General features: G+C 46.3%; 2 protein-coding genes, 2 long non-coding RNA genes and 1 pseudogene across 11 annotated transcripts; 1 reads left to right on the top strand and 4 right to left on the bottom strand.

The window, feature by feature from the left end:
• Nucleotides 1–8916: 8916 nt before the first annotated feature.
• On the bottom strand, nt 8917–15749 carry LOC148894149 (uncharacterized). Of its 5 annotated transcripts, XR_016116022.1 has the most exons (7): nt 15683–15749; nt 12491–15405; nt 11540–12406; nt 11424–11457; nt 10486–11339; nt 10271–10392; nt 8917–10177 (listed from the first exon to the last, which is right to left on the bottom strand). It is a non-coding gene; the product is annotated as an uncharacterized LOC148894149 (long non-coding RNA). The 5 variants fall into 5 exon arrangements; XR_016116020.1 differs by having other exon boundaries at nt 11424–12406; XR_016116023.1 differs by having other exon boundaries at nt 10486–11692; nt 11793–12406.
• Nucleotides 15750–15817: 68 nt separating this feature from the next.
• On the bottom strand, nt 15818–23236 carry LOC148894148 (uncharacterized). 3 transcript variants are annotated; one of them, XR_016116025.1, is made up of 7 exons: nt 23036–23236; nt 21637–21847; nt 19520–19686; nt 19048–19413; nt 16436–18456; nt 16235–16367; nt 15818–15931 (listed from the first exon to the last, which is right to left on the bottom strand). It is a non-coding gene; the product is annotated as an uncharacterized LOC148894148 (long non-coding RNA). The 3 variants fall into 3 exon arrangements; XR_016116024.1 differs by having other exon boundaries at nt 16235–18456; XR_016116026.1 differs by lacking the exon at nt 19048–19413 and having other exon boundaries at nt 16436–16530.
• Nucleotides 23237–25993: 2757 nt separating this feature from the next.
• On the top strand, nt 25994–28944 carry LOC148894147 (uncharacterized). Its single transcript, XM_089004969.1, has 2 exons — nt 25994–26314; nt 26376–28944. Exon 2 carries the CDS (start codon nt 27667–27669, stop codon nt 28942–28944), a length of 1278 nt encoding a protein of 425 aa, XP_088861095.1. The 5' UTR covers nt 25994–26314; nt 26376–27666.
• A 1342-nt stretch (nt 28945–30286) lies between these two features.
• Nucleotides 30287–33167, bottom strand: LOC148894146 (syntaxin-6-like; annotated as a pseudogene). The gene is made up of 7 exons (XR_016116031.1): nt 33133–33167; nt 32267–32424; nt 31473–31567; nt 31326–31388; nt 31153–31248; nt 30959–31065; nt 30287–30871 (listed from the first exon to the last, which is right to left on the bottom strand). The product of XR_016116031.1 is annotated as a syntaxin-6-like (transcript).
• A 10071-nt stretch (nt 33168–43238) lies between these two features.
• LOC148894145 (C-type mannose receptor 2-like) lies at nt 43239–46484 on the bottom strand. Its single transcript, XM_089004312.1, has 9 exons — nt 45460–46484; nt 45080–45162; nt 44751–44870; nt 44573–44674; nt 44339–44497; nt 44076–44161; nt 43850–43964; nt 43728–43772; nt 43239–43659 (listed from the first exon to the last, which is right to left on the bottom strand). Exons 2-9 carry the CDS (start codon nt 45096–45098, stop codon nt 43475–43477), a joined length of 831 nt encoding a protein of 276 aa, XP_088860438.1. The 5' UTR covers nt 45099–45162; nt 45460–46484; the 3' UTR covers nt 43239–43474.
• Between the last annotated feature and the right edge of the window lie 15754 nt (nt 46485–62238).

Genomic DNA, 62238 nt, shown 5'->3' with positions numbered 1-62238 from the left:
TAACGCAATGGTTGTGTGTTGCACCAAGACAACTATTTGATATTCGCTGACACAAATTCCCAGCTGACAAATCAGCCCATTTCCAACGGAGCTTGTCTTCTGCATTTTCTGGGTGCTACATTGCTGTCATTGACGGCTCGAATTGATATTGGAGGACACCTTTAATCAATTGCAAACATTGATGCTTTCCTCATTAGAACTATTTGAATCATATTCATAACTGGATGAGTAACAAGAAAGCATCTTCTCCGAATCTGAAGCCATTGTTTTAATTCTCGAGCAAGGCAAGACGTCTTGGCGTGACGTCACGAACAAGGGGGTGGGACCTTCTGAAACTGGCCATTTCCGGATTCATTTTGAAGTCATCTTTATTGGTGTTTTTCATTGAACTAAAAATATCAGCCTGCCTGATTTGGGTATTTTCGATGCTATAAAACGTTTTTCAGTGGGAAACAAAAAAAAGGTGCCGGTTGTGTCACATCTCGCTGCCATCCGGGGCGCGCCCCGCCCCTCCTGTCACCTCCTCCGACATTCTTGGGAGACGGCCCCTCCAATCATCATTCACCTGGGTTCCCACAGCTGATTGTCATTCACTGATTGTGCCTTCTGCCTATATCTGTCTGCCGCTCACTACCGTCTTCTGTCGGAGTATTCTTGGTCATTGCCATTTCCACGTCCGTGTTGCCAGGTCTGCTATCTTTCAGTTATCTTCCTTCACTCATCCCTGTTTGTTATTATTTGATGCTGTTTCCAGTAAAGACTCTTTATCCACCCAAGCCTGTCACGCCGTGTATTTCGGGTCCTTCCCTAACACCAAAAGTCCGTCGCTCGAGATCTGCCTCCTAGCACTCGAGCGTTCGTCACACAATACTCCGACCACCTATGGACCCCGCCGGCGTTGACAGGTATGTTACCGCCCTCGTTCAAGAGGCGGAGCGTTCGAGCCAGCTGGCCCAGGCGATTGAGGAAATGCGCCACGCCACTACCTCGCTGGCTCAACGCCTCAAGGAGATGGAAAAGTGCATCGCCACCCTCTCTGATCCTTCCCCCCCGCCCGTGGGCAGGCGCACGCCCCCGCTACCCCAACCCTCACGCTACGCAGGCGAAACCGAGCGCTGCGCTCAATTCCTAATGCAGTGTGCGCTCGTGTTTGAACAACATCCTGACGCCTACGTTAGCGATGAGGCTAAGGTAGCCTTCATCACCAGCCTGCTCGCGGGCGAAGCCGAATCATGGGTGCTGGCGGTACGAGAGTCCCGACCGGAGCTGTGCGCCTCGTATCCGGACTTCGTAGCCGAGATTCGCCGGGTGTTTCACCATCCAGTGACGGAGGTCGAGGCGGAAGGGAGAATCCTCGACTGCGTCCAAGGGGCCCGTTCGGCCGCAGAATACTCCGTCGCTTTCCGGATCCAGGCCGCTGGCAGCGGCTACGGCGACCGAGCGTTGAGGGGGGTGTTTCGTCGCGGCTTGAATTCCGACCTAAAGGATGAGTTGGCTACCCGCGACGCCGGCACCACCTTCGACGACCTCGTCAGGATTGTCATCGGCTTGGATCAGCGTCTTCGAGAGCGGCGAAAGGAGCTGAGCGACCGACGGCCCGAGGTACCCCGAAGCCGACCTCGGTCGACCACACCCGGCAGCGACCGCGCGCAGCCCCAGGAGGGACCCTTCGAACCGATGGTGATAGGGGGGGGAGACGACCGCGCCAACCCGAGGGCTCGTCGCGCCCGAGGCCCCCAGCCTAGGACCCACGGCCAATGTAAGTCCCCGCCGAAACGGAATCCATTGGGGGCTAAACCCACTACACGAGCCACACGGTTGGAGCTGGAGAGTGAACTATTTGGCCCCTCCAGCTCCCAAAGAGTGCGGGCACTAGTGGACTCGGGGGCCGACGGGTGCATTATCGACCCCCATCTGGCCGACCTGCTGGGCTGCCGACTTTTAGATCTCCTTCCCCCGAAGGAGATCGTCGACCTGGATGGCCGATTATTAGCCCGGGTCACCCACCTCACGGCCCCACTTGAGCTCCGAGTGGCAGGCAACCATGTGGAGCACCGCCAATTTCTTGTTATGCCCTCCCGGAACGCGCCATTGGTCTTGGGTCTCCCCTGGCTCAAGGCCCATGACCCATCCATTTCTTGGGAGGGCCCCACCATTCAGGGCTGGAGCCCCTACTGCTACGCTAACTGCCTGCGGTCGGCTACGGCAGGGCGCAACCCCTCCCGCGGTGGCCCGCCCGAGGCCATCTGCCTCAAGGGCGTGCCACATTGCTACCACGACCTGCGGGAGGTGTTCAGCAAAGACAACGCCCAATCCCTGCCGCCCCACCGACCGTATGACTGTGCTATAGACTTGCAGCCAGGGGCTCCATTACCGGACTCCAGACTTTACCATATTTCACAACCGGAACGGGAAGCCCTGAGCACTTACATAGACTCCTCTCTAGCGGCAGGACTCATTCGGCCGTCGCGTTCCCCGCTGGGCGCAGGGTTTTTCTTTATCGACAAGAAGGACGGATCCCTGCGCCCATGCGTTGACTACCGGGGCCTGAACGACATCACCATCCGCAACAAATACCCTCTCCCCCTCATGGATTCGGCCTTTGCGCCCCTTCAGTCCGCCACCATTTTTTCTAAATTGGATCTTCGCAGCGCCTACCATTTGGTCCGAATCCGTGAGGGGGATGAATGGAAAACAGCCTTCAAGACGCCTTTAGGGCACTTTGAATACCTGGTGATGCCGTTCGGGCTCACGAACGCGCCGGCCGTATTCCAGAATTTAATTAATGATGTGCTCAGGGACTTCCTCAATGTTTTTGTTTTTGTTTACCTCGATGACATTCTTATTTTTTCTCGCTCTGCAGAAGAACACCGGCAACACGTCCGACGGGTCCTGGCGCGGCTCCTGCAAAACCGGCTCTATGTGAAGGCAGAGAAGTGTGACTTCCATGTCCGCTCTCTGTCGTTCCTGGGGTTTGTGGTGGAGCAGGGGCAGCTCAGGGCCGACCCCGCCAAAACCAAGGCGGTGGTGGAATGGCCGATCCCAAAGACGCGCAAGCAGCTTCAGCGGTTTTTGGGGTTTGCCAACTTCTACCGCCGCTTCATTCGCGGGTATAGTCAGAAGGCACTCCCCCTCACTAACCTCACGTCCACCAAGCTCCCTTTCAGGTGGACTCCCGATGCTGAGGGGGCTTTCAACCGCCTCCGTCGTGCCTTCACCAACCCCCCCGTTCTGCGTCATCCCGACCCGGATCTCCCGTTCACGGTCGAGGTTGACGCATCCGAGTCCGGAGTAGGGGCCGTCCTTTCCCAGCGCTCTCCCACCGACCAGAAGCTACGCCCCTGCGCCTTCTTCTCCCGCCGGCTCAGCCCCGCCGAAGCCAATTACGACGTCGGCAATCGGGAACTGCTGGCGGTCGTCCTGGCCCTGCAGGAATGGAGACACTGGCTTGAGGGAGCTAAACACCCCTTCACCGTCTACACGGATCACAAGAACCTGGCGGCCATCCGGTCGGCCAAGAGACTTAACTCACGGCAGGCCCGATGGTCACTCTTCCTCACCCGTTTTGACTTTTCTCTCACCTACTGCCCAGGGTCACAGAACACCAAGCCCGACGCCCTATCCCGTATCCATGAGCCGGCAGAAAGGGAGGAGACTACCGCCAACATCCTGCCGGCCCAGCGCATCCTGGGCGCCCTGAGGTGGGAGGTTGAGAGAAAAGTCCAACAAGTCCAGGGAACCACCACCATCCCCAGGGGCTGTCCCAAGGATCGCCTGTTCGTCCCCCCCCCCCTACGCACTGAGGTGCTCATCTGGGGGCACACATCTAAGATAGCTTGCCACCCGGGGGTCAACAGGACGATCCAACTCATCGCCCAACGGTTCTGGTGGCCGGGGTTTAGGAGGGACATCACCCTCTTCGTGAAGGCCTGCCCGACCTGCGCCCGTGGAAAGGCCTCCCACCAGCCCCCGGCCGGACTCCTCCAGCCCCTACCGGTTCCGTCCAGACCCTGGTCCCACATCTCCGTCGACTTCGTGACAGGCCTCCCCCCCTCCCGTGGCAAGACGGTCGTCCTCACCGTAGTGGACCGATTCTCCAAGTCGGCCCACTTCGTTCCGTTAACCAGGTTGCCGTCTGCCACCGAGACGGCTCAACTCCTGGTTAACCACGTCGTCCGTCTCCACGGGATTCCGACTAACATCGTGTCGGATCGGGGACCGCAGTTCGTGTCCAAGGTATGGAAGCGTTTCTGTCGGTCCCTAGGGGCATCGGCGAGCCTGTCGTCTGGGTACCACCCCCAGACCAACGGACAGACGGAGAGGAAGAACCAGGACCTGGAGGCGGCCCTCCGGTGCGTGTGCCTCCACAACCCGGCGTCGTGGGCCCTGCACCTACCCTGGGTGGAGTACGCCCACAACTCCCTGGTCTCCGCAGCCACAGGTCGGTCCCCATTCATGTCCGCCTGTGGCTATCAGCCGCCCTTATTTCCCACACAGGAAGGCCAGGTGGAGGTCCCGTCTATCGATCATCACCTCAGACGGGCCCACAGAGTCTGGAAGGAGACCAGGGACGCCCTGTCACGCACCGCATCCCGGAACCGGCGGGTGGCAGACCGCCATCGACGGCAAGCACCCAGCTACCAGGTCGGGCAGGAGGTCTGGCTATCTACGAAGGACCTTCGGCTGGCAGGGTCCTCGGCCAAGCTGGGCCCACGCTTCACGGGTCCCTTCCCCATCGAGGCCATCCTCAGCCCGGTCTCGGTGAGGCTCCGGCTACCACCCACCATGCGGATCCACCCCGTGTTTCATGTTTCCCTCCTCAAGCCAGTGGAGACCAGCCCCTTAGCCCCCACGCCCGCCCCCACTGTCACATCTCGCTGCCATCCGGGGCGCGCCCCGCCCCGGTTGTCCTTTAAATGCAGTGTGTACAAACCTCATAGCACAGTAAGAACACTACAAACCAATTTATTAACTGTATTTCAAATGTGAATAATATCCCTGATCAGTTAATAAATTTGTCTCAAGGAATATGGCGTTTACATACTATTTCGCAGATACTTGGAGGTGGAAATGGAAAGAGATTAAAATAACATATGCACTGTGATTCATCAAGATCGCGTCTGTTTTTATTTTCATTGAAGTTTTCATCGAAGGGGCAAAGTTAAAGAAATCAACATTTATTGAAAAAAAATAAATTCCGCCAAATCATGGATGGATTGTCCTGACCGCGCGCTCTACAAACTCTCCACTGACGCCCTCGCCCTCACGCACAAACAATACACGTGTACGATCGCCGAGCACACAGACATAGGCTACTTGCAGTTGAAATGTGCATACTCGGCACGGCAGCCAATCAGAAGCCTGCTTCTTTCTTCCGGACTTTCGCAAGCGTTATAAAGTTATAAAGTCATTTTCCAAAATAGATGACAGAACCTCAGCCCAGAAGAAAGATTCAAAAGAAGCTAACAACATGTGTGACGCTACAAAAATGTAAATTTCTCCACTGTGAGACTAATAAAGGCAAATCCAATCCAATCCAATCCAAAACGTAAATTTATATCAAACCGTGACTGTAAAGTGTACGTGAGACTTATGAAAGGGGCTTCATGGCTCGTAGGAAGCAATGCAAACGTTGCGTTGTGCACCACAATGAGAATGGACTACTGCAGGAAAATCTACAGCCATGCAAATTTATTGTAAATTAAGCAAGGTAGAATTTGTAGTTGGTACATTCTTGATTTAAAAAACTTTATACTTCGTGACAATGCTTTTTAATGCGATTAGTTGTCTCATTGTGTTTCAAGTTTCAACTTTTCCGTTATCTGGCCTGTTGTCTGCTAACTTTTTGTCATGAGTTTCAGACACTGTTTTTACTATAATTTGGGCAAGTTCGGCGGGCCGGATTAAAAAGCATAACGGGCCGTATGCGGCCCGCGGGCCGTAGTTTGCCCATGCCTGCCCTAACCCCTAACCCTAACCCTAACCCAAACCCAAACCCAAACCCTAAACCCTAAACCCTAACCCTAACCCTAACCCTAACCCTAACCCTAACCCTAACCCTAAACCCTAACCCTAACCCTAACCCTAACCCCCAACCCTAACCCCAAACCCAAACCCAAACCCCTAAACCCTAACCCCTAAACCCTAACCCTAACCCTAACCCTAACCCCTAACCCAAACCCAAACCCTAACCCCAACCCCAACCCTAACCCCTAACCCCTAACCCCAACCCTAACCCCTAACCCTAACCCCAACCCTAACCCCAACCCCAACCCCTAACCCTAACCCCTAAACCTAAACCCTAACCCCTAAACCCAAACCCTAAACCCTAACCCCAACCCCCAACCCCCAACCCCCCCCCACCCCCAACCCCTAACCCTACCCCTAACCCTAACCCTAACCCTAACCCCAAACCCTAACCCTAAACCCTACCCCAACCCCTACCCCCAACCCTAACCCTAAACCCCTAACCCAAACCCTAAACCCCTAACCCCTAACCCCTAACCCCAACCCCCAACCCCAACCCTAACCCTAACTAACCCCTAACCCTAACTAACCCAAACCCCAACCCCAACCCCAACCCCTAACCCCCAACCCCAACCCTAAACCTAACCCTAAACCTAACCCCCAAACCCTTAACCCCAACCCTTAACCCCTAACACCAACCGCCACCCCTAACCCCACCCCTAACCCTGACCCCACCCCTAACCCTCCAGAGGCAGGGAAAAAAAGAGAGGGGGGGGGGGAAAGAGGGAGAGAGAAAGAGGGGGAAAACGAGAGAGAGAGAGAGAGAGAGAAAGAGGGGGGAAAACAGAGAGAGAGGGGGGGAAACAGAGAGAGAGGGGGGGAAAACGAGAGAGAGAGAAAGAAAGGGGAAAAAGAGAGAGGAAAAAAAGAGAGAGAAAGAAAGAGGGGAAAAGAGAAAGAGAGTGAGGGGAAAAAAGAAAGAGAGAAGGGAAAAAAGAGAGCGAGAGAGAAGGGAAAAAAGAGAGGGAGAGAGAGAAAGAGGGGGAAAAAGAGGGAGAGAGAAAGGGGAAAAAAGAGAGAAAGGGGGAAAAAGAGAGAGAGAGAAAAAAAAGAACAGAGAGACAAAGAGAGGGGAAAAAAGACAGAGGGGAAAAAAAGACAAAGACAGAGAGAAAAAGAGGGGGGAGAAAGACAGAGAGAGAAAGACAGGAAAAAAAAGGAAAAAAAGAGGAAAAAAAGAAAAAAAAGGGAAAAAAGAGAAAAAAAAGGGGGGGGGAAGCAGAGTGAAAAAAGACAGACCGAATGAAAAAGAGACCGAGTGAAAAAAAATTAAAAAGAACAGACATGGAAAAAAAACAAAGTGGAAAAGAACAGACGTGAAAAAGAACAAGTGAAAAAGAACCCAAGTGGAAAAGAAGCGACGTGGAAAAAAAAAAAAAAAAAAAAAAAAAAAAAAAAAAGACACCTGAAAATAAAGACGCCTGAAAACTAAACTCCTAAGCCTGAAAAAAAAAATCCTAAACCTGAAAAAAAACACCTGAAAACTAAACTCCTAAGCCTGAAAAAATAGAATTTAAATAAAAAAAGCGACACCTGAAGAAAACTATCCCTAAGCCACCACCCCTAAGCGTAAACTCCAATTGCCTCGGACCTAAGCCAAATCCCCCCCCCCCCCCCCCCCCCCCCCCCAAAAAAAAAAAAAAAAAAAAAAAGTAATAAAAGCCATGGACACAGATAAAGCTTTATTGTGACACATCTTTATTCAGTTGGAGCAGCATTGAAAAATGGACAGGAACTGGATGGTCGGAGGGAAAACAGATTCTTTATTAGCCACCATTGGAAGGGGAGGGAGGGGCAGTATGGGTAGGAGTTTAGGCTGAAGTGATAGAGGTTGGGGCTTAGGCCTGGAATAAGTGTAAAACAGGAAGGACAGCCCAAACTGTTGAGGCTAATCTTACGCTTAGGCTATTGTAGAAAGTTTTAGAGAGAAGTGGGTAAGGATGATACTATATTTAAACTCGGGTGATTTGGTTCAGCATTTGTTAAGAATGAAATTAGTAGCTTCTATTGGTTAGGGATTGAGCGGTTGGTTGGATTTTTTTTTAGCACATTAGGGTTTATTGTTCCAAATTTGCTTAGTTTTGTGAAATTATGATTATCAAAAGTCCTCCCTGATTTCCAGTTATTCAAGGTGCAACACAACAGAATCAAATGATCAGGATCGGATTTGAGAGCTGGCTGATGAGCTGATCATTTGATTTAGGTGTATTAAACCTTGAACAGATGCAAAACATAAAGGACACTTGGACGTCGAGGGCGCGAGTATTTATTAGATCTGGAATTTATCTCTTTAGGCTAATCTTTAAGTTGTTAGGATATTGTCATTTTATCGAGAAGTGGGCAAGGATGATACTATATTTAAACTAGGGTGATTTGGTTCAGCATTTTCGTTAATGAAATTAGTAGCTTCTATTGGTTAGGGATTGAGCGGTTGGTTGGATTTTTTTTTAGCACATTAGGGTTTATTGTTCCAAATTTGCTTAGTTATGTGAAATTATGGTTATCAAAAGTCCTCCCTGATTTCCAGTTATTCAAGGTGCAACACAACAGAATCAAATGATCAGGATCGTATTTGAGAGCTGGCTGATGAGCTGATCATTTGATTTAGGTGGATTAAACCTTGAATAGATGCAAAACAGGAAGGTCACTTGGACATACTACATATTGTCATTTTCAAAAGTGGGTAAGGTTTATAATTTTAATAATAATGCATTTTATTTATAAGTGCCTTTCAAAACCCTCAAGGACACTTTAGTCAGGTGAGGTGATTTGAGGTTTTCGGAGTTAGTTTGATAACTTGAGGATACGTATTTTGAGTTTAGTGCGGGTAGTCGGTTGTATTTTAGAGTTTGTTGACTTTGGGACATTAGGGTTTACTTTGGGATTAGGGTTTAGTGTTCCAAATTAGGTTATATTTTGTCAAGTCCTCCCTGATTTCCAGTTGTCCAAGGTGCAACACAACAGAATCAAATGATCAGGATCGTAATCGTAATTGAGAGCTGGCTGATGAGCTGATCATTTGATTTAGGTGTATTAAACCTTGAACAGATGCAAAACAGGAAGGACACTTGGACGTCAAGGGCCCGAGTATTTATTAGATCTGGAATTTATCTCTTTAGGCTAATCTTTAAGTTGTTACGATATTATTGTCATTTTATCGAGAAGTGGGTAAGGTTTATAATAATACATTTAATTTATAAGCGCCTTTCAAAACCCTCAAGGACACTATAGTCAGGATATTTTTTGCGGGTGAGCAGTGGCAGCCACACGCGCCAGCGTTCACTCAACCCTTAATTAACAAAGTAAAATTCTAGAGATTTAAAGTGAGGTGATTTGGGGTGTTCGGAGTTTATGTTTGACAATTTGAGGATACGTATTTTGAGTTTAGTGCGAGTTGTCGGTTGTATTTTAGAGTTTGTTTACTTTGGGACATTAGGGTTTAGTGTTCCAAATTAGGTTATATTTTGTCAAGTCCTCCCTGATTTCCAGTTGTCCAAGGTGCAACCCAACAGAATCAAATGATCAGGATCGTAATCGTAATTGAGAGCTGGCTGATGAGCTGATCGTTTGATTTAGGTGTATTAAACCTTGAATAGATGCAAAACAGGAAGGACACTTGGACGTCGAGGGCCCAAGTATTTAATATTTTATTTAATCTTTAATTTTTACGATATCAGTCATTTTAACGAGACGTGGGTAAGGTTTAGAGTGAGTTGGAGGTGATTTGGGAAGTTTATGTTTGACAATTTGAGGATTTGTAAGGGTATTTAAGTGTATTAGACCTGAATAACAAGAAAACAGAAAGGCCACCTTGACAGAGGGCTGACTATTTTTGGAAGTATTGTGGCTAATCTTTGGCTTTTCTCTCCAAAAGTAGCCTGACTGGGGCACTTTACTCCCAGAGCATGTCATGCCTAGGTTTTTGATTAGAGGTTATGTGGAGGATTTAGGGATTATGGAGTCAAACCAGGATTAGAATTGATTTAACAGTTAGCAAGGTTTGGGTCACGTACTAGTGTTATGGTTTAGCTATCGGAGGTAGTATTGCGATATTAGTGTTAAAGGATTTTGATGATTTGAAGGGAGATGAGAAGGATTAGGATTTAGGATTGGTGGTGGCGATGATTTTGGGTGGGGCTGGAGCAGAAACCTGGGCAGAGACCAAAGAACATCTCGATGCTGACATTGCAACGCTTAAACACAAGTATAAAGTTTTTGAGGCCATGCCACAATTTACACACACCTGGAAGAGCTGCGCACTGCTTAGATTCCCAAACAAAGCCAAGCACATCCACTGTGTCACCAGCGTGCATCTTGTTGATCATTCCATCAATCACGGTGAAGCTGCCCATCTGGCCAACAGCGCTGGGGGAGGGATAAACAGACTTGTTCATGATGATTGATGCACTACATGGTTAACATTGTAGATATTTATTGATTTCCAGGGGTTATACAGACCTGTGAAGAATGTAGGTAGGTCATCTCAGCAGGAGTGGTGCTCAGCTCTTTCTGATGAATGCGAGTAGAGCTCAAGACCGACGTACATGAAACTGACAAATCTGTGTTCTTAATTTCCATGCTGCGTACCACAGCAACCTAGCTGCCTAACAGTCAAACCGGTTAACCGGCTGCCTAATCAAACCCCTTAACTTTACCCAATCATGATTTTGTTTTATGTATTGTTTTTATTTTAAAGTGTACTTGGGTGTTCAGAAAGGCGCTTGTAAATTAAAGGTATTATTATTATTATTATTATAAATCTCCATGCCTGAATTCTAGATTAAACCCAAAGCACACCCCAACTCGAATCCACGATCCATAAAAACAGGGGTGTCCCAACTTGGCACCCGACCGCTGTCCTTCCATAGTCCAACTTACCTGGGTGGGACACACCCTATTCAAACAATCAGCTCATCAGCCAGCATTTGAACGATCCTGATTGTTTGAATGAGATGTGTTCATCCTGGGACAGCAAGAAAACAGACAGGACAGTGGCCATTGATGGGCAAGCTTTGAAACTCCCTGGTTTCTGGGGTTCGCGGATTACGAGGTAGGTGGCCGAACTACCCACCTGTTTAAAATTGCATTTTCTGTGTCGCTCTCTTGTTACCATGTATAATTGTAATTTATGTATTTATTCAAGTACCTAAGCTTGTGTGTGACTGTAAAGTATCTTTCAGAGCTTTGAAAGGCGCTTAAAATGAAATCTATTACTACTCATTCATCAGGAAGAGCTGCACACCTTTCTGTCACCGGCGGGCATCTTGTTCAGCATTCAGTCAGTTTCGAAGCTGCCCATCTGAACACCGGCACTGGGGTAGGCATAACCAGACTTATTCATGACAATTTTATGCACAATGAATTATATTTAACTGCACTAAATATTGGGAGCTCACCTCACCCCAGCAATGGGTCAAGCATGCCGAATGCCTGCAGCCAGCATTAACGTTATCCTGGAACATCAAGAAAACGAACAGGACAGCGGCCATTGAGGACCAGATTTTGACATTACCTGGTTTCAGGGGTTTGCAGATTATGAGTTAGGTGGCATTATTCATTCATCAGGAAGATCTGCACACTGCCAACCACGACCACTTTGTCAGCGGCGGGCATCTTGTTCAGCATTCCGTCAGTCGCGATGAAGCGGCTCATCTGAAAATCAGCTCTTAGGGAGGCATAAACGTCAGTCATGTCAACATTGATTTCATAAACTACAGGGGTTAACATTGTAGATATTTATTTTTATTTCTAGGGGTTATACGGACCTGCGCCGAATGTAGGTAGGTCATCTCAGCAGGAGTGGTGCTCAACTCTTTCTGATGAATGCGAGTTCTAGATTAAACCCAAAGCACACCCCAACTCGAATCCACGATCCATAAAAACAGGGGTGTCCCAACTTGGCACCCGACCGCTGTCCTTCCATAGTCCAACTTCCCTGGGTGGGACACACCAGATTCAAACAATCAGCTCATCAGCCAGCATTTGAACGATCCTGATTTGAATGAGATGTGTTCATCCTGGGACAGCAAGAAAACGGACAGGACAGTGGCCATTGAGGGGCAAGCTTCGACATTCCCTGGTTTCTGGGTTTCCCGGATTACGAGACAGGTGGCCTAACTACCCACCTATTTAAAATTGCATTTTCTGTGTGGCTCTCTTTTTACCATGTATAATTGTAATTTATGTATTTATTCAAGTACCTAAGCTTGTGTGTGACTGTAAAGTGTCTTTCAGAGCTTTGAAAGGCGCTTAAAATGAAATCTATTACTACTCATTCATCAGGAAGAGCTGCACACCGCCAACCACATCCACTTTGTCACCGGCGTGCATCTTGTTCAGCATTCCGTCAGTTTCGAAGCTGCCCATCTGAACACCGGCACTGGGGTAGGCATAACCAGACTTATTCATGACAATTTTATGCACAACTAATTATACTGACCTGCACTGAATATTGGAAACTCACCTCACCCCAGCAATGAGTCAAACATGCCGTATGCCTGCAGCCAGCAATAAGGTGATCGTGGAACATCAAGAAAACAGACAGGACGGCGGTGATTGAGGACCAGGTTTGGACATTCCTTGGTCACAGGGGTTCGCAGATTAAGAGTTAGGTGGTGTTACTCATCAGGAAAAGCTGCACACTGCCAACCACGTCCACTTTGCCACCAGCGGGCATCTTGTTCAGCTTTCCGTCAGTCGTGATCAAGCGGCTCATCTGAACACCGGCGCTCGGGGAGGCATAAACAACAGTCAAGTCAACATTGATTTAATGAACTACGGTGGCTAACATTGAAGATAAATAGTTTGATTTCTAGGGGTGACACGGACCTGCGCCGAATGTCGATAGGTCATCTCAGCAGGAGTGGTGCTCAGCTCTTGCTGATGAATGCGAGTAGAGCTCGAAACCTCTACGTACATGAAACTGACAAATCCATCTGTGTTCTAAATTTCCATGCTGCGTATCACAACAACCTGTCACATTCCGGCGGCGACAGTGGTAGCTGGCGAGCAGGAACGTGTGGGATTGGCTGTGGATCGCTAAGCAGGACAGAGGCGTAGGCGCAGGCAATGGATTTATTAACATAAAGCGCGGGTCCGAAAAGACGCGGACCCGCTAAAAAGTTCGTGAGACAAAACCAAGAATGACAAACTGACAATGCTAGTGGGTGAGCGGCGTCAATCCACCCAACCACACTAAGAAAATAAAGTGGCACACGGGGGTGCAAAATAACCTACGACGCGGTGCAATAAACAAACGCGTTCGTGGCTAAAATCATTCCTCGGGCGAAGCAAATTATGTACTGGCTACAAATTCCAAGTACTGGCATGACACGAGGCGAAGTATCTTCCGATACTGGGTGAGTGCCAGCGTCGGGTTTAAATGTCCACAGTCAATGAGGAGGAAATTGACAGCAGCTGGCGAACGGCGGGAGCGGAGGCCCCGCCCAGCTGTCAACTGGCTCATGACACAACCTAGCTGCCTAACCGGCTGCCTCATCAAAACTCGAACCCCTTAATTTTACCCAATCATGATTTTATTGTAAAGTGTCTTTGGGTGTTCAGAAAAGCGCGTGTAAATTAAATGTATTATTATAAACCTCCGGTATAATGCCGGAATTCTACATTAAACCCAAAGCACACCCCAACTCGAATCCGGGACCCCTAAAAACAGTGGGTGTCCCAACTTGGCACTCGACCGTGGTTCCTTCCATAGTCCAGCTTCTCTGGGTGGGACACACCAGATTCAAACAATCAGCTCATCAACCAGCATTTGAACGATCCTGATTGTTTCAATGAGATGTGTTCATCCTGGGACAGCAAGAAAACAGACAGGACAGTGGCCATTGATGGGCAAGCTTTGACATTCCCTGTCAGTAGGTAGGTTGGTCATCTCAGCAGGAGTAGCGCTCAGCTCTTGCTGATCAATGCGGGTAGTGCTCAAAACCTCTACGTACATGAAGCTGACAAATCCATCTGCGTTCTTAATTTCCATGCTGTGTACCACAGCAACCTAGCCGCCGAACAGTCAAACCGGTTAACCGGCGGCCTAATCAAACCTCGAACCCCTTAACTTTACCCAAACTTCCGGTATAATGCCTGAATTCTACATTCAACCCAAAGCACACCCCAACTCGAATCTGGGACCCCTAAAAACAGTGGGTGTCCCAACTTGGCACTCGACCGTGGTTCCTTCCATAGTCCAGCTTCTCTGGGTGGGACACACCTGATTCAGACAATAAGCTCATCAGCCAGCATTTGAACGATCCTGATTGAATGAGATGTGTTCATCCGAGGAAGGCAAGAAAACAGACAGGATGGTGGCCATTGAGGGGCAAGCTTGGACATTCCCTAGTTTCTGCGGTTCGCGGATTACGAGTTAGTTGGCGTTACTACCCATCTATTTAAAATTGCATTTTCTGCGTAGCTCTCTCTTGTTACCATTTATAATTGTATTCTATTTGCGATTTTATTTATGTATTTAGTTATGTATTTATTTATGTATGTATTGTACCGATGCTTATCTGTGACTGTAAAGTGTCCTTGAGAGCTTTGAAAGGCGCTTAAAATAAAATCTATGACTACTCATTCATCAGGAAGAGCTGCACACCGCCAACCACATCCACTTTGTCGCCAGCGGGCATCTTGTACAGCATTTCGTCAGTCTCAAAGCTGCCCATCTGACCACCGGTGCTGGGTGAGGCATAAACTGACGTATTCATGATGATTGAATGCACAATGAATTAATTATTCTTGGGTTATACCGACCTGCGCTGAATCTTGGGAGCTCACCTCACCCCAGTAATGGGTCAAACGTGCCATATGGATTAGGCAGCCAGTTTGTCGTTTTTGGCCATTGAGCAGCTAGTTAACAAAGGAGTTTGTAGGATGTAGTATATATACTTGCATTCACCAGAAAGCTGCACATTGACCATGTCCCACTTTGTCACCAGTAAGCGTCTTGTTGGACGCCATCACTGGGGGAGCCATAAACAGTCATTAAATGTATTGGTTTAATGCACATGGTTAAAACGTTCAATATTAACTGATTTTTTTTTCAGGTGATACAGACCTGCACTGCACGTTGGGAGCTCGTTGCACGTCACTTATGGGTCAGAGATACCACATCAATCTGCTCCTAGATTACTTGAAGGTAAACAAGAATTTGTGGCACTATTTATGTATTTATTTATGGAACCTATGCTTGTCTGTGACTGTAAAGTGTCCTTGAGAGCTTGGAAAGGCGCTTAATAAAATCTATTACTACTCATTTATCAGGAAGAGCTGCACACCGCCAACCACATCCACTTTCTGTCGCCGGCAGGCATCTTGTTCAGCATTCCGTCAGTCTCAATGAAGCTGCCCATCTGAACACCGGCGCTGGGGGACGCATAAACAGACATATTGATGATTGAATGCACAATGACAAATGATTGAATGCATGTTGGGAGCTCATCGCACGTCACCTATGGGTCAGAGACGTCACATAAATCTGCTCCTAGATTACTTTAAGGTAAACGAGAATTTGGGGCACTCAAAAAAATGTGGCTGGTTGAGGTAAATCTGTTTCTAGCATTTGGATGAGGGTAGACGTGTCCAGCTCAGCGGTTAAATGGCCACTTTTCTTTGTTTTCCAGCTTTCCTGGGTCAAACTCACCTGATTCAGATGATCAGCACATCAGCCAGCATGAAAACGACCCCGATTTGAATGAGATGTGGTGCTTTTAGAAAACAACAGAGTTCTTTGAATGATTAATGCCAATTTAAAGTGAATTCAAACTCAATTAAACGACCTTTAAAGTTACAAATGGAAAGGAGGGATGCAATGGTGCGGCCTTCCCACTAGTCTACTCGCCGCCATGCTTCAAGGACAGGCCCGCCAATAGGAAGCGCCCCTACTTTGATCCTATCACACAAAAAAAGGTTACCAAGTCTCAAAATCAAAACTGGAAGACAATAATCAAATACGAAGCAGCAAATGTCCCCATTGTGGGATGATTAAAGGCTTTCTGATTCTGATACTAATTATTTGAGATGCCTGACTAGCTCAATGGCTAACAGGGCGAGCATGACACAAATTGTACACACACCCTTGTTTTTTCCTTTGCTCACGTAATCACAATGGCCGAATCATTTTACAATACAAGATAGTTAATTTAAAGAGCCATCTGTTGAGAAAACACTCCCCATAAAATGCAATCGACAGTACTGGTGTCACGGTTTGCCAGGTGGTGATGGTGACGGATCCCAAAATAATCAGTCAGGATGGAGCAGCAAGGTGTATTTGACACATTGCATTCAAATAAAGTCTGCAGGAACAATTCCTCAAACACCAAAGTCATCTGAAAAGAAGAGGACAAATTGTCAAAGAACCGCATGAGCTCAGCTCTGCATGCAAGATGAAACATACTTGGCAGGGTGAAGCAAGCCCAATGAGCCGACACCGAATGGTGTGCCGGGAGTCCTTTGAACTGCCACTGATTGAAACCACCTCCACCTGTGCAGCTGCAGGTGCGGCCAACGGCGTCACTCATTGGTCGCCAACCACAATGTGACAACTGGCCGTCGAGTTAGAACTCATTTTCATTTGACTGCAATATGTTTTGTTCATTGTAAAAGAATAGTAGCCTTTTATTGAGGTTCAAGAGCCTTAAATCATAAATTTGGACCTAAATATGCAGGATTGAGTGTAATATAATAGCAACAATGCATCATGAGATTTAAAAATTACAAATACAGTAAAGTCTCGTTATATCGATATTCAAGGGAGTCCGAAAAAATATCGATATAACCGGGACTATCGATATATCCGACCCTGTTTGCATGTAATTTTCTCCGTGCGTGCATAGAAATAGTATCGATATAACCGGGACTATCGATATATCCGATATCGATATAACGAGACTTTACTGTAACACCAAGGGGGACGAAAATATTTTGTAAAAACTCTGCCGTTGCTGCCAAAATTACTTTAAATAACAATTTCAATGAAATGTAATTGAAATTGGACTTCAATGTAAATGCACACATAAAAAAAAAACAAATGTCAAACCTAAGCATCATTTTATTAGGTATTAACACAAGGTTGAATATTAATATGAGGCAATTAGCAGGTGGCAAACAAATGGTTCAATGCCTTTGATGTGGCTGCTGTGGGCCCACTCGGCCTTGTTTGGTGAGGCCGTGAAGCGCAGAAATCCACAGCGAACAAGCAAAAACGCCTTTAAAAAGACAAGTGGGGCATCATTCAAGGACAGGCCAGCCAATAGAAAACGCCGTTGCTTTGATACTATCATCCAATATCAAGTTAACTGCGGACAATGCCCCATGTGATCATTTTGTGGGCTCCGCCATGGTCATGCATCAGCCGGCAAGTGCGAGTACACTCAGGCTTGGGTTTGATGAGGACGCCGAATTACACCAGAACATGGGACGCTTAGCGCCGACATTTATGCCAACAAATTTGAAATCCAATTTGTGAAGCGTATCTGCGTTGACGTCACGTGACAGGAAGAACGCGAGAGCCCGCGTCAAAGAAATCGACGGTGCAGGAGTGAAAACGCATTTTAAGACAAAAAGGGAAAACACGTGAAAGGTAGACGTCATCTGAAAACACACAGCGAACACGCCCGCCATTGATGACGGCGCCAAAAAAAATGACGTTCGACAGGCCCGCCAATCGTAGCGTGTTCAGAGGACTTTGCATGGGCCCTGCTTTTTGATGACAGGATGCTACTACGCGGCGTCTCCGCTGGAGGGCATCACATGCGGGAGGGACGTCAGAGAATGACGCTTTTGTTTTTTTCGGGACTAAGACTTTTCATGGCGTCGTGAACGTCATGGCCTTATCATAAGAAGAATACGTTTGAACTCCAAGCGCCTTTCAAAACTCTCAAGGACACTTTACAGTCTCGGGATTTTATTGTGCGGGTGAGCAATGGCAGCCAACCCGGAAGTAACACAGCAGCAAAGTTATGAAAGGAAAGAAAAAACTAAACAATAGCAAATGTGACAACACAAAGACACAGAGAGTCATTGAGTCTTCAGCACCTACTTGACTTGAATCCTTTCAATTCGTCAAAGTGAACAAAAGATTAAAAAGAGATGCGTGAGTCGACTCGATTCACCGACAAGTGTTTTTGCCTCGAGACGCGTCTCATCTTGGCGTTATCGTGGATGACATCGAACGCTTCAATCGATATCGTGCTCGTGGATAGCAGTGGCCATTGAAACGAACACGAGAAGATAAAAATAAACGAGGATGGCTTTGGAACAACTTGTTGGTCTTCATCACGACTCATTTAAAAATTCATCTGTTGACAATACACTCACCGTATAATTCATCTTAATTTTACAGCAATGCGGTGTTTTGTGAATTGAAAAAAAAAAAAGAATAGTTTAATTACGAATTTAGAACCTTAAAATTCGGACCTAAATATTCAGAATTATAGTAAGGGAGATACGTCCAGAAAAAAACCACAAGACAAGCAATTCTTTTCCTTTGGGCTTTACCCTCTTCAGCTTTAAAAAAAATACTAAAACTCTGCAGTGGCTGCAATAATTATTTTAAATAACAATTTCAATAAAATACTTCAATTTGAACCTTCACGTCCCGCGGTTCTGGTGAGTCTGGTCGGGTGCTCTGGCGATGCAACACTGGATAATACTCATCCTCCTCATCATCCTCTTCCGGATCCATTTCCGGCATCTTGTTCGGTCGTTGCCGAGTGGACTTTTCCTTGGACTGGGACTGTAGTGAAGTCTCTAATGGCAAATGATCACATGGCAGCAAGAGATTGCGGTGGAGTATCCTAGATCTGCCCTTCCCCCTCTCAGGTTTCAGCTCATAAACTGGAATGTCTTGGCTGACTTGACGAACCACTGTATGAACAACATCCTCCCAGTGGTTTCTCAGTTTGCCTGAACCTCCGCGTGGGGTTAAGTTTCGAACCAGAACACGATCACCGGGCAACAGGGTAGAATACTTCAGTTTACTGTCATATAGTCTCTTAAAATTCGGACCTAAATATTCAGGATTATAATATAATAGCAACAATGCATCGTCTTCTTTTCCTTTGGGCTTTACCCTCTTCAGCTTTAAAAATTTTCAAAAAAACACCAAGGGGAACGAAAATGTTTTGTAAAAACTCTGCAGTGGCTGCAATAATTATTTTAAATAACAATTTCAATAAAATACTTCAATTTGACTTCAATGAAAAGGTTTCTTCAGCCGTCACAGACGTATTTGACTTCAATGTTAAATACACGTAACAAAATAAAATGGCAAAACAAAGGATCATTTGATTGCAGATTAACACAAGGTTGAATATTAAAAGAAGGCCCAAATTGTTCAATGCCTTTGACGTGGCTGCTGTGGGCCCACTCGGCCTTGTTTGGTGATCCCGCGAAGCACAGAAATCCACAGTGAACACACAGACAGACAGCAAAAACCAATCAATCCATAGTATTGATAGAACTTTGTCAACTGACTTACTTTGACAGGTGTTGGTTCAACAGGGTGCGATGGCAGGGCGTGTCCACCAGAGAGCGATGACGTGCCTTGCTCCCAATTGATTCGGCGGGGAGCTTCCCAATCCATTGTTGAATACACCTGGATTTTCATTTGATGTACTTTGACCGCTGTTGATTCGACGATGTGCGCTGGCACAACATTCAAAGGGAAAACAAACATGCATCCCAACATCCATTATCCCATTCAAATTTACAAACAAGGGCCGCCTTTTTTATTTTATTGATTTGCATAATTTTATTTTGAAATCTAACATCGGATCAGAACGACAGTCCGATTGTTCGATACCTGAAGTGGTTTGGTGTGCCTTCTACCTGGTCTGGTTGCGGGGAGGGTTTTTTTTTTAAATGATGTAAAATTGTCATTTTTGATTGAGCGTTTATCATAATAATAATAATAATAATATAGACGAAAATGTTTCTTCAGCCGTCATCTGTACTTGTACAGATGACGGCTGAAGAAACATTTTCATCAGTGGACCACTCCTGTACCACTGAGAACTTACACAGACGAAATAATAATAATAATAATAATAATAATAATAATAATAATAATACATTTAATTTACAACTGCCTTTCAAAGCACCCAAGGACACTTTACAATTAAAAGAACAACAAACACCAGAACAATAAAACCATAAATAAAACGACCTTTTGTTTTTCTGCTGTTTCATTTAATTTTGAACACAAGTGTAACTGGCGCCAAGATGGAGTCATTGGTTGCCATAACAACAAAAATATAATTTATTTAGGGGTTGTTGTTTGACAAAGTTGTTTAATGTTTATATGTGAGTCTTCGTATTTGTTTTTGTTAAAAATCCTCCAATATTTTATTTATAAAATGTTGTCATGATCACTTCCTGTTCAGTGTCACGTGTTTCGCTATGCGAGAGAAATCGCGAAAGGGAACGATAACGTTACGTCATTAAAGTTTGTCTATCTGCGGTTTATTTGCTTACTTACTGTTTGTCTTGTCGAACCTATTGTAGTAAAATGTCGATTGTTGTTTTCAATGTCTTTTAGTTTTCACTGTGTTCAATAAGAAACGTTTTTGGACATCAGTGCGGGGCGCCATCTTTGACCGGTGTAGATGCAACAAGTATTGTTAGCGTCATACAAAATGGAAATACAAATACATACAATACAAAAAGAAAGGAAACTGTTTGTCTTTCTTTGTGTCTCTCAAGTGGATCATAAAGTCCATTGATTGAAATACGACCCTTGCAAATGAAATACGCTGTCGTGCTATTTTTTACCCAAAGGAGGCAATGTTGCCCCACAGGATTCTGCAGCCCAGTCGGTGGCAAGATGAACCCGAAATGATCCACAAGACAAAGTGACGGCGGATCCAGAACAAAATGGTCTTCTTTGAAGCCAAACAGAGAAGTCAGGAGGTTAGAGACGTTTCATGTTATTATCATATGAAGGGAAATGGAAATGACAAGCTGATAGGACGGTCGATTGACTGATGGTTTGGCTTTTTGCATCCATTCGGGAAAATGAAACGAATGTTGTTTTGGGAGAATGAACATTCTCTTCTTCACATTTCTTCCTCCCAATACGCGAAGAACATATGAAAAGCCCCGTCTTAGAGCTAGAAGGGTATTTCAGTTTTCAGTTCAATTTTCTGATTGTTCACAATCGTATCATGAGATTTTATGCTAATAATAATTTAAAACAGATTCTTATTTTACAAACAGTGTATTGTCGGTGTTCAAATACCTGACATGTTTGAGAGTGTCACACTTTAACGAAGGCGGAAGTAGACGCCGAAACATGTCAGCTATTTGAACACCGACAATACACTGTCTGTAAAATAAGAATATGTTTTAAATTAGATATCAAGTAGACAGGATGAACTTAATACAACTAATAATAATAATACATTTAATTTATAAGCACTTTTCAACATGTTAGTCAAGTCAAAGTCAGCTTTCTTGTCAAAGATGCTAATATGCATGAAATACAGCACAGATGAAATGACGGTCCTCTCGGACACAGCGTGCCAGGCACTTGGAATTTTTTGAAACAAATATAATCAACATGAAAATGCCAATTTGCCAGTGGCGCTATCGTTTCACCTGATGAAGACGCTGGAGAGACTCGTCCTCGCCCACCTTCAGAAGTTCTCTGATGACTCAGCTATTGTCGGCCTCATTACAGAGGGAGATGATAGGGAGTACAGGGGACTGACAAAGGACTTTGTGGACTGGTGCCAGCAGAATCACGTCCAGATCAACACCGGGAAAACCAAGGAGATGGTAATGGATTTCTGCAGGAAACAATCCTCACCTGCACCATTGAACATCCAGGGTTCGGACATTGAGAGGGTGACCTCCTACAAGTACCTGGGTGTTACTCTCAACAATAAACTGGACTGGACAACAAACACGGATGCCCTAATCAAAAAGGGACAGAGTCGCCTCTTCCTCCTCAGGAAACTGAGGTCTTTTGGAGTTCAGGGGTCACTCCTAAAGACTTTCTATGACTCTGTGGTGGCTTCAGCCATCCACTATGGAATTGTCTGCTGGTCAGGCAGCATCACCACCCGGGACAGGAAAAGACTGGAGCGCCTTGTCAAGAGGGCAAGTTCTGTCCTGGGCTGCTCGCTGGACTCTCTAGAGGAGGTGGGCAACAGACGGACGCTAGCTAAACTAAAAGCTTTGACGGACAGCCCCTCCCACCCCCTCCTGCCCACCCTGACAGCACTGGGTAGCTCCTTTAGCCAGAGACTACTACACCCGCGCTGCAAGAAGGAGAGGTACCGCCGCTCGTTTCGACCGACTGCTGTCAGGCTTCACAATTCTCAATGATCACATGTGAAAAAAGAAAAAAAAACTGGACACTGTAAATATGGGTTGTTGCAATATATCAAAATGCATTTCTTGATTCTGCACTATGTACAGTTTTTCCTAAGGAACGGTTTTGCACATTTACATCTGCACAGTATACGGTTGACACTTTATTTTGTTATGCTTAGAATATCTTGTTTTCTATCCTTTCACTCCCACCCCCACCCCATCCCTTTTCAATTGCTGCTGTGGACTGCAAATTTCCCCATTGTGGGACGAATAAAGGTATTCTGATTCTGATTCTGATAAAGAACTCGGTCACAGATTTGCATTATTTTAACTGTGTCATTACAGGCAGAAAATCCCCTCATATTTCGAAAATTAAAAATTAGATTATTTCCTTATTATTTGTCATAGAACAATAATCTATACATCATTTGAAAGCTATTTAAATGCACTTTAATGTGGCATGTAATTGTTGATTGATAATTGATTGAATTGTGATTGAAAAATGTTGTCACATCCCTACAATAAGCACTCATATTTCATGCACAGCAAATATACTATGAAACGCTGATATTTTTTTACTTCGTTCTTGAAAACACAACAACAATTGCAGATTTCGAAGTTGTTGAAATAGCCGCCATAACATAGCAATGGCATTTAAATACAATGAGTTCTTAGTTACCGTCAATTGTTGGCGTCGGTAGATGACCGGAGACGGGCGGGGGCTCAACAGTCAATGCTTGTTCATTTGCAATTTGGGTCATCGTGTAACTCGTGTGTGAAGTGAGTGAATCAAAGTAGACCAACGTGGAACATTCCACGGACTCGTCGTACGTGGAATTAATGTGGGCAATAGATCTAGATTTCACGTTGTGACCTGGAAAGGTCCTCATTCTCACTCGCTCTCACTCACGCCCCTTTTAAATCGTACTTGGGAAATTGGCGCCCACTACTGTGTTGGAGTATAAGGTAATAATGGGAATTCCGACTCTTTTCAGAGAGCCGGTTCTATTGGCACGGCTCACTAAAGCCTTTTTTGGTTGCTTAAATTAACTTACTACAAAAAAATATCATGCAAATTTCCCCATTGTGGGACGAATAAAGGTATTCTGATTCTGATGTAAAATTCTGTGAAAAACGAATTACTCATATAAAAAATGGTGCTTCTTTTCACCAAAAACTAATGAAAGGCATTATATTTCGGTTATTTATAGCATTAATGGTATAATTGTACACTATATTATGATATATTAATTATTATATATAATTACACTATATCAAATATTGTATGGCTTGATTTATGTGTGCACATAGACCATTCACTAACTTTGACTTTCCCTGTGGTTACTCTGGTCTGATGATCAGCTGTCACTCATTTGCTTTTCATACCAATAATGCTATCATACCTACCAGTAAAAAATATCATAATTGAATAATAATAACAGCATAATGCGAGAACATTTGTCCACCTGTCTACCCTAACGCCCCCCCCCCCCCCTGCCCCCTTCTCCTCACTGCTGCGTGTGTCTGTAATTCTCCCCTCCTTCCCCTACCACGGATATCCACCAATCACTTGCGGCTTTAACCGAAGACTGGGAGTGGGGAATAGAGGACAAAAAAACGTCGGCTCCCATTTGCGGCTCCTTGTTCGGAAACGGCTCTCTTCGTTCACTTCAGAGATCCGGTTAAAGAGCCAGTTCGTTCGAGAACGACACATCAGTAGTGTGTGGTACGTGTGCTTGCATGTTTTCCTTCTCTTTGTGTTGCAACAGGAATACATACAGGAATGCACGACTTGCTTGTTCTGTAGCCACTAGGGGACATAAACCAGTGTATTCTTGTGCCGGTCCCAAGCCCGGATGAATAGAGAGGGTGGTGTCAGGAAGGGCATCCGACGACGTAAAAGCTTGGCCAAAACAAACATGCGAATCAAAATTCTGAAGATGTATGACACTAATTCGCTGTGGCGACCCCTTGGGGGTAAAAGCCGAAAGGAAATGAAGAAGAAATGCACTCTACTGTATTTTTACACGTAAGACTACGAATAATGCCATATTTCAAATCAATCTCCGATCCCGAAAAGGCCACTGGACTCCTCCCGCCTTCCTTACACGAAGAAGTGACTATTCCTCGCGCGACGTTGATTGACAACTGACTTGGTTGTTCTCATCTGAACAAGAAGAAAACAAACGGGGAACGCCGGCCTGTCAAAAGGAATTAGCAACAACAACAAATTGGCAAAAACAAAACGATTGGCAAAAGGTCGTTCAAACAGAACTGGAAAAAAATGGACTTCCGGAAAGAGGTTGCGATCCCAAGAAGCTGTCACTGGGCAAGTGGAGTAGATGACCCTTATTTTATTCGTTACAGTGTTCTGTTGACTGGTTAAAGACACTGATGTTTGCCTCGCCAATATACATTAACACATCGATCTCCAACAAACTAAACTGAACATGAATGCAAAAACAAAAGAAACAGATTTACCCCATGCACAATCAACGAGTAAATACATTATTTGATTGATTACCTGATTTGAATTATTAAGTAACAAAGTTCGAAGTATAAGTTACTTTATTAGTGATAAATGACAACTCATTTTGCCAATATAATCTTAGAAGTGCATTGTTAATCGAGTCAAAACATGTCAGGAGAGCACTCACAAACTGTGGTTACCCTCGGTGGTCCTTTATTTAACAAATGTCAAAAGGAAAGAAGAGGGAATGAAAGCACAAATTCTGAAGATACTAAAAGGAGAGCAGTAGCAGTACCTTACATTGCAGGAATTTCTGAAAAACGACAGAGTCCTTTGGCAACACAAAATTCCGACTTATTTCAAACCGATAAATACTTTAAAGGACAACCGACATCACTTTTTCCTTTCCTAACTGACATCAGAAAAACGTTTTATAGCATCTAAAATACCCAAAACACGCAGGCTGATATTTTTAGCCAAATGCAAAACACCAATAAAGATGACTTAAAGTGTCCAAAATCTGCAAAAAAATTGAGTATTTTCAGAAAGTTCCGCCCCCAGTTCGTGACGTCACGCCAAGACGTCTTGCATTGCTCCAGAATCAAAACAATGGCTTCAGATTCGGATAATATGCTTTCTTGTTACACATCCAGTTATGAATATGATTCAAATAGTTCTGAAGAGGAAAGCATACATGTTTGCAATCGATTAAAGAATTTATTCCGTGTCATTTTGAGGCAAACGGGTGGGGGGGGAATGTGTGGGTGAATGTCTCACCCAAATAGAGGCAGAAAATGGCGTCCAAACTCCTGTGAGGAATTAATCAGCCCGTTTCTCCAGGCTGATAAATTCCTTCCATGGCGCTTGGTCGCCCTCTTCTGGCGGCTTTTTGGTGCAACACGAGGTTTTCAGACCAAACAAGTACAGCAAAATACATTGACGTGATGGAAGGACTGCTACAATGTGTCTTTTTTCGTTCAGGGGCGTTGCTTCAGTGACGTGACGTGAGGACTCGTCACCAACTCAAAAACAAGACTTCCTGAATACTCAGCGCGAGTCTTAAAACGTAAAATATAGCTATATGCGGTGGAATCTTTGTCAAATACGCTCAGTAGAAGTTTTTTTTTGAAGTCATTTTACAAATTATGGGCACAACTTGTCCGGAGACGTCGGTTGTCCTTTAAGGCAAAAATGAGAGTTTTGAAAGTTGTACGCCCGACGTAAAAGTTGCATGCCTCGGGCCACCGCCCAGACGCTATTTCAAACACTGTTATTATTATTATTATTATTATTATTATTATTATTATTATTATTATTATTATTATTATTATTATGAATGTGGTGAAAATAAAGTGCTATTTTTCACGACAGTGTGATTGCAACAATGTAGCGATGGATGAACCTTTTTGGTCCAGGCAAACTGCTTGGAGGAGGAGCCCAAAGAAGAACCGGAGCCGGAACGGGACTAGCCTGCGACGCACCATGAAGGTACCAGATGAGCCTAAAGAGTTTGATGGTTCTCTTTATTTGTAAGTAGGTTTGTTGTCAGATCTCCCAGGCAGGTGACGCGCAGAGCTTGATCGTGGCGTGGAGTCGAGCAAGTCGTGCTGTGAAACTCCGTGCGATGCTGAGCAGGTCTCTGCAAGCTGTGTGTGTCTGGATCTGAGTCTGAGATGAGTCTGATTCTCTCTGTCCCGCGACAGCTCCTTTTATACCATTTTCAAGCGTGTGATGTGCGTCAGGGTGCGACACACATCAAGGAGATCAAGGACTTGAAAGACATCCAAGCTGCGGTGCGCACCGGTGACGCCACAAGCCCGGCCGGCACCACCACAAACAACCTTTGATCTCCTCCTCCTGGCTCAAGATGTCCGAGCGGACAAGAAGAAGCGTGGCCTTGAAGGAGGAGGAGGAGAAAAGGAAGCAGAAAAGCCAAAGAGGAGTCGCGGCGCCCTGCCAGCCCAGAGGAGACGCACGTGAGAAGACGCACATGCTAAAAAAAGGGATGGAAAAAAGGTGCTTTTGTGTCCATTGCATCACAGCTCGGTTAGTTCATCATGAATGAACGTTGATGGTATTTAATGTGAACATTCATCTTATGATTGATCCCTTCTAACGTTCACAGTTTAGACTGTTGAACGTCCAAAGAAAAGGTGAATGTATTTTTCCAAGATGGCGGCGCGTGCACACGCAGCGGCTCCTCTCTCACCCGGCAAATTGTTTTTTTCGTGTTTATTGTGTTTGTCTTACTCGTGCAAATGTCCGTCTCCGTTGGCCTCGCTACACCCGAGGCGTACCTACTCCCGTGAGGTTCTGCTCGACATCGGCAGTTCATTTTTAAAACCTAAACCAGCTGAAGCAGAAGTGCTACGCAAGCATGGATTGCTCAGGGAGTCGGCTCGTCCATTGAGCCCCACTCTTCCACCGACCCCCACTCCTGCACCCAACCCAGAGTGGAGGCGCCACAAGCGCTGTATGAGGAAACAAAAGAGGGGAAAGCGTGGAGGTATTCGCATTAGGCTCGCGGCTAGCCGCCACCGACCTTGCATTCCTACCATCACGCTGGCTAACGTGCGCTCGCTGGACAATAAAATGGACTACATCAGACTTCTCCGCTCAATTTCCAAGACCGTGGGTGAGTGTTGTGCCTTTGTGTTTGTGGAAACATGGCTGACCGACAGCATACCGGACAGTGCCATCCAGCTAGCCCAGCTAACTAGCTTCCGGGCAGACAGAGCGCTCGTCGAGGGGGGAAGACTCGCGGCGGGGGACTCTGTGTTTACATCAGTGATGCCTGGTGCCGCAACGCTGTTGTGGTATGCAAACACTGTTCGCCACTGATGGAACTTATGGTCATAAAATGTCGGCCATTCTACCTGCCGAGGGAATTTAGTGCCATACTGCTGGTAGCAGTTTACATCCCCCCGAGCTCAATTAACAACAGGAGCGCGGCATTGAATGAACTCTACCAGCACATCAGCGAGCAACAGACAGCCCACCCAGATGCTTTCCTTATCCTGGCTGGCGATTTCAACCATGCCAACCCGAAAAGTGTTTTTCCACATCTCCATGGACACATTAACTTTCCGACGAGAGGTAACAACATTCTGGACAATGTTTTCACCACACACAAAGGAGCCTACAAAGCCTACCCCCTCCCCCACCTAGGAGCTTCGGACCACTCCACTATCATGTTAATGCCCGCATACAGGCCACTTGTCAAAGTCGTCAAACCAGTCAAGAAGCAGATAAGGGTGTGGCCTGATGGGTCGTCAGAGACACTCAAAGACTGCTTCTCCAACACTGACTGGAACATGTTCAGACAAGCGGCCACCTACAACAACAACACCGACCTCCAAGAGTACACAGACTCTGTTACCTCCTACATGAGGAAGTGCATGGATGACGTGACTGTCACCAGATCTGTCACCATCCTGGCCAACCAGAAGCCATGGCTGACGGGTGAAGTCCACAGGCTCCTCAGGGCTCAGAACGCTGCCTACAAAGCTGGCGATGAGCTGGGCCTGAGGACAGCCAGGGCCAACCTGTCACGTGGCATCAGGATGGCCAAGAGACAGCACTCCAGGAGGATTGCCAACCACTTCAAAGACAGCAGAGACACCAGGAACCTGTGGCGTGGGATACAGACCATCACAGACTACAAGCCCACTCCACAGACCTGCGAGAACTCCACCACTCTGCTGAACCAGCTGAACGACTTCTTCGCCCGCTTCGAGGCAGACAACAGCACTCCAGCACAGAAGACCCCACCACCTCCCGGCGAACAGGTGCTGACACTGTCCCAGGACAGTGTGAGGCGATCCCTCAGAGGGACCAACGCACGAAAAGCCCCGGCTCCCGACGACATTCCTGGCCGTGTTCTGAGAGACTGCGCTGTGGAGCTCACAGATGTCTTCACGGACATCTTCAACACCTCTCTGAGCCAGGCTGTTGTGCCCACGTGCCTCAAAGCCACCACCATTATCCCGGTCCCGAAGAAGTCGTCCCCCACCTGCCACAATGACTACTGCCCGGTCGCACTCACTCCCATCCTCATGAAGTGCTTCGAGCGGCTAGTTATGAACCTACATCAAGGCTACCCTCCCCCCCAACCATGACCCCTTCCAATTTGCATATCGGCCCAACCGCTCGACCGATGATGCCATCTCCACTGCTCTCCACACAGCGCTCACCCACCTGGAGACCAGAGACTCCTACGTCAGAATGCTGTTCATCGACTTCAGCTCAGCATTCAACACAATCATCCCCCAACAACTCACCGATAAACTGAGCAAACTGGGGATCAGCACCTTCCTGTGCAACTGGCTGCTGGACTTCCTGACGGGGAGACCACAGGCAGTCAGAGTTGGCGACAACACTTCCAGCACCGTCACGCTGAACACAGGGGCCCCCCAGGGGTGTGTGCTGAGCCCCCTCCTCTTCACTCTGCTCACGCACGACTGCTCACCATCATCACCCAGCTCCAACCTCTTCATAAAGTTTGCGGATGACACAACTGTGGTGGGCCTCATCAACAACGACGAGGACAGGGACGAGGTCAGCCGCCTGGCCACGTGGTGCAAGGACAACAATCTTCGTCTGAATGTGGAGAAGACGAAGGAGATTGTTGTGGACTTCAGGAGAGTGCGCCCCCAGCATGCTCCACTAACCATCGACGGTGCTGCAGTGGAGAGAGTGAGCAGCACCAAGTTTCTGGGAGTGCACATATCCGAAGACCTGTCCTGGAGCCACAACACGGCATCAATGGCCAAGAGATCCCACCAGCGCCTGTACTTCCTCCGCAAGCTCAAAAGAGTTGGAGCCCCGACCCCCATCACGACCTCCTTCTACCGCGGTACCATAGAGAGCATCCTGACCAGCTGTATCACCGTGTGGTACGGCGCCTGCACCGTGTCCTGCCGTAAGACTCTGCAGCGCATCGTGAGGACAGCTGAGAAGATCATCGGTGTCTCTCTCCCCCCCCCCTTCAGGACATCTACAACACCCGCCTCACCCGCAGAGCCATCCGGATCGCTGGTGATCCCACACACCCCTCCCACAGCCTCTTCAGCCTGCTGCCATCGGGTCGGAGACTACGGAGTCTCCGAGCCAAGACCAGCAGGCTCAAGGACAGTTTCTGCCACCAGGCAGTCCGGAGACTCAACTCCCTCCCAGCCCTGCCCAGCCTGCCCCTTCCCACTGCCACACTCACCGAACTCTGAGTACACGCTACATGCTGTACGATCACCCTGATGAAATTTTTTTCTTCTTTCTCATTTTTTCTGCAAGACCTCACTTCAACCCTTTCTTGTTGTTCGGTTTTGCATTACTACATTACGTCACTTTATATACGTCACTTCCTCACTTTACATACGTCACTGCCTCACTTTCCATACGACACTACCTCACTTTACATACAGAAATTACATGTATTGTCTGTTGTCAATTGTATGTCTTTTTTAGCCACGTTATAAGTGCCTTGCATGTCTTGCACGCTGGGTCCAAGAGGACATTAATTTCATCTGTGCTGTATGTCATGCATATTAGCATATTTGACAATAAAGCTGACTTTGACTTTGACTTTGAATACTTTCTAAAACAACAATTAGAAGAGCATTTTGATGAGACTTGTTTGAGGGCATCTACGGGATGAAAATGTCAAAAAAGAAACCAACTTTCACCATGATGGAAGGAAGGAAAGAAAGAAAGAAAGAAAGAAAGAAAGAAAGAAAGAAAGAAAGAAAGAAAGAAAGAAAGAAAGAAAAGCTTCCCCAAACAAATCTAAACACTGCAACAAATACGCAAGCGAGCCCGTGGTGTTATTACGCACAAGTCAAAGTGTGATTGACAGGTGTCAAAAGTCCAGCAGAACAGAAAAGCCAAAGGCCTTTTCAGAAGGCCTCCTCAAGTTCTCCTCAGCGGCAGCTAACGAGTCCGCCCACCCACCTTGCGTTGGTCATGTGGGACACTTTGGCCACTTTCTTCATCACGTTGTCCAGCCTGGAGTGGGTGCTGTCCATCTCCTGGCCAAAGTCGTCCAGCATGCTGTCCGCCGGAACGCAAACCAGGAAGCCGAGCTTACGCAAACTCCGCCACCGTCACGACTGTCGGGGTGGGGGGCGGCAATCTTACTCGGCTTGCTGGTCCAACTACAGGCCCATCCTCTCCGACAGGTTCTTCAAGACGCCGATGGTTCCCAACACCAGCTGCAGCTGCTCGTCCTGCCCCTCTGCCATCAGCTGACGGGAGGGAGGTCGCAAGCAAGCAAGCAGCATTAGCAAAGCAAAGCTAGCGCCCCCCCCCCCACTCCTTGCATCTTGGCCAACCCATTGCTGAAGCTGCTGCTCCTCCATCAAGTCCGAGTTGGCGTCGCGTAGCCGGCGCTGCGGTAGGCCCAAATGATCACGTGGGGGCGGCGGCGCCTGCGCACAGATGGCACTCTTGCGGCATCGGCGCACACGCGGACATTTTGCATTTTGGACAGAAGGCGACGGAGGACCTGTTGCTTTGCTCCGTCCACGGAAGCCACGGCCACACCGCCCGACACGCGCGCCTTCATTTCCTGAGCTATGAGGGAAAAGCCGCCCGCACGGCGAGCGCCTCAATGCCAGTCTGGCGCGCTCGAGACTCGCATTGAGCCGCCTACCTCGATGGCGCGTCGGGTGTCGCTGATGAAGGCTTTCCTTTTGGCCAGCTCGGCGCCATCCAGGTTGAACTTCTTTGGATTGGACTCCACGATGCGTTGGACAACCGCTAAGGACCAAGCGCCTTGCGGCAAATGACGCAGCGCTCTTTTTCTTTTCATCATCATCACAATCCATTTCATTTCTAAGCGCCTTTCAAAACTCTCAAGGATGAAGTTTTTCTGTGGCTGAGCAGCAGCAGTGAGCCACACGCGCCAGCCAGCGTTCACTCAACCTGGAAGGAACTCAAATAGATAAAAAGCTAGCTCGCTCGCTCGCTCGCTAATAGATAGCCAATAGCTTGCTAGTTAAGTGGCTAGCCAGCTAGCTAGCCAGGTATATAGCTAATATCTAGCCAGCTTGATAGCTATAACGCTAATAATCAGATAGCTAGGTAGCTAGCCAGCTAATAAATGGCAAATAGATAGCTGTCGCGTTAGCTCACCAAATGGGCTAAATGGCCAGCCGGCCACTCGGCCGGCCATGAATGTCCTCTTGTTGCCCACCGCCGGCCGGTGGTTGGCCGCCTTGTACAACTCCTGGCGGGCGAAAGAAGCTTGCTCATTTCTTCCAGTTGTCTGCCAGACGTGACGGAACGCTCCATTTTCTGCACTATCCATTTGAAAGGGCGTCGCATTAGGAAATGCAGAGATGGACAAGCACTTTGTTTTTGCAGAGGGGGCGTGAAAAAGTGAGCCAAAGCCAATGAGAGGCCGACGGCCCCGGCGGCCGTTTGAAGGCCCGCCGGAAAGAATATTGATGGTCTCGCGGAGGTCTTCCAGGTCCCACTGGATGGAGCGCAGAGCGTTCCTCAGCTCGTTGGTTGTCCAGTCCAGCTCCTCCTTGGAGGCCGCCGCCCCTTCCAGCAGTCTGCCACGGAGGCTCCGAGCGCCGCTCAGCGCCTTCTGCACCTCACTGGGGACACGCAAGCGACCATTTTGAAGCGAGTGGGCCGTCCCGTGGGCACGGCACGGCCCGCCCGCTCGCTCTCGCCTCGCCGCGCGCCGTCCACTGACGCTGTATGCGGGACGCCTTCCTTTTCTTTGGACTGGAAGCCACGGGAATTGTTTGCCTTCCTCCCCACCGAACAAATTGCTTCTTTGAATTCGTAGCAAGTAACTTTCCCGGCCCGATAGTAGCTTCTTTTCAATGTTTTCATTTCCTGTTTGAAAATAAAAACGCAAGGTGGCTAGCTAATTCCCATTGGTTGGAGTCCGCAACCTTGCCACCTCATGGACGACGGAGGACTGATGGCCTTTCACCTCCTGAACCTTTCAGACCTGCCTGCGTGCGTGCGTTCGCGCATAATTACGTCCACTGATTAGACAACGGCAGATGTAGTTAAGAACCGCGAATTGGGAATAATCTGGCTCCATTTTTCTCCTCCCATCCTTTTCTCAATGAATGGTTTGATTGACGACCAGAGTAACAGCTATCGCTTCGTCCGTTCCGTTTTCGCGAGAGCTCGTCTGTCATTAGGCGTCGATAATTGGTTGATTGGAGAATTCGCTCGAACGGGTCGGCGCCTGAGCTGCTGCCGGGACTCGCTCACTTCTCGCACGCTTCGCGCCCGCATGCGGTCGCAAGCTAACTAACAGCTTGGAAGCGGTGACCTTTTCTGACCCTTTGACGACGAAGAAGGGATCTTCCATGGACATGTTGCGGCCTCCGCTTCCGCTTCACTCCATCGCTTGTGCGGAAGCCTTCACCAAGGTCCACCTGTGAAGGCCTCATTCTTTCTTTCGGTTTGTTGACATCAGCGACTGCTTCCGCAGCGGGAAAAGCTTGAACACGTCATTGGAGATTGACGGGAAAATAAAGCCGGCGCCATCTATTGGATACAAGTGCAGGTGCAGTACACCAAATCAATAATAATAATGGAGGTGACGTCACTTCACCGCTGTTGAATCGACAGGCAGCGAATCAATCCATTGTTGAACTTTGTCAACTGACTTTCTTTGACAGCCGTTGGTTCGACAGGATGCGATGGCACGGTGTGTCCACCGGAGGGCGATGACGCGGCTTGCTCCCAATTGAATCGGCGGGGAGCGTCTTAATCCATTGTTGAATACTACCTGTATTGTCATTTGATGTACATTGACCGCTGCTGATTCGACGGTGTGGGCTGGCACAACATTCAAAGAAAAAACAAACATGTATCTCAACATCCATTATTGCATTGAATCACCATTCTTGTTTTGTGTTACATTGTTTCAGATAAGATCAAAACGTCCCTGAATGTCATGAAACCGAAGCAACGAAAAGCAAACCTGGTCCCATCACCCAAAGGGACTCCCTTTACAACCTCTTTGCACCTCCTGGACTGTCATCCCTCGAATGGCAAAGAAAGCAACAGAGACCAAGATCATACATAATGTGTGAATGTCAATTTTTGTATGTATGTAAATATATGTGTTAAATGTATATATGTGTGTCTGCGCGCATATACATGCTTTTATTTTTCTATTTACTTTGTTAAAATGAATACACATGACCTTGTTTGAAGGATACATCTCCTGGATGCACTGGGACATATCATCAGTGATGTATCCTTGATTCATTGGGTGTTTCGGGTCTCGCAACATCAGACACCCTCATCCAGGCAAGTCCCGGCTTGTGTCCCAGTAGCAACCCACGGATCTGCCCTCTGTAGCAACAACCACCTTGTGTCTTTCTATGCTGGCTTCACTTGCAGCCTTCTTGACCAGTCCTGCGATTCCCAGGCGCCCAAAGACTTTATAGAGGGAGCCACGACAGCCGCCTTCTATGGGCTCATAGAAAGTCCTTCCGCCCCTTCTTCTGCACTCCTCCACTAGCTCTTGATACTTGGCCCATTTCCTTTAGTTGGATTGATCAATCCAGTCTTCCCAGGGCACGGTGAGTTCCAGCAAGATCTGATGTTTTGAAGCCTCTGAGAGAATGATTATGTCTGGCCGGAGCGATCTTGTTGCTATGCGCTGGGGAAACCTCCGTTTTTCCCCACATCTACGTGGAGCTTCCAATCAGGGGCTGTGTGGAGGAGTCCTGTTGTTACCTTTGGATGTACACGGGGTGTCTCTCCAGCTTTGATGAAGCAGATAGCCTTCTTCGGTGCATGATGGCGTTTGCTTGAGGTGATGGCAGAGGCTATACCAGGGATGGGCAAACTACGGCCCGCGGGCCACATACGGCCCGTTCGTCTTTTTAATCCGGCCCGCCGAACTTGTCCAAATTATAGTAAAAACAGTGTCTGATAGTCTGAAAATGTTAACGGACAAGTCAGACAACTCTGAAAAGTTGCCTGCCTGGCCATAAAGAAAGATGAGAAATCACAAAAAAACATTGTCGCAAAGTATATAGGCTTTTCTTAAATTAAGGCTGTACCTACCAATATTGCTTAATTTACGGAAAATATCCGTGGCCGAAGGTTTTATTGCAGTTGTCCTTTGCCGTCTTTGTGAACAATGCAGTGTTTGCGTTGCGTTGTGTCCTACGGGCCACTGAGCGCTTTTCATAACTCTCAAGTACACTTTACAGTCACGGGTTAATGTAAATTTACCTTTTATAGCGACACAAATTTTGTGAGCTTCTTTTGAATCTTTCTTCTGGGGCTAAGGTTCTGTTCATCTACTTTGGAAAATGATATGCAAACGCACGACTTTGCTTCAAACTTTCCCAAGCGTTCTTGGGAAAGTCCGAAGCAGGAAGCAAGCTTCTGATTGGCTGCTGTGCCGAGTATGCAAATTTCAACTGTAGTAGCCTATGTTTGTGTGCTTGGCAAGGATACACGTGTAGTGTTTGCGCATGAAGGCGAGCGAGGGCGTCCGTGGCGAGTTTGTCGAGTGCGCTGTCAGGACAATCCATCCATGATTTTGCGGAGTTTAACACAAGTAGATATTATTGAGCTTTAGTATTTCGTTGTGTAACAATATGTATTGAATGTTGAATGTGATTCCTTTTTTCAATAAATGTTGATTTCTTTAACTTTCCACTTTCGATTGAAACTTATTAAAAATAGACTCAATCTTGATAAATCACAGTGCGTATGTTATTTTAATCGATTTACATTTCCTCCTCCCAGTATCTGCAAAATAGTATGTAAATGCCTTATCTTGCATATTCCTTGAGACAAATTTATGAACTGATAAGGGCTTTTTTTCACATTTGAAAGATTGTTAAAAAAATCAATCAAAAAACATCCCTTTCATGCCTTTGCTGATGTGAAATGTAAATTTCTCCACGGCGCGACTAATAAACTACAATCCAATCCAAATTGGGTTGTCGTGCTGTGCTATGAGGTTTGCACACACTAGATTTAAAGGACAACCAACATCACGTTTTTGTTTCCTAAGTGACATCAGAAAAATGTTTTATAGCATCTAAAATACCCAAAACATTCAGTATGATATTTTTAGTCAAATGAAAAACACCAATAAAAATGACTTTAAAAAATCGAAACCGGAAGTGGCCAGTTTCAGAAGGTCCGGCCCCCTTGTTCGTGGTGTCACGCCAAGATGTCTTGCCTTGCTCGAGAATCAAAACAATGGCTTCAGATTCAGAGAAGATGCTTTCTTGTTACTCATCCAGTTATGAATATTATTGAAATAGTTCTGAAGAGGAAAGCATACATGTTTGCAATTGATTAAAGAATTTATTCCGTGTCATTTTGAGGCATCAGGGTGGGGGGGGGAATGTCGCACCCAAAAAAGGCAGAAGATGGCGACAATCTTCCGTGTGGAAATGGCTCAACATTTTTGTCACAACACACAAGGATTCACCATCGCGTTATTTATGTGTTTTCCTTCTAATTTCGCCATCAACACGGATCAACACGAGGTTTTCAGACCAAATAAAGTACCGCAAAATAAATTGCGTGATCAAAGGACTGCTACAGTGTGTCCTTTCTCGGTCAGGGGCGTTCCTTCAGTGACGTGACGTGAGGACTCGTCACCAACTCAAAAACATGTCTTCCGGAATATTCAGCACGTCGACTACAAGCTAAATGTTGAAAGCAAACACACAGCATCCATTGACGAAAAGAGATTGTCTCACATCTCCTGTCCCAAATAAATCCGCTTCAATTCCAAGCCGCGACAGTTCCACATACGCATCGGCGCTCTGCGCTGACGTTCCTTCTTATCGTGGGCTGCTCAAGCCATGCATTCATCCAGCCGCAGACTGTCCAACAGCACTGACCTTTCCACTGAACAAAGCGGGGCTGTGAAGATGCTGCCCATTACAGGCGCAAAAAAGCACAATGGCCCCCGAGCTTTCCAGCGATGACAGTCAAAGGGCATCGACATTCCTCCCATTCAAAAACCAGTACTGGCATATTCATGCTGCCGAAAAGGCGCAACCGCTTGTCACATCTCGTTGCCATCCTGGGCGCGCCCCGCCCCTCCTGTCACCTCCTCCGCCTATCATGGGAGACGGCCCCTCCAATCATCACTCACCTGGGTTCCCACAGCTGATTGTCATTCACTGATTGTGCCTTCTGTCTATATCTGCCTATCGCTCACTACCGTTCTCCGTCGGAGTATTTTTGGATGTCGCCGTTACCACTACCGTGTTACCAGGTCTGCCATTGTTAGTTCCTCCACTCTTCCCTGTTTGTTATTTTTGATGCATGTTTCAGTAAAGACTCTTGCTCCTTCCAAGCCTGTCACGTCGTGTATTTCGGGTCCTTCCCCTTCGCCAAACCCCGTCGCTCGAGTCCTGCCTTTTTTGCACTCGAGCGTCGTCACACCGCTCAGCACAGTCTCCTCCTTGATGAATGTCGTGGCCAAAAATGCTGAAAAACAATCCGTATCTGTTCCTCACGACGTACAACAACACAAAGTGACAAAAGAAAACACAAAAACATGACAAAAACAACTGCCTACTCGGGCGCCATCTTGGCCTCCTTTTATCCGTCTTTACATGACGTCACATCCTGTCCGTCTTGATAAAAGCTCTCCCAACACGCCCCATCTCTCTCTTTTCCTCTTGGCTTTTTCCCCCGGCCTGCCCGTCAGGGTGGGCAGTCACAATTTGTGCCGTCCCCAAATTCAAGAATCTTTTTTTGTTTTTACTGGATTCCTGCTTCACTAATAATGACTTTAACAGCGATTGTCCCCGAGTAGCAGCTTTGCAAAACGGAAGGGATTGGAAATCAAGGCTGTCCCTTCCACGCCTCCTGTGCCACTTTGCTCTGCGGAGGGTTGTCAGCTTGTTCTGCAGGATGTTGCGCAGCACTTCTAATGGTGGCTCAGCAGCTCTCCAGAACTGTTTCTTGAGGGTCCGAAGTTCCTGGCATAGTTGGTGGATCTTGGTGGCCCTGCGGTTCATGGTGTAGGGCAGGGGTGGGAAAACGTTTTGACTGGCGGGCCATAATGGGTTCTAAAATTTGACAGAGGGGCCGGCCAGGCCAGGAGCATTTGGAGGCAGTGTTTGGGCCGGATATACTAAAGCATTAAATGTAGTGTGTGCAAACCTCAGCACAGAAAGCACACTACAACCCAATTTATTATATGTCTTTCAAACGTGAAAAATAGCCCTTAGCAGTTCATACATTTGCCTCTAGGAATATGCAAGATATGGCATTTACATACTATTTCGCGGATACCTGGAATATGGGGCCAGCAACTTTTCAGAGTTGTCTGCCCTGGTGTCCGCTAGCTTTTTGTCATGAGTCAGTTTTTACTATAATTTGGACAAGTTCGGCGGGCCGGATTAAAAAACCTGACGGGCCGTATGTGTCCCGCGGGCCGTAGTTTGCCCATGTCTGGTGTAGGGGGTGGACTCAGTTGTGCACTTCTCCACCCGTCCAAATCTTTCAGAGCCGTAGCTGACGATGATGGTGCTCATTGCTCAGAGTCTGCTGCCGACGCCTCCATTGGCCATGACATGTATGATGGTGGATACATTCTCATCAAACTGCAGCCACTCGCTGTGTCTGCTCCTTGGGTGCCACTTAATCTGCTGCTGTAGAACTACTCTGCTGGGGTTGCGAGACTCTGGTGCATGTAGGGACTGGGATCTGTGGCTTTTCTCCTGTCCGGGCTCCTCCTGTGTCTCACCAGGTCGCGTCATGACCAACTCATTCTTTACAGTGCTTTTTCTTTCAATCATCAATTCCAAAACTTAAAGAAGGAACGCTTCAAACCTCACCACAGAATCATTTTCCATCCATCCATCCATCCATCCATCCATCCATCCATCCACCCATCCTTTTTTTGTATATTACATCTTGTAGATATTGTACTGTATATATTGTATATTCTTTCTTCTTTTCCTTTTGGCTTTTTCCTTCAAGGGGTTGCCACAACAAATCATTGTCCTCCATCTTTGTAGGTTTGATCCAAATGTTTACTGTATGTATTGTATATTTACATAAATATAGATGGAAACGTGTGTGTGTGTGTGTCTACGCGCATAAATGCTTTTATTTTTCTATTTTGTTAAAAAAAATAAACATGACCATCCATCCATCCCTTTTAAGTATCGCTTATTCCTCATTATAATCGAGGGCGGTCCAGGAGATCCCAGCCGTCTTCAGCACTAGGCGGGGGACACCCTAAAATGGTTGCAAGCCAATCGCAGGGCACACAGAGACAAACCACCAGTCACTCTCACAGCTAGGGACAATTTGGAGTGTTCAATCAGCCTGCAATGCATGTTTTTGAAATGTGGGACGGAACCGGAGCGGGGGTGCACTCTGCAGCCTAAATAGTAATTTCATCATAAAACTTTAATTTGTGAAGAAAACATTTAGTTCAGAAAACGTGTTTAAGTAGAGCTGAAAATGCATTTGGAACAATAAAATTTCATTTGAATCTCCCAGCTATACAAAAGGCTGACCTTTAGTTTTCACACGTATATGTGTCAGGTTTGCACCCTGCAGCCTAAATATACATTTGATTCACGACAAAACTTCCATTAGTGAAGAAAACATTTAATTCTGAAAATGTGTTTGAATCAATAAAAAAGTAATGATTCTCACAGCTAAAGAAAAGACTGAATATTCATGTTTACTTGTATATGTGTCAGGTTTGCACATTATAAATAGAAACTAATTTCATCATAAAACTTAAATCCATAAGGAAAATATTTAGTTCAGAAAACGTGTTTCACATGTGCTGAAAACGCGTTTGAAGCAATAAAAAGTTGATATGATCCTCACAGCTAAACAATAGGCCGAATCTTCATGTGTTCACATATATATGTCAGACTTGCACTGTGCAGCCTAAATAGACACTCAATTTGTCATAAAACTTAAATACACAAGGAAAACGTTGAAGGCGGAATTTTCATGTTTTCACTTTTATATGTGTCAGGTTTGCACTCTGCAGCCTAAACCATGAAGAAAACATTTACTTCAGAAAACGTGTTTCACTTGATCTGAAAATGCGGTTGAAGCAATGTAAAGTTGATCTGATCCTCACAGCTAACCAATAGGCTGAATCTTCATGTTTTCACTTGTATATGTGTCAGGTTTGCACTCTGCAGCCTAAATAGACACTATTTTCATCATAAAACTTAAAACCAATGAAAAAAACAGTCAGAAAAAGCGTTTCACTCGCTCTGAAAATGTGTTTGAAGCAATAAAAATTTGATATGATCCTCACAGCTAAACAAAAGGCTGACTTTTCTTGTTTTCACTTGTATATGTGTCCAGTTTGCACTCTGCAGCCTAAATAGACACCAATTTCACCATAAAACTTAAAACCACGAAGAAAACATTTACTTCATAAAATGTGTTTCACTTGCTCTGAAAAAGTGGCTGAAGCAATGTAAAGTCGATATGATACAGCTACACAAGGCTAAATTTTCATGTTTTCACTAGTATATATGTCAGGTTTGGACTCTGCAGATTCATAGACACTATTTTCAACATAACATTTCAAACCAATGAAAAAACCATTGAGTCAGAAAATGTGTTTCGCTTGCTCTGAAAGTGCGTTTGAAGCAATAAAAAGTTGATATGATCCTCACAGCTAAACAATAGGCTGAATCTTCATGTTTTCACTTGTATATGTGTCAGGTTTGCCCTCTGCAGCCTAAATAGACACTAATTTAATCATAAAATTTAAAACCAATGAAAAAAACCATTTCGTTCAGAAAACATGTTTCACTTGCTCTGAAAATGCCTGGTCCCAGTGCCCAAGATTGCCAACTCAAAGGAGCTCATAATGAAGCACGTAATGTCAGCACTGTACACCTCAAGGTTCTCACCAGTGTTGTGGGGACGAGCATTGACATCGGTTTGGAAAAACGTCAGAGAATGTTCAAGACCAAAAACACCCTGGAGACCCTTTTTGACAGACCCATAGCTCTCCTTGACTATGGGTGGGGGAAGGCTGTTCCAGTACAGGAACGCAGCCTCTGATAACCTTGTAGGTAAAACTCAAGCCAGCACAGATGACAGGTCAGTGGGTAGTTGCATTGACACATCAAAATGTCAACACCAGCTGGTAAAGGACACATTCCCATCACCTTTAAAAACTGATGGGAAATCCATGTTGAGGTGTCCTGGTGAAATAACATTCACATTAGCCAATGAAGTTGCAGGAGAATAAACCATTCCAGTGGGTTGACACGTGGATGTCTCAGTATTGGTCGTGGCAAGCTCACAAAGGATGGAATCCTGCCCAAAATGAAGGAAGGGTGAAATTATGAAATTGCAGGAAACCTCAAAATCTCATCCAAAATACCGACTAGCACCAGCCATTCCGTTTAGTGGTGAGCAAGATGAAAATTAGCAAGAAGAGAATTGATGTAAAAATAGTCAAAAGCCACACAAAACATACCATCAACTTAACTACCGTATCTCCGCCCTCTGCCCTACAGATCCACGAACTGGACGTTAGACGGCTCTTCAAGCAGCAGAAGATCAAGAAAGCTGCAGGACCTGACAGAGTGTCCCCCTCCTGCCTGAGAGTCTGCGCTGACCAGCTGGCTCCGGTCTTCACACAAATCTTCAACAGATCCCTGGAGCAGTGTGAAGTCCCATCCTGCTTCAAACAGTCTACTATCATCCCAGTTCCAAAGAAACCAGCACCCTCGGGATTGAACGACTATAGACCTGTCGCTCTGACGTCTGTGGTCATGAAGTCCTTTGAACGCCTCGTGCTGAACCACCTAAAGAACATCACCGGACCTCTGCTAGATCCTCTTCAGTTTGCCTACCGGGCAAACAGGTCTGTGGAGGATGCGGTCAACATTGGACTGCATCACATCCTCGACCACCTTGACAACACAGGAACCTACGCAAGGATCCTGTTTGTGGACTACAGCTCTGCGTTCAATACCATCATCCCAGAACTCCTCATCCCCAAACTTCTCCAGCTTGGTGTGTCCCCCACGATCTGCCAGTGGACCCTCAGCTTCCTGACAGGATGGACACAACAGGTCAGACTGGGAAATATATCATCCACAACACGAACCACGAGCACTGGAGCCCCGCAGGGATGCATCCTCTCTCCGTTGCTCTTCTCTCTCTACACGAACGACTGCACCTCAACGCACCCGGCTGTCAAATTCATAAAGTTCGCAGACGACACCACGGTCATCGGTCTCATCAAAGACGGCGACGAGTCTGCGTACCGACAACAAGTGGAGCAGCTGGAGCTCTGGTGCAGCCGTCACAACCTGGAGCTGAACACGCTCAAGACAGTTGAGATGATGGTGGACTTCAGGAAACATCCATCACCACAGCTACCCCTCACACTATCCAACTGCCTGGTGTCAACCGTTGAGACCTTCAAGTTCCTGGGAATCACGGTCTTCCGAGGACATGAAGTGGGAGGTCAACACCAACTCTATCCTGAAAAAGGCCCAACAGAGAATGTACTTCCTGAGGCTGCTAAAGAAGCATGGCCTGCCACAGGAGGTGCTGCAACATTTCTACACGGCTGTCATCGAATCCATCCTGTGTTCTTCCATCACCGTTTGGTTCGGGGCCACCACAAAAATGGACAAAATCCGACTTCAACGGACAGTTAGGACGGCGGAAAAAATCATTGGCACCGCCCTACCCACTCTCGAGGACTTGCACACTGCAAGAATCCGAACTAGGGCGCGGAAAATCCTACTGGACCCTCCGCACCCTGCCCACCACCTTTTGCAGCTACTCCCCTCAGGGGAGTACCGATCCATGCGCACCAAATCCAGCAGACATTTAAACAGCTTCTTCCCCCAAGCCATTAACTCTTTGAACTCTTTCAACAGTAGCCAAAATGGAACTGTATAGTGCCACTTAGCAGTTTTTTTTTTGACAACGATACTAGTGCAGCGTGTTCTACCGGAAACAAATTCCTTGTGTGTTCTACATACTTGGCAATAAAGATGATTCTGATTCTGATTCTGATTCTGATTCTGATCACCGCTGGTTGATTGTGTTTTGTGACAATGAGTACAAAATAGTAGTCCCATGAACATTTTTCCTCACGGACACTACTGGATACTTATCATAGAAAATGTGACTCAGTTGTTGGCCTCACAGTTCAGAAATGTAGGGTTTGATTGCCGCCTTCCTGTGTGGAGTTGGCATGTTCTCCCCATTCTTGCGTGGGTTTTCTCTGGGTACTCCGAATTCCTTCCACATTCCAAAAACATGCATGGCAGGCTGAATTAACACTTAAAATTGTTCCTAGATGTGAGTGTGTGCACCAATGGTTGTTTGTGTGTATTCGGTTCTAATTCTTGTTTCTCATCTGGTTCGGTGTTCAGCGAAGTTCTGTGATAAAAATATCAAGGACGATAGATGGTGAACAAAAAACGACTTTATTCTAGTCAAACAAAAAGAGCACATCTCTCGTCGGGACGGGAAGCCAAGAACACACACACGAACAAAGATCACAAAGGAGAGAGACACCTCCCGCTCAGACTAGTTTTTGAACGTACACAGCAGCGATCTGTTGTCCAATCAGCTACAGACAACTTTGTTGGGAGAGAACATTTAGACTGAAACTTGATGAGAATTGAACCCAGAACTTTCTAGCCGACACTAAACGCTTGTTGTACCTTGAATGACAGCCTGTGCGTAGGGGTCGGTGATGCTGACCAAGTTTCCACCCTGTTTGATGCAGTTGACTGGCGCATCATCCCAGGGCCTCGCCACCAGGTAATGGATCAGGTAGCAAAGGTCATCAAAGGGATCCTCCATCCACCAGCCGCATTTTTGATTCCAGCCTGCAACAAAAAGGCTTCTTGACAACCAATTGCTTCGTGGAAGGACGAGCAGTGTTTGCGAAATCCACCTGGTCCCGATGTTGGCAGCTGGATAAGCTGCCCCTGAGTCTTGGCTGCAAGAATGGCAGAATTGTGAAATATCAGAGAACGTATTACAGACATGCAAGGAAAGGGTGAATACGTTTTGGACCTTTTTTGCAGATGAAACCATATTTGGCTGTGCAGTCGTGGGAACCGATTTGACCCGAAGCCTTCATGACACCGCAGTTCCCGGTCCTTGCAACATTTTCCCACTGAATAAAATCCTGTGCATCACAGTTGCAATGTCATTTACTTTTAATTGTATGATTATTTGATGATGATTATGAGTTTTCTGAAATTATTTCAACAAAACTAACTGGAGGAGTTTCACTTACTTGAGTTGTTCCGTCAGTGACCCGGTTGTTGTTTATCTCAATGGCATTGAGTCCTACCCACAGAGGTGACGCGTCGCTTACTTTGGCTTCAGAATGAAAAAAAAATGTTACATTTTGTTCTTGGACTTTTTCTTCCTTTCACAACTTTGCTGCTGTGAATTGTGAATTTCTGCGCTGGGAGACGAAGGTTGCTCTCATGTAATCTCATCTAATCCAACAATGTACATTGCAACGAATCCCTAAGTGACAGTCTCGATGCTCACCCTTCAAGAAGTCCACCTCATTCTGCGTCTGAAAGCTGACGAGGTGACCTTGATCTGCCACGCAATAAGCCTCTGCCTCCTTCCATGATTGTGTCCAACCATCTTGGAATTGGTAGCAAAAATTGCCATTGGGAAGATAGTCGGGGTCGCAGTAGGAAACTAAGTGGAGAAATATTGATCAGAAAATCTTGAAGCTATCAAGATTGTTGTGGGAGGAGCATCTGTGAGACTCACTTGGCGCTGGAGTCAGTTTGGAGTTTTGACTTCCTGTCTTCTCACAAATGTAACCGTGCTTCCAGGAGCAATCCATGGTTTCCCATTTTCCTTCATCGTTTCCTTTTGCCGCCAACAATAGAGACGTGTTGGCTTTTGTCATTGAATTTGGTCAACGTTTGGTAAAGGCGACCGTTACCTGTGAAGATGATTTCACAGTCCTGTTCTGTTGCAGTGTTTTGGGGCCATCCGGTTCCGTAGTTTGTGTAGGCAATGGTGGTTTTGTCCACCCACTGGAATATCCCATCTTGGTCCTTGTCTGGAAAACCAATGATGGTGAAATGTGCGCAATTCATTGCAAAGTCAATGCGCCCAAATTTTTAAAGCACGATTTGTTCCAAAAACTGAAAGGAGCCCATTTTGCAGGGCAAATAGCTTCACCTTGTCAGCTATTTTGACTACGCATTTTGGAGGCGTTTGCAATCTATTATCCAAAAATGGACAGATGGCGAAAAGTAAATCATGTACCTGATAAACCAATCCACATCTCCAAGACATTCTTTCGTCGAAAGTCAGGAAGTTTGCCAGTAATGAAGGATTGTTCAGATTGGCTGCAGGAAAAAAAATGGACAGCTTAAAATTAGAACAAATGAGGAACCTCAACGTTCATTCATTCATTTTCCAGACCGGGCGTGACCACTCGACGACCGGGCCTTCCACATTCAAAGTTGCCGAGGTTAAAAGATGACTGCCGGAAGTCTCCACCCGACCCGACACCCACTAAGTATTATTGTTGCGTACCAAAAGAAGAGTATAAACATTTGTTCCTTTCGAAGACCTTACATACGTTGGAGTGAGGAAGCTTAAAAGGATTAAGCCATCTTACCCCCAAAGTACCCAGAGTGTACCTGTTGATGACGAGCAGGTGAGCCCCCTCTTTGGAGCATCTGGCGGAGGCGCCGGACCAGCTTAGGAGCTGGTTGGTGTTGCTTCCCAGCAAGTAGCAGCTTCCGGAAAATCCCAGCCATCCATCAGGGCAGATGGCTGAGGCGGGACGTGATGAGTGCGCGTTTCTGGGTAAAGTGCGGATAAATTACGGCGTCGCTTCCTGTCCAGTGGCCGTTTGCATATGTACAACGGCATGGCTGTGACCTCCACTTGCCAACCTTCTCGGACTGACTGTTGATTACCATCGTGCAGGAGCCCACTTTGCCCTTGCTGTTCGGAGAAAGAGGAAAGTGGCTCGGTCGTATTCGGCTAAGCAGGCATGAGGCAACAATGAGATCAGCATCAGAATCATAATCAGAAAACCTTTATTCGTCCCACAAATTTGCAGTCCACAGCAGCAGCAATCAAAAGGTGATGGGGTGGGGGGTGAAGGGATAGAAAACAAGATATTCTGAGCATAACAAAATAAAACTGATCTTCTTACATTGAGGGTTCACCTTGTACCCAGTTGATGTAGGTGAGCGACATGGCATCAGACCAGTTCATGCCGTTCCCGTCTCGGGGCTGACGAGACCTGATTGCATTCCTGGCGGAAATACATTCCGGCGCTCCATCCACTACTTGTACAACTGCCACGGTTGCTAGCGAGCCATTTTGTCTTACCAGATTGGTGAGTCCGATCCAGGTGTCGATCCGGAGAGGATTCAACATTTTAGTCACGTGCCAATCCTCCCGATCAGAGGCGATGGAGACGGCTCAATGATGATTGCCCCTCTAAGGGGGCACCGCCATTTGTACATTAGGGATATATATATATACAGTAAAGTCTCGTTATATCGATATCGGATATATCGATAGTCCCGGTTATATCGATACTATTTCTATGCACGCACGGAGAAAATTACATGCAAACAGGGTCGGATATATCGATAGTCCCGGCTATATCGATATTTTTTCGGACTCCCTTGAATATCGATAGAACGAGACTTTACTATATATATATATATATATATATATATATATATATATATATATAGGGGCGGCCCGGTAGTCGAGTGGTTAGCACACCGGCTTCACAGTGCAGAGGTCGCCGGTCCGGCCTCCCTGTGTGGAGTCTGCATGTTCTTCCCGGTTTCCTTCCACACTCCAAAAACATGCATGGCAGGCAGATTGACCACTCCAAATTGTCCCTAGGTGTGAGTGACTGTTGTACGTCTTTGTGTGTGTGTATATATATATATATATATATATATATATATATATATATATATAACTGCAGGGTGTAAGATGCTGGCAGGGAAAGCCTACATGGAGCGCCATAACCAGGTGGCTGGCATAGTCTACCGAAACATCTGTGCGGAGTATGGACTGGAAACCCCAAGGTCAAAATGGGAAACACCTCCCAAGGTGGTGGAGAATGACCGAGCAAAAATCCTGTGGGACTTCCAGATACAGACTGACAAGATGGTAATGGCCAACCAACCAGATATCGTGGTCATAGATAAAGGGGAAAGGAAAGCCGTTGTCGTGGATGTAGCGGTCCCGAGTGATGGGAACATCAGAAAGAAGAAACATGAGAAAATCGAGAAATACCAAGGGCTCAGAGAGGAGCTGGAGAGAGCCTGGAAGGTAAAGGTGACAGTCGTGCCTGTGGTGGTCGGAGCACTCGGGGCAGTGACCCCCAAACTCGACGAGTGGTTGCAACAGATCCCGGGAACAACATCGTATATCTCGGTCCAAAAAGCGCAGTGCTGGGAACAGCACGGATACTGCGCAGAACCCTCAAGCTTTCTGGCCTCTGGTAGAGGACCCGAGCTGAAATGGGGACAGACACCACCCATGGTGGGTGAGACGAGGATTTTTTTTTTTTTTATATATATTGTGATATCATGAGAGGCTAGCTCTCAGCGGGACAGGACAAGAAGGGCAATGGACGACAGGTTTGGATACAAACAAAAGGTTTTAATCAAGGGTTCCAGGGGGAATTCACAAGCAACAAAGGTTTGAATAGTGTCTCTTCCAATACTTATCAAAAATAAAGTCTCTTCTGTTATTTAAATCCAAATAAAGTCTCTTCTGGTACTTAAATCCAAATAAAGTCTCTTCTGAGGTAAAACTGAAGACGGGGTTCTTTTCCAAGAGTCTCTAGGCCTCACCCCTCTTGACGTCCTCCTCATGTCGCCTAGCCACCTTAGCTAGGTTCAAATCCAGTGTCTAGTCGTGTGGTCCCAACTGGCAATGAGTTCCACGCAGCAATCAACTTCTTCACAGAGCACAGCACTCGAGCTTGTCTTTCCCCAAGCTCCACACTCAGAGGCTCTCTGCCTTAAGAGCCTTGCTTGCCAATCAAGACCTGATCAGCTGCAGGTGTGTGGTTTTAATTGCTGCCTTCCACCAGATGGGGCCAAGACTCTCTCTGAGTGGAGCCATCTTAGGGGGATGTATTTGCCCTCCAGGACACAGCCTCTCGTGACATCACACATCCCCCCCCCCCCCTTGAGACCGACGTCCTCGGCGGGGTGAAGGATGCGAAACAGGCCAGGAAGGAAACCGGCAACACATCCCCACCCAGGACTGGAATGGCCCGCACAAAGGCGCCCAAGCTCCCCAACACAGCCAAGATAGCTCCAGGCGGCACCAGAAGCCCACCCAGGCAGTGGCAAATACCCAGGGGCACTGGGCCCAGACGATGCTACAGATGCGGAGAGACGGGACACATCTCACGGCAGTGTGGAGAACCAACGGAAGAGTCCATGCCGACCGCTGACTCTTCCAGTGCCTACCCTGCTCACTATGCCTCCCTCCTGGGGGGTAGTGGAAGCTCACTAACAAGACCCCCCACCTATCCAGTGACGGTGAATCAACAGGATGTTGAAGCCCTGCTGGACTCCAGAAGCCTGGTCACCTTGGTGCGCCAAACGCTGGTGGATCCAACCAGTTTGTCTCCAGAGAAAACCCTTCCAGTCTCCTGCGTCCACGGAGACACCAGAGAGTACCACACCACCGAACTCACCATGACCACGACCAAGGGAATCATCCGCATAGTAGCTGGCGTGGTTGACTCTCTCCCTGTCCCCCTCCTGATTGGACGCGACTGCCCGCATTCTCCACCATATGTGATATCATGAGAGGCTAGCTCTCAGCGGGACAGGACAAGAAGTGCAATGGACGACAGGTTTGGATACAAACAAAAGGTTTTAATCAAGGGTTCCAGGGGGAATTCACAAGCAACAAAGGTTTGAATAGTGTCTCTTCCAATACTTATCAAAAATAAAGTCTCTTCTGTTATTTAAATTCAAATATATATATATATATATATATACAGTAAAGTCTCGTTATATCGATATCGGTTATATCGATAGTACCGCTTATTACGATACTATTTTCATTTCCCTTGCACATTTCTAGTCTTTTTATGTATAATTAGTACCGTTTAGTACGATACCCGGTTATTACGATAATCCGGTTATTACGGTGCTCCTTTTCATCCCCCGCCGGCCATTTTTGTTGTTTATATCGATATATCCGTCGCGCCATTGGTCAACTTGGTCACGTGTCTTGTTACGTGAGCCGCCATCGGTCGCGCCATTGGTCGACTTGGTCACATGAGCCGCCATCGGTCGCGCTATTGGTCGACTTGGCCGTGTGACTTTGTCACGTGACACGCCATCGGTCAACTTGGTCACGTGTTTTGGTTACGTGTCACGCCATCAGTCGCGCCATTGGTCGACTTGGTCAGGTGACTTGGTTACGTGCCCAGCACCCGTGTAGCAGAGCCATTTTCATTTTCAGACGCTAGCTCGTGTGTAGCAGACGAGATTGAAGTGTTTGTGTTAAAAGGTAAAAATGGGAAGCAGAAGAAGATTGATGACTTTTTTAAATTGTATACATAATACAGTAAGATGTAAGCGTTGCAGTTTCCCTGTTGTGTTATGTACATGCCCACTGTACTGTATATGAATGCAATCGCTTTTTGCAACAATGTTTCTTGTTTTGTCTGCTGAAGCGCGATGATTTTGAAAATTATTAACATTCCATACTGTGTATTAAAGGACAGCCGATGTCACTTTTTATTCAAATGCAAATAAAAATGACTTCACGCCAAGACGTCTTACATTGCTTGTGAATCCAAACAATGGCTTCAGATTCGGATAATATGCTTTCTTGTTACACATCCAGTTATGAATATGTTTCAAATACACTGTAGTTCTGAAGATTAAAGCATACATGTTTACAATCAGTAAAGAATTATATGTGCCATTTTGAGGCAACATTGGGGGAACATCTCTCACCCAAAACAAAGGGAGCTAATGGCCAGCTCCGTTTCTTATATGGCGCTTGGCTGCCCTCTTTTGGCGGCTTTTGTTTAATGCAGTTCGGCGCAGGATCGGATATATCGATAGTCCCGGTTATATCGATATTTTTTCGGACTCCCTTGAATATCGATATAACGAGACTTTACTGTATATATATATATATATATATATATATATATATATATATCCCCTCCATGAGTCGTCACCTTACCGTGGTGGAGGGGTTTGTGTGTCCCAATGATCCTAGGAGCTAGGTAGGTCCTAGGAGCTAGGTTGTCTGGGGCTTCATGCCCCTGGCAGGGTCACCCATGGCAAACAGGTCCTGGGTGAGGGACCAGACAAAGTACGACTCAGAAGACCCCATATGATGAAAAAGACAAATGGATTTGGTTTTCCCTTGCCCGGACGCGGGTCACCGGGGCCTCTTTCTGGAGCCAGGCCTGGAGATGGGGCTCGTTGGCGAGCGCCTGGTGGCCGGGCCTACACCCATGGGGCCCGGTCGGGCTCAGCCCGAAGAGGAAACGTGGGTCCCCCTTCTCAAGGGCTCACCACCCATGGGAGGGGCCAGAGGGGTCGGGTGCAATGTGAGCTGGGCAGCAGCCAAAGGCGGGGACCCTGGCGCTCCGACCCTCGACTGCAGAAGCTAGCTCTGGGGACGTGGAATGTCACCTCTCTTCCAGGGAAGGAGCCTGAGCTGGTGCACGAGGTTGAAAAGTTCCGACTAGACATAGTTGGGCTTGCCTCCACACACAGCCTTGGTTCCGGTACCAGCCCTCTCGAGAGGGGTTGGACTCTCTTCCACTCTGGAGTTGCCCACGGTGAGAGGCGTAGAGCAGGTGTCGGCATACTTATTGCCCCCCGACTCGCCGCCTGTACATTGGGACTCACCCCAGTAGACGAAAGGGTTGCTTCCCTCCGCCTTCAGGTGGGGGGACGGGTTCTGACTTGTCTGTGCATATGCACCAAACAGCAGTTCAGTGTACCCATCCTTTTTGGAGATCTTAGGTGGTGTGCTGGAGAGCGCTCCCCCTGGGGACTCCCTTGTTCTGCTGGGCGATTTCAATGCTCATGTGGGCAATGACAGTGGGACCTGGAAGGGCGTGATTGGGAGGAATGCCCCCCCCCCCCCCCCCCCCCCCCCGATCAGAACAGGAGTGGTGTCTTGGTATTGGACTTCTGTGCTCAACACGGATTGTCTATAACAAACACTTTATTCAAACATAAGGGTATCCATATGTGCACGTTGCACCAGGACACCCTTGGTCGCAGTTCGATTATTGACTTTATAGTTGTATCATCGGATTTGCGGCCTCATGTTTTGGACACTCGAGTGAAGAGAGGGGCGGAGCTGTCAACTGATCACCACCTGGCGGTGAGTAGGCTCCGATGCCAGTCCGACCTGGAAGACCCAAACGTGTTGTGAGGGTTTGTTGGGAACGTCTGGCAGAATCCCCTGTCAGAAGGAGTTTCAACTCCCACCTCCGGCAGAACTATACACATGTCCCGGGGGAGGTGGGGGACATTGAGTCCGAATGGACCATGTTCCGTACCTCCCTTGCTGAGGCGGCAAATCAGAGTTGCGGCCGTAACGTGGTTGGTGCCTGTCGTGGCGGCAATCCCCGTACTCGCTGGTGGACACCAGTAGTAAGGTATGCCGTAAAGCTGAAGAAGGAGTCCTACCGGGCTTATATAGCCTGTGGGACTCCTGAGACAGCTGACACGTATCGACTAGCCAAGCGGAATGCAGCCTCGGTGGTCGCCGAGGCAAAGACACGGCATGGGAAGAGTTCGGTGAGGCCATGAAAGCCGACTTCCGGACCGCTTCGAGGAAATTCTGGTCCACCATCCAGCGTCTCAGGAGGGGAAAGCAGTGCACCACTAACACTGTGTACAGTGAGAGTGGGGCGCTGCTGACTTCGACTCGAGCCGTCGTGAACCGGTGGGCAGAGTACTTCGAAGACCTCCTCAACTCCACCAACACGCCTTCCTTGGAGGAAGCAGTGTCTGGGGACTCCGACTGAAGTCACCGAGGTGGTTAAAAAGCTCCTCGGTGGCAAGGCCCCGGGGGTGGATGAGATCCGACCGGAGTTCCTAAAGGCTCTGGATGTTGTGGGGCTGTCCTGTCTGACACGCCTCTGCACAACATTGCGTGGTCATCGGGGAGAGTGCCTCTGGATTGGCAGACCGGGGTGGTGGTCCCCCTTTTTAAAAAGGGGGACCGGAGGGTGTGTTCCAACTACAGAGGGATCACACTCCTCAGCCTCCCTGGAAAGGTCTATTCAGGGGTCCTAGAGGGGCGGGTCCGTCGGAAAGTCGAGCCTCAGATTGAGGAGGAACAGTGTGGTTTTCGTCCCGGCCGCGGAACAGTGGACCAGCTCTACACCCTTAGCAGGGTCCTCGAGGGCATATGGGAATTCGCCCAACCACTCTACATGTGTTTTGTGGACTTGGAGAAAGCGTTTGACCGTGTCCCTCGTGGAGTTCTGTGGAGGGTACTTCGGGAGTATGGGGTACAGGAGCGGCTGATACGGGCCGTTCGGTCCCTATATGACCGATGTCAGAGTCTGGTTCGCATTGCCGGCAGTAAGTCGGAATCGTTTCCAGTGAGGGTTGGGCTCCGCCAAGGCTGCCCTTTGTCACCGATTCTGTTCATAACCTTTACGGACAGGATTTCTAGGCGCAGCCGAAGCGTTGAAGGTTTCCGTTTTGGTGGCCTCAGTATAACATCTCTGCTTTTTGCAGATGATGTTGTACTGTTGGGGCCTTCAAGTGGAGCTCTCCAACTCTCTCTCGAGCGTTTCACAGCCGAATGTAAAACGGCTGGGATGAGAATCAGCACCTCCAAATCTGAGACAATGGTTCTCAGTCGGAAAAGGGTGGAGTGCCCTCTCCGGGTCGGGGAGGAGATTTTGCCTCAAGTGGAGGAGTTTAAGTATCTGGGTGTCTTGTTCACGAGTGAGGGTGTAAGGGATCGAGAGGTCGACAGGCGGATCGGTGCGGCGTCTGCCGTGATGCGGACTTTGTACCGATCTGTCGTGGTGAAGGAGCTGAGCCAAAAAGCAAAGCTCTCAATCTACCGGTCGATCTACGTCTCAACCCTCATCTATGGTCACGAGCTATGGGTTGTGTCCGAAAGAACGAGATCCTGGATGCAAGCGGCCGAAATGAGCTTTCTCCGTCGGGTGTCCGTGCACTCCCTTAGAGATAAGGTGAGAAGCTCGGTCATCCGGGAGGGGCTCAAAGTCGAGCCGCTTCTCCTCCACATCGAGAGGAGCCAGATGAGGTGGCTCGGGCATCTGATTAGGATGCCCCCGGGACGCCTCCCTCGTGAGGTGTTCCGGGCATGCCCCACTGGCAGGAGACCCCGGGGACGACCCAGAACACGCTGGAGAGACTATGTCTCCCAGCTGGCATGGGAACGCCTCGGGATCCGCCAGGACGAGCTAGAAGAAGTGGCTGGGGAGAGGGAAGTCTGGGCTACCCTACTGAAGCTGCTTCCCCCCCGACCCGACCCCGGATAAGCGGCAGAAGATGGATGGTTTGATGGATGGATGAATTAAGGAAGCAACAAGCAGAGAGGGTGGTTCATAAAATCAAGCACCCCTATACCGGACAAATGAAATTTGACTTTAAGGACATCCAAAGTTGCTTTGAAAGATATTATAAGGACCTATATGCCCAAATGGCTCTGGATGATGAGGAAGCTCCCGAGGCTACGTTGGAATCACTCAACCTCCCAACAGTCTCGGAAAATCAAAATGACGTTCTAATGGCTGAGGTGACTACAGGTGAACTACAGAAGGCTATTTCCCGTCTAAAGCTAAATAAATGCCCAGGCACAGACGGCTTCCCCGCTGAATGGTATAAGACCTATTGCGACATCTTATCTCCAATATTATTGAGAACATTTAATTGGGTCCTAGCAAATGGAACCATCCCCCCTTCTTGGAGAGAGGCGAACATAGCTTTGATACCGAAAGATGGTAAGGACAAAACCGAATGTGCAAATTACCGCCCTATTAGTATCTTGAACCAAGACTACAAACTTTTTACGTCAATTCTAGCAAGGCGTCTCGAATCAATACTTCCAGAAATCATACATTTAGACCAGACTGGTTTTATTAGACTAAGACAGACAATGGATAATATTCGGAGAACTCTACACATAATTGCACATATAAAGGCACACGATTTAGAAGCCGTTTTGCTGGGATTAGATGCAGAAAAAGCTTTCGACTCTGTCAACTGGACATACTTAAACAATGTACTACGAAGATTTAAATTCAATGATAACTTCATAAGAACTATACGGGCTTTATATGATAGGCCAATCGCAAAAGTTGGAATAAATGGAGGATCAACTGAATTTTTCAGGTTAGAAAGGGGATGTCGACCGGGCTGCCCCATTTCCCCACTATTATTTGCCATGTTTATAGAACCTCTAAGTCAATGGATAAGACAAAAAGAAGAGATCGAGGGTATAACCATTGGACAAGACACCCACAAAGTAGCCCTATTCGCGGACGATATATTAATATACTTGGGAAAACCATCTATCTCTCTCCAGGAACTGTTCTCGACCATCAGGGCATACAGAGATTTCTCGGGATACAAACTAAACATCCATAACACTCAAATATTGTCATTTAATTTTTCTTTGAGCAAGATGAGAAGAGATGAAGTCAACCTGAAATGGGACTCTGAGAGTATCAGATATTTGGGCGTGAATATTCCAAAAGACTTAGATACAATTGTGCTTGAAAATTACTACCCCCTCCTCGCCCAAATTAAAGCAGACTTGATCATATGGAATCTGGTTCAATTCCTTGGAATACTGCAAAGAGTGGAAGCAATCAAAATGAATGTGTTGCCCAGATTACTTTATCTATTTCAAACTTTAGCAATTGACATACCCAAGGATATATTTCAAGAGTTGGACAAAGTAATATCACGATTCAGTTGGAAGGGGAAGAGACCTAGAATTCGATACAAGACTCTACAACTGATGAAAGAAAAGCAAGGGAGGCCTCTCCCTACCAAAGATGATGAATTATTATAAGGCAACCCAGATAAATATTTTGGTGTAAGCCATCATATAGGGCGAAATGGAAAGACATAGAATGCCAGATATCAAGTGATATTCCAATGCAAACAATTATTGGAGACCCCGGATTAACCAATTATCTTAAAAGTGTCAACCCTTGGTTCAAAACTTCAATCAATGTGTGGCATGGAATATATTAAAACAAGATAAAGACAATATCCCATATTTACTTTTAAAATGGATCGGATTTGACTCTGATTTCATACCATACAGAACGGATGCAGGCTTTCAAAAATGGGTTGGAAAAGGGTTAAAGATTTACAGAGACCGACAATTCCAAGACCTGAGAAACAACTATGGACTGAGTAATCACGACTTCTATAGATCTCTTCAACTAAGACACTACTTAGAGAGAAACGTACATAAAGGATGGGTCCAACAAAGTGGTGTCGGTTTAATTAAGATATTTCTATTAACATATACATGTCAAAACCCGGAAGAGGAATTATATCAAAAATATACAAAGGGTTGCAGGAATTGGAAGGAGGAGAAACAACATATATAAAGCACAAGTGGTCGGCGGAGGGACGCATTACAATGCAACAGGAAGCATGGGAAAAAAATAATAGCACAGCAATGGAATTGTACATCTGTCCACTCCTGGAAAGAATTTGGGTGGAAGAACATCATCAGATTTTTTAGAGTTCCGGCTCAAAGGGATGCACAAGGATTAAGTACAGCTTGCTGGAGATCCTGTGGCAACAACAAAGCGTCACATTATCATGTTTTTTGGGAATGCCCGCTCATCTCCAAATACTGGAAAGAAACAAGAATGACAGTGGGTAGGATTGTGGGAAAAGTGGTTCCTCCAACCTTCGAAGCCCTGTATCTGGCTCTGGAATCTGATTTCATTCTTCATTCTACCCACAAATACATATACAACATCGTGCTGTTAGCAAGCAAGAAAGCAATCACGAGGAGATGGCTAACAAAAGAACCCCCAACAGTCAAAGACTGGATTAAGGTGGTGGGTGAAATTTAGGAAATGGAAAAGATTACTTTCATTGTCCGAGGCGAGCGAGAGAAATTTGAGAGACTATGGGATACCTGGGAAAATTTTACAGCAACCTAACTGCTTATAAATATATTTAAGTTAACCTATGAACCCCAATCCACTCAAAATTGTTAATGATTGCTATTATAATTACCGTTATTCATTATTTTTATTTGTATTACAGTAAAGTCTCGTTATATCGATATCGGTTATATCGATAGTACCGCTTATTACGATACTATTTCTATGAACGCAAGGAGAAAATTACATGCGCGCAGGGTCGGATATATCGATAGTCCTGGTTATATCGATATTTTTTCGGACTCCCGGGAATATCGATATAACGAGACTTTACTGTACTATTATTTGTTTCTGACTTTTTTTTTTCATTATTTGTTTTAGTTTTCTTTCTTATACGGCATAGTGAACAGGATCAGCAGAATTGGAAGAAATGTAAAACGTCTTATTGAGATGGTCATGTGATCTATGTTTTGTTTTGATGTCTTGACAAGATGATGCTCAATGTGACCATGTTCTCCCTTTTCTAACTGTTCCAAAAAATTTCCATTGAAAAAAAATAAATAAATAAATAGGTTGTGGTTGTTAAGTACGGGTGGTTGTAAGCGGAACTCGTCGTAAGTCCGATGTTACATGTATAGCTATCTTTTAGCTATATAGCTGACTGGCTGGCTTTTGATTAGCTATCTTTTAGCTAGATATAGCAATCTGGCTGTCAAGCTGACTATCTATTCGCTAGCTAGCGAGCTAGCTAGCTTTATATCTATTTGAGTTACTTCCGGGTTGAGTGAACAACTACATACCTTTGGGTGTTTGGCCACTTCTCTCACTTCCTCTGCGGCGCCTGGGACCGAAACGGGAACCACACACGAGCTGGGGAGAGCCGTGTATCTGGGCGCCACTGGATCAATCACCTGATGTATGCACACAATGATTGAAGGGTTAAATATAATGTCATAAAATATCTTTAAAGAGAGACATTAGGGGAGGGGGCAGGAGACAAACGTTATGAGTGAATCAGATAATAATTACCGTATTTTCTGGAATATAAGGCGCACCTTCAACGAATGACATATTTAAAAACCTTTTCTAGACATAAGGTGCACCGCATTATAAGGGGCATCATCAATGAATGACATATTTTTTAACATTTCCATACATAAGGTATACCGCGTTATAAGGGGCACCCGTCAATGAATAACATATTTTCTTATTATTATTATAAAGTTTTCCAGACATAAGGTGTACCTACCGCATTAAAAGGGGCACCTTCAACTAATGACATTTTTTAATATTAATAATAATAATACATTTTATTTCTAAGCACCTCAAATTTCCCCTAAAAACTTGTTACCTAGCTAGCTATTTGCTATCTAGCTATTAGCTATATGGCTATCTATTAGCTGTGTCTTTGAAAGTTTTGTATACAATGTATTATTATTGTTACAGTATTATTGTTATTATTGATGAGAAGGTTTCTTCAGCCGTCATCTGTACAAAAGTGAAGGTTTCGGACGTTTCGCCTCCTATCCAAGAGGCTTCGTCAGCGAACTAAAGTCTGCCTGGTCGTATTTATATCTATTTCCGATACGACCAGGCAGACTTTAGTTGGCTGACGAAGCCTCTTGGATAGGAGGCGAAACGTCCGAAACCTTCACTTTTGTACAGATGACGGCTGAAGAAACCTTCTCATCGATGGACCACTCCTGCACGACTGAGAGCTTACACAGACGTATTGTTATTATTATTAACTATCTATTATCTAGCTAGCTAGCTGTCTATCTATTTGAGTTACTTCCGGGTTGAGTGAACGCTGCTGCATGTGGCTGCCACTGCTTACCCACGGAAAAACTTATCCTGTGACTATAAAGTGACCTTGAGCGTTTTGAAAAACGCTTACAAAAGAAATGTATTATTATTATTTTATATATATATATATATATCTATAGCTAATAAATAGATAGCTAGATAGCCACCCAGCCAGCGAGATAGCACGTTTAATGTGACGTCGCGTGTGAATTGTGCACACCCACGCGGCTTATAGACAGGTGGGGTTTATGTGTGTGCAAAATGGGTTTTCCTTTAAAAACATACTGGGTGAGGGTTATAAGGTGCGCACTTTAGTCCAGAAATTACGGTAATCAACTAATTAATTGAAAAAAAAACTGCTGCCTGTTCAGTCCACAATCCATTTTAGCAACTTACCGTATTTTCACGACCATAAGGCGCATATAAAGGTCTCAGATTTTTTTCAAAATGTGCGGTGCGCCCTGTAGTGCGGACGTATTAGAGACCACCATGAGAAGGACGTGTAGAGAAAACGAGGGGGGTTAGGGGGGTGTGGGCGTGGTTTGTGTATAAACGAACAGGTATGTGTATGCGTATGTAGAACATTGCTGTTTTAACAACCCTGAAAATGGCAAAGAGACATGGTTATGAAGCTCAGTTTAAACTGAAGGCTATCAACTACGCCGAGGAACATGGGAATCGAGCGGCCGTGACGTAATACGCAGACATAAGGCAAGGTGGCCGGAGTTGGAGGAAAGATTCGAGCAATGGATCGGCGAGCTAAGAGCGAGCGGAAGGAGCGTTTCGACTGTCACCATCCCGCTCAGAGCAGTAACGCTAGCGGAGGAAATGAAAATTGAACATTTCCAAGGAGGTCCGTCTTGGTGCTGGCGTTTTATGAAACGGTGCCATTTTTCCATCCGGTACGGTACTACGGTAGCGCAGTGACGGCCGGCGAATTATTCCGAAAAGCTCGCGAAAAGGCTTCGTTTCGTGTTGTGCTTGGCTGCCATGCTAACGGAGAGAAACTCCCGCCGATGGTGATTTTTTAAAAGAAAGACTTTGCCGAAAGAGACATTTCCAGAAGGCGTCATTCTTAAGGCAAACGAAAAGGGCTGGATGTTACGCCACAGTTTGCCAATGGATTGTGGATGCTTGGGCTAAGGCAGGGGTGGGCAAACTTATTGGGTTCTAAAATTCGACAGAGGGGCCGGGCAGGGAGCATTTGGAGGGCGTGTTTGGGCCGGAAATACTAAACCTAAAGCATTAAAGGACAATCGACGCCTCCGGACAAGTTATGTCCATAATTTGTAAAATCACTTCAAATGACTTCGACTGAGCAATTCCACAGCATATAGCTATAGTTTACGTTTTAAGACTTGCGCTGAATATTCATGAAGTCTTGTTTTCGAGTTGATGACGATCCCCATGTGACGTCACGTTTGGACCGCCCCTGACCGAGAAAGCGACACACAATGCATTTTGGGTACTTTGTTTAGTCTGAAAACTTTGTGTTGATCCGTGTTGATGGCGAAATTAGAAGGAAAACACATAAATAACGCCATGGTGAATCGTTGTGTGTTGCACCAAGACAACTATTTGATATTCGCTGACACAAATTCCCAGCTGACAAATCAGCCCATTTCCAACAGAGCTTGGGCGCAATCTTCTACATTTTCTGGGTGCTAAATTGCTGACATTGACGGCTCGAATTGATATGGGAGGACTCCTTGAATCAATTGCAAACATTTATGCTTTCCTCTTCAGAACTATTAGAATCATATTCATAACTGGATGAGTAACAAGAAAACGTCTTCTCCGAATCTGAAGCCATTGTTTTGATTCTCGAGCAAGACAAGACGTCTTGGCGTGACGTCACGAACAAGGGGGTGGGACCTACTGAAACTGGCCATTTCCGGATTCATTTTGAAGTCATTTTTATTGGTGTTTTTCATTGAGCTAAAAATATCAGCCTGCCTGTTTTGGGTATTATAGATGCTATAAAACGTTTTTCTGATGTCAGTGGGAAACAAAAACAAAAAATGGTGCCGGTTGTCCTTTAAATGTAGTGTGTACAAACCTCATTGCACAGTAAGAACACTACTGCCTCTCAGAAATTAAATCCTGGCTTTCCCATAACTTTCTCAAGCTCAACAGTGAAAAAACTGAACTTCTTCTTGTCGGTACCAAATCCACCCTCCACAAAACTAACAGTTTCTCCCTCACCATTGACAGTTCTACCGTGTCCCCCTCCCCTCAGGTCAAGAGTCTGGGTGTCATCCTCGATAGCTCACTTTCCTTTCACTCCCATATTAATAACATTACTCGGTCTGCTTATTTCCACCTCCGTAATATTAACCGTCTCCGTCCCTCGCTCACCCCTCACTCCGCTGCTATCCTTATCCACAGTCTTGTCACCTCCCGCATCGATTATTGCAACGCACTTCTCTTCGGTGTCAATCAGAAATTTCTCCATAAACTCCAACTCGTCCAAAATTCTTCAGCCCGGATCATCACCAAAACCCCCTCCTTTCACCACATCACCCCTGTACTCCAGCAACTCCACTGGCTACCGGTTAAACATCGTATGGAATTCAAAATACTTCTGTTTACTTTCAAAGCCATCCATAACCTTGCTCCTCCCTATCTTTCTGACCTGCTTCAAATCTCTGTTCCCTCTCGGTCCCTCAGATCCTCATCCTCCCTTCACCTCTATGTGCCCTCTGCCCGTCTCACCACGATGGGATGCAGAGCTTTCAGCCGCTCTGCTCCCAAACTCTGGAATTCACTCCCACCCAACATCCGTAATATTGACTCCCTCCCTATTTTCAAGGCTCATCTCAAAACCCATTTGTTTAAAATTGCTTTCAATGTCTAATTCTCTCTGCTATTTTATTATTTATCATTTTACTTATGGTTTTATTGTTATGTGCTGTGTTCTATTGTTTTTATTGTAAAGTGTCCTTGGGTGTTTTGAAAGGCACTTGAAATAAAATGTATTATTATTATTACAACCCAATTTATTAACTGTCTTCCCAATGTGAAAAATATCCCTGATCAGTTAATACATTTGTCTCAAGGAATATGCAAGATATTTACATACTATTTCGCAGAGGAAATGGAAATAGATTAAAATAACATATACACTGTGATTTATGAAGATTGTGTCTGTTTTAATAAGTTTTCATTGAAGGGGCAAAGTTAAAGAAATCAACATTTATTGAAAAATGGAATCACTACTTACTATAATTTGGGCAAGTTCGGCGGGCCGGATTAAAAAGCCTAACGGCCCGTATGTGGCCCGCGGGCCGTAGTTTGCCCAAGTATGGGCTAAGGTGTCTGCTGGCACGGTGGTTCGAGCTTTCGGAAAAGTCGGTACCGGTAATGTGCTCTTTTTTACCATGTCGACGCATATTGAGTGATGATTCCAAAATGTTATTACTTTGTAATGAATAAATAAAGAACTACCAAACTCAGTTTTGCTCCCGATCTGTTTTGTTTTTAAATGCGCACACTTGTATGCCTGTGTGTTGTTGTGAGGCGGACGTACGTATGGCAGTAGAGGATATGTACCGCTATATAAAACTTGCGCCCTATCAGCCGGTGCGCTCAATGTGTAAGTTAAATACAGAAATGGCACACATAAATGAGACTGCGCCTTTTCACACGGCGCGCCCTTTGGTCGTGAAAATACGGTAATATTTTCCAGGCGCTTTAAACAGCATGAAGTTGCCTTATTGCCTGTAAAGGGCGGCTAAGCTGAAGAAAAAAATTAAAATGGCGGAGGGGAGGTTTATTGGGTGGGGGTACGGAGTACCTTCACGCAGCTAACGGGCAGCTTGGAAACACACAAGAGCGAGGAGATGCCGCCACGTGTGCACACACACACAAGTGCAGTTGGAAAAAGGGGAGCACCAACTCGAAAGTTGTACCATCCCAAAAGAAAAAAAATGTCTTTCTCGGATTTTAACCATCGTCGTCCAAAACAACGACGGAAAACTTTAGTGCGCAATGGCCAGATGTGATTTTTTTTTTCAGACGGACATCTCAATTCAAATCGTAGCTTAAAGGAGAACCAACCGTCACTTTTTTGTTTCCTAACTGACATCAGAAAATTGTTTTCTAGCATCTAAAATAGCCAAAACACGCAGGATGATATTTTTAGTCAAATGCTAAACAATAAAAATGACTTCAAGATGAAACCGGAAATGGCCAGTTTCAGAAGGTCCCGCCCCCTTGTTCGTGGCGTCACGCCAAGACACATTGCCTTGCTCAAGAATCAAAACAATGGCTTCAGATTGGGAGAAGATGCTTTCTTGTTACTCATCCAGTTATGAATATGATTCAAATAGTTCTGAAAGAGGAAAGCATAAATGTTTGCCATCGATTCAAGAAGTCCTCCCGTATCAATTCGAGCCGTCAGGACTCCAATGTAGCCTCGCAGAAAATGCACAAGATGGCGCACAAGCTCCGTTGGAAATGGGCTGATTTGTCTGCTGGGAATTTGTGTCAACTAGTA

The sequence above is a fragment of the Hippocampus bargibanti genome, linkage group LG09, assembly GCF_051943395.1.
Source record: "Hippocampus bargibanti isolate YZ-2025 linkage group LG09, ASM5194339v1, whole genome shotgun sequence".
Classification (NCBI taxonomy): Eukaryota; Metazoa; Chordata; class Actinopteri; order Syngnathiformes; family Syngnathidae; genus Hippocampus; species Hippocampus bargibanti.
This window is presented reverse-complemented; position numbering and strand designations above follow the sequence as displayed.

Coding starts and splice junctions, on each gene's coding strand:
- LOC148894145 (XM_089004312.1), bottom strand. Junction 44,498..44,572: donor CAAACTGACTCCAGCGCCAA/GTGAGTCTCACA, acceptor TTCTCCACTTAG/TTTCCTACTGCGACCCCGAC. Junction 43,965..44,075: donor TCACTGACGGAACAACTCAA/GTAAGTGAAACT, acceptor TGTGATGCACAG/GATTTTATTCAGTGGGAAAA.
- LOC148894147 (XM_089004969.1), top strand. CDS start 27,667: ATGGAACTTATGGTCATAAAATGTCGGCCATTCTACCTGCCGAGGGAA.